This window comes from Eurosta solidaginis, chromosome 1 (assembly GCF_040869045.1).
Source record: "Eurosta solidaginis isolate ZX-2024a chromosome 1, ASM4086904v1, whole genome shotgun sequence".
NCBI lineage: Eukaryota > Metazoa > Arthropoda > Insecta > Diptera > Tephritidae > Eurosta > Eurosta solidaginis.
In genome coordinates, this window is record NC_090319.1 from 363,003,078 (window position 1) to 363,054,823 (window position 51,746).

At 37.6% G+C, this 51,746-nt stretch overlaps 2 protein-coding genes and 1 pseudogene across 3 annotated transcripts; 1 reads left to right on the forward strand and 2 right to left on the reverse strand.

The window, feature by feature from the left end:
* The first annotated feature begins 8,672 nt into the window (after window positions 1–8,672).
* LOC137238160 (zinc finger protein 501) lies at window positions 8,673–25,841 on the forward strand. 2 transcript variants are annotated; one of them, XM_067762830.1, is made up of 4 exons: window positions 8,673–8,914; window positions 8,992–9,654; window positions 22,653–23,066; window positions 23,161–25,841. In XM_067762830.1, the coding sequence occupies exons 2-4, from the start codon at window positions 9,069–9,071 to the stop codon at window positions 23,688–23,690; spliced, it is 1,530 nt and encodes a 509-aa protein (XP_067618931.1). In that variant the 5' UTR covers window positions 8,673–8,914; window positions 8,992–9,068; the 3' UTR covers window positions 23,691–25,841. The 2 variants fall into 2 exon arrangements, with proteins under 2 accessions (XP_067618931.1, XP_067618932.1); XM_067762831.1 differs by having other exon boundaries at window positions 23,133–23,274.
* An 826-nt stretch (window positions 25,842–26,667) lies between these two features.
* LOC137241141 (uncharacterized) lies at window positions 26,668–28,831 on the reverse strand (annotated as a pseudogene).
* A 14,036-nt stretch (window positions 28,832–42,867) lies between these two features.
* LOC137238162 (serine/threonine-protein kinase STK11-like) lies at window positions 42,868–46,918 on the reverse strand. Its single transcript, XM_067762832.1, has 5 exons — window positions 45,441–46,918; window positions 45,055–45,377; window positions 44,534–44,728; window positions 44,296–44,459; window positions 42,868–44,229 (listed from the first exon to the last, which is right to left on the reverse strand). Exons 1-5 carry the CDS (start codon window positions 46,392–46,394, stop codon window positions 44,009–44,011), a joined length of 1,857 nt encoding a protein of 618 aa, XP_067618933.1. The 5' UTR covers window positions 46,395–46,918; the 3' UTR covers window positions 42,868–44,008.
* Between the last annotated feature and the right edge of the window lie 4,828 nt (window positions 46,919–51,746).

Genomic DNA, 51,746 nt, shown 5'->3' on the forward strand with positions numbered 1-51,746 from the left:
AGAATAACTTTAGATAAAACGAACTAAAAGAACAAATGAACTAAAAGAACAAAAAGAACCGAAATCGAAGATCAGTTCACTTGTTCGGTTGAGAGACCCGGTCAATTGACCAAGTTCAGAACGAAACGACCCAACTCTAGAGCTGATTCCTTCGTGAATCGTGAACGTGTGAGGTTGGGATGGGCGAAGCGTCCTTGGCCTGTCTTAAGGATATCTTCTGTCCTCCCAACATGAAGTGACACATTTTTTTTTTTAAATATATATTGCTGATTAATAAGAACCGAATTATTGTGGACTTTGTGACTGGCGTGGTGCCAAGAAAAAAACCTAATTGCTTTTGATTTGTGCCTGGCGTTGTGCCAATAATAAAAAAACAGAATGTAACTTTTCTATGAGAAATAACGGAGTTCGAGTGTGTTGACTAGAGCTACTATGAATAACGGAGCTTTTGTGTATAACAGAAGAGAACTAGGATGATGCCAAGGAAACAAACAAAAAATCAACTTTTTTATGAAAATTGATACAACACATACTTCATTAGATAATAGAAAATTCTTGAAATTTGATTTAAAAACTGGCGTGGTGCCAATATAATAACCAATATCAATTCATATACATTTTGATCTGGGTTATTGGTTTAGTCGAAGCCAACTACCCTCAACGTATAGGCTTCCTGCGATTTGCAACGAGATTGACTGAATTTTTGTATGTGTGTGTGTCGGGTATTTGACGCTTGCCCCGCGACTATGATATAAAAGCCAGCAATCAACATTTGCATTGAGAAACCGTAGCATCCGGACGTGAACATGTCGTCATCGGATGATGATTTTTTTACTTGCAACTACAGCAGTTTTATTAAATAATAAAAATTGTAAAAATTGATAATTTTCAATAAATTTTAATATGAATTGCTGTTCTTCCGCGCACTTCTTCAATTTGAATGTCAACACAAACTAAATACAACACTGCTGTTTTGTCAATCACACCCCGCGACTACCAAATAAGCAAGCGTCAAATGAAAAAATCTAAAATTTTTAATTTTCATCAACGTGTAGCCGACAACAAATACGTGTGTCACGAAGCCACCCGACTGCACTAACACACACAAAATTCAGTCAATCTCGTTGCAAATCACAGGAGGCCTTATGTCGAGTAAATCCCTAAAAAAAAAGCAGAGCTGTAAAAAGATTAATTCAATTGAGTTGCATTCTCTCATCATTCTTTGATTTTTTGGTTGCATATTATAAATCTTGCATATCATAAATATTATGGTGGTGTGATGGTAGCGTGCTTCGCCTACCACACCGTATGCCGTGGGTTCACACCCCGGACAAAGCAAACATCAAAATTTTAGAAATAAGGTTTTTCAATTAGAAAAAAATTTTTCTAAGTGGGGTCGCCCCTCGGCAGTGTTTTTCATGCGCTCCGGGTGCAGATGCCGTTCGGAGCCGGCCAATTTGTAGGGAAAATCAAGAGGAGCACGATGCAAATTAGAAGAGAAGCTCGGCCTTAGATCTCTTCGGAGGTTATCGCGCCTTACATTTATTTTTTATTTATTTTGAATAGCTTAAAATAGTTTCAACTCAAAGCTAAAGTGTGTGTGTTATTGAATGGTAAAATATAATTCAATATAGAGTGTGAATGTAGGAACCATTCCCAATCTTTATTGAATGAAAAGTTGAAATGAATGCACGCTTTTCTTCCATTCAGTACTAAATACTTTTTCCCCAAGGTTATTTTTTGTATACTTTTATTGCCCTCAGATATATTAAATAAATTTAGGAATTGGGTGCAAAAAAGGCGTAAAACTGGTCAATAGAGTAATAGCCCCTTCTAAAGGCCGCGGTTCAATGAAATTTTTCATATAGATGCGTTTAACACAAGCTTATGCATTCCAATAACAACGCCACAATCAACCAAGATGTTGCGTTTGTAAATATGAAGGAACTTCAGACTTGGCAATGGAAGTTTATTACGCGTTTCCCATTCACATACAAAATTTCGCGAAGTACTGTTATAAACATTCTCCCTATACAACGAAAATACTTGCTAACATATTTTGTGTCATACTCGATTGTTATATTGCAGTTTTTAATTGTGAAAAACATTAGAAAATTTACCAAACAGTAGGAAAAATAATTTCACTTGCAAAGTGTGCCAACACCCCAATGCTGTAAAACTGTGCAATCATTTGAAATTTTAAATCATTGATTTAAGAATGATTGCTTTTCATTCATTCATTCCTTGTTAATGAATGTGGCTTAAAAGTCAACCCATTCTTCATTTAAGGCGGTGACAGAATGATATTTTTCATATAGATGTGTTTAGCACAAGCTTATGCATTCCAATAACAGCTCCACAATCAGCCAAGATGTTGCGATTGTAAATATGAATGAACTTCAGACTTGGCAATTGAAGTTTATTACGTCTTGCCCATTCACATACAAAATTTCGCGAAGCACTGTTGTAAAAATTCTCCCTATACAACAAAAATACTTGCTAACATATTTTGTGTCGTATTCGATTGTTATACTGTTTTCACACAAAAACTTAATGATCTCATTTCACCTTCTAATGAAATCGTAATTTTTTTGCTTTCACACAGAAGTAACTGCTCGATTAGTATGAAGCAGGCATGCTTAACCAACGAAACGATATCATTTCGTTACGATAATCAACGTTAATAAACGAAACGAAGTCATTTCGTTTCGTTTATTAACGTTAAGATCGTCAAATTAACGAAATGATTTCGTTTCGTTTTCTGCCATATCAAAACGAAATCAAATCGTTTATGTTGATTATTAATTTCAAACTATGCTGGCAAAGCTGATTGATGGCGGAGTCATTAAAGGTGAAAGCATTATCCAAGCTGATTGCAACTTTTCTCATGAATTTTGACAGTACGAACATTTCTCAGAGTATTTTTGACATTACCACCAACGAATTACACAAACAAATTACATAGAGTTTGTGTGTGTATGTGCGCTTGTTGTTGCCACCTTACGGCTTCACCATGGCTATAGCATTGCCAGCACAATTCAAACATAAAGTATCACGTTTTCGTTAACGTTTTTAACGTTAACGAAAGCTTTTCGTTTCGGTTAAAAACGAGATACAATTTATCTTGATAATTTCTTTATCGATAATATTTCGAAGTGTTTCAACGGAAACGGTGGAAATTTTTTGATAAACGATTAGCTTAACGTTAAGGTGCATCTCTGGTATGAAGGATGAAATGTCAAGCGAATAAAATGACAATGCTATATGAGAGACAATCATGGCGGAACGATACAAGGTGGCAGCATGGTGACGTACCTACAAACAAAAAAAATTCCATGTACTTGTAAATTCGATGGACAAATGTCAAAATCGTACTGCGCCGGTAGTTGATGTATCAAATCAAATAAAAAAGGTTATAATCAGCTGTTCGATGCGGCCACCTTGTATCGTTCCACCATGCAGACAATGACATTTACTTTGACAAATGATATTTTTAAGCACTGAACACACCAAAAACTAAGAAGCGGAACGCGACCAACAGAGTTGCATTGTGCTTTTGACTTCATTAGGCATTCGATTAGCTACTAATGAAATAATTATTCGAATTATTCGAATTTTGTAGGGAAGATTGAGCTCAATAAGCGTCTTAATGTAGAAAACTGCCTTTATTATTCAATAAGCCGTCTGTGTGAAAATAGTATTATATTGCAGTTTTTAATTGTGGAAAATGTTAGAAAATTTACCAAACAGTGGGAAAAATAATTTCACTTGCAAAGTGTGCCAACCTTAGCCTAAGCAAATGTCAAATTCTTCTTCTTATGATTTGCTTGGAACAAAATTGGGGAGTTGGCTACTTTTCAATATCAGATGGCGCTAGTGTCGCTCATTCTACCATTCTCCATAAAAATACGTGCAATCTACTCATAATGCATAAGCTTGTGTTAAATTCATCTATATGAAAAAGTACTTATGTGTCGGAGCTATAATTACACAGTAGTTTATTATAAAACTAGAAAGTCTTAAATCATCTTCATGGTGTCCAAACATAAGCCATACAAGAAATAGTACTTCATAGCAGATTTTTTATACATCGTAATTGGGTTGATTTTTTCTTTACTAATCATGTAATATCAACAAATTTGAGGCTCTTGTGGGTTGACTGGTTTCCTTTATAGGTATATCCGGCGGATAACTTGCTTACATAAAAGTATAGGGCTCTTGATTGTGTAAAGTATTCCAAAAACATTAAGATATAGTCGAATTTTGCTGAAACTTCGCAAAGACAATCTATTGCTTTTTTGCTATTGGCTCAAAATATTACTATATGTCCTACTTATTTTGCTATTGTTGTAAAATGGATTATGTAAATGAACACATTGTGCATTGACCAAAAGAGTAAATTGTGGCTATTTTTTTCGATCATATAACAAAAATAGATACTTGAGTTTAAGTCATTTACATGTAAATACATCAGAGTAGATTGGTCTATCGGCGATTTCGTTGGAGCTTTCTAAATCGTCCTACAGGCTTTTTCTATTCACCTCAGTCACCTTTCCCATTTTCTTTCATCTGTACCACAAAAATTGGTAGAAGCTCTTCAGAGGTTATTAATTTCCCTCCCCACAAAGAGATTGACTTGCTCCATTGCACTACAGTCTTTTTAAAGTTGATGTTTTGACAGTGTTTGACGGGATATAAATATAAGTCCCGAGTAATTGAGAAGGGCCATTAGTCTATCTAACTATTTGCACCGCATTAGTAAAAGACTGAAATTGCTGAATTCATGTGTATTCAAAGTCAGTTTTCTTTGCTATCAAAAAAGCTACAATTACTTGGTTAATTAATTAATTGCTTAATTGACTGTAATTACAAACTATTGTGTATAGAAGAATATTTTTCTTAGGAAATAGAGAAAAATAGTATATTGCTTTTACAATTTGCAAACCCACAAACCAGTATAGATACAGTAAGTATTTGCACTTAATTAAAGCCACTTAAAAATATCAACACAAAAATTTAATTATTGTCCGTGATGACCAGTTTATTGGTTATTAAAATCGTAATAAAGCACAAAGAAGTTAACTGGAAACGTGTTTTTATTGAAATTTTCCTAAAAATTTAATAATAAAAAAAGCAAATGACAAATATTCCAACATCCCTGCTTTGAAAATTAGGGCCGTTCCATTGGTTTATCGAGCTCTGGCTCTGGCTCAAATCTCATTGGAACGATCTGGATCAACTTTATGAGAACTGGCAGCACTAATATAAAACATCTGTTTTGTTGAAAATAAGAAGAAACGTACACAAAATTTTAAGATACTGATAGAATTATTAACATTTAAATAGTTTCGCACGTAAGCAAACTATTTATTTTCCTTACATCATCTTCAAGTTGTTTACTCTTTCAGTGTTTTTGCTTTTAAATATGGCGAATTCTTTTATGTATACACAAATGTACACATATTTAGTTCAGTGCTACAATGGCTCTACTATATGGTTGTCTCATCTCACCAGCTGATTTTATTTTTTTCATTTCACTGTAGTAGGGATTGTCAGAAGGAGATGGCAAACTTAAAATGAAACCAACGAATTTACAACATTTTCTTACTACATGCAAATGCTGCTAAGTTTTATGTTTTCATTCCATTCCATTCGTCTAACAGCAACACTCTGATTTTGGCAATGTGAACAAATGTATGTTGTTGCTGTAGAGATGAACCAACCATATAGTTGAGCCATGAGTGCTACCAACTCAAAAGTGGTTAGCTGTCAAAAAATCTACTACAGGAAACGAAACGAACAGAACTGCTATACGGATCAGAAATTGAACCAGATAAATATCAGGATCACAATGTTGTTGCATTTGCATGTTAAATTTCTATCCGTATCTCGCTCAAGTCTCATTGGAACGTAACTATTATAATAAGTGTTGCCAATGTGCCGTATAAAAGGCTTACATGAAAAAGTACTAACCTATAGATACAATTGAATCAATTGGTGATTAAACAACTGAAAGGCAATACATTATAAAGGCTCTTAAGTTCCTTCATATATTCTTCCTAGCGGTATATGGTGATATTTGAGAGGGTTTTGTGCATGTCCGACATTTTTCATAATTGATTGGTACTAGAAAAGTGTGTGCACACTCAGCAGAGGCTGCATTCATTTGAATGCTTATTCTGTGTTGAAAACTGTTTGTGTTTCATTCAATTACTTCATTCTTTCTTCGAATGGGTTCAGGAGTGCAGTCTCTTTTCCTACTACTGAACTACTGAATGAAGAATGGGTTGACTTTTAAGCCACATTCCTTAACAATGAATGAATGAAGAGTATGCATTCTTAAATCAATGATTTAAAATATCAAATGATTGCACAGTTTAACAGCTCTAGCGTAAAGTGAGCTTACATAACCACTGACGTAAAAACTTTAATAATAGTTGGTCATCTAAAAGCATTACTTAATTTTGAAACCCGTTTCTCACATGCGCGTTAAGCGGGAGTCATTGCTGCCGTATGTCGTATCGCTGTAGTCGTATCCCTAACGTAATCAGCTGTTTATCGTTACGACGGTAAACCAAAAACCAATTGGTTGACTACGATACGGTTACGACCTTAGCGGCACCAATTATCGATTGCATTGATTCTCATAAGGTTGATCGAATCAGCAGTTAAAAGGTTACCGATACGGTTCGCGATAAAGCACCAATGTCTCCAGCTTTAGTGAGGTATTGACTACTGAATGAAGAATAGGTTGACTTTTAAGCTACATTCCTTAACAAGGAATGAATGAATGAAGAGCAAGCATCCTTAAATCAATGATTTAAAATTTCAAATGATTGGACAATTTAACAGCTCTAGCGTAAAGTGAGGTTACATAATCACTGACGTAAAAACTTTAATAATAGTTGGTCAACATAAAGGAGTACTTAATTTTGAGACCCGTTTCTCACGTGCGCGTTAGTGAGGTATTGTATCTGTTTAAACCATTTCTTTTGAATACCACGTGATTCCCAGTAAGATAAAATTTTCATAGACATATTTGAAAATACTAATATCTTATTTTGAATCCGTTTTCACTTAGGTGGGCAAGTAAAACGCATATATGTAAAAAAATACAACCTCTTTAAAAATTGGCACAGTTTTGTATGAGTTTTTATAAAAATGTTGTCCAATATTTTCGAATACGTTTATTCTCTCACAGGGTCCTCTTAGAAGCAATGTAGGAAATATTTTGGGATCAGTCTCCAAACCCCACATTTGTATGTTCTTGCCATTTTCTTACTAATCAAGGATATAATAGGGCATATTCATAGTCAAAAATGAGAATTTTCTAATATTTTGTTACAGCATTTTGGCATAATTTCCTCTGGGCTATCTTACCTTGTTTATACCAATTTAATAACCCTGTGGTGCACACCCGATTTGGTTTACCATAGATTTTCTTGAAGCGTATGTATATTATACTTTATTGGTAGTACAGCAACGCTACTTAAATTAAAAAATAAGATTTTTTTATTAATTATCTTAAATTACAAAATAACTGAAAATAAATTTTACATCGCCGCAAAACGTAAAATTTACATTATCTAATAGATTATAATGGCTAAAGGGACACACCAATTTAAAGTACAAGTAACCTATTCGCTTTATGCTTATTGAGGCTAACTTACTCCATATAAAAAAAAGCTTTCTTATGGTATCAGTTTTTAAGAAAAGTGTTCTCAAAACTATTCATTATGTATATAAAAGTATATATGTGCATATAGTAAGAAGATCGGATGTCACGATTTTTAACAATATTTCACTGAAATTAGATAATTTTATGATATTTTATTGCTCATAAAATTTTATAAATACTTTACTTATTATTTTTAAGAATCCATGAGCTTAACAACGGCTTTAAATAATTGAATACTCAATTATTACGTTTGTTCTAAGAGAAACTGAAAAGAAACATTTACCATTTACTACCATTTCGATAACCGCCACGTAATCATCATCAGGCAATTTCGTAATGTTATCAAAGGTTTCACTGAGATTCGAACCGCGAATGTCTCCACTGCAGTTTTATTTTTTCGTATTGGAAAAACTTTAAATTGGGGCCACGTGCGTGCACAGTTTCAGTTCTTGAAAAGTTTTTCAGCCACCAAAAAAATTATATATTCGAGTTAAACACATACATTTTCACATGTTTTGCAAATCAAAAACATAACTGAATATTCCATTTTGATATATTTTTTGTTTTACTCGCTTTTGGCAACAAAAATTGAAACATGAAAATCTTGAAAAAAAATCTGTCATACATGAATTTCAAAACTGCTCCTACCTTAAATTAATTTCCTATCAAAAAATTACACGACATACCTATGAATTTTAATTTGCCATACTTGAAATACTGCAATGATTGAATATTTAATGAAGATTTAACTTAAATCCTCTTCGTTTCGAGATTAAATTGTGTATGATAAATCTTGCAAGATTTAACGTTATTTCCTTTCAAAAAGCTCTAAGCGGAGATTTTAAAATACTAGATTTATTTTTTAGGAAAAAGCCAAACATTTATGTAAATATTATACTCAATGGAGCAGGCAGCACCAATTTCTAATTTCACCTCAGAAGCCACGCTATCTGACTTTTATGTACCACAACACTTTCAACTGTCAATTTTGTTTTGATAGCTTGACACTGACCAGCCCAGCTGGTTTGTTTTCTTTTCCTGAAAATTTTTCTCTTCTGGCGCGTTGGTTTTATACAATTAAAAATTATGCTAATATAAATATCAATTAAATAAAAATAAACAATTCATACAATGTGAAATGTGTTTCGAGTGTACGTGTATGTAATAAGAGTGAATGGTTTGTTAACGGGTGGCGCATTTTCCCCATTGCAGACAGCTTAGAATAACAATTGGACGGTGAGAAAAAATATATACCACAGCGTCCTCTAGTGCTCGGTAAAAGTTTTGTAATAATTTTTTTTTGCATTTTACAGGCAATTTCTAAAATTTGTGCGTTCAACGTCGACAATAAACAATTTAACGATCGATTTTCACCGATACCTCAAGCAAAATGCACTTAAATCACGCCACTGCAATGGCTAATTACCAACATTACCCGCCACCGCAAATATCAACGCACGGTGGCACGCCCACCACAGTGCAGCAGCAAACTACTATAGCAACAGCCAGCACACCATTTACGTTACATCAATTGACTGCTGTACAAGCCATACAACATCCTACTCATCAGGCTATGTTGCATCCGCAACATCCATTGGTGCATCTACTCGATATATCTTCATCAAATGCACAGAATCCCACGCCGATGGCTCCGACTAAAGTCGAGATACCCGATCAGCCGGAACTACCAATGCCACCACCGGTTGAAGTAAAAATGGAAGATCCGCGCAAAAAGAAAGAATGTAGCGTTTGCAAAAATAAATTTCGGCAATTGACTACGTTGCGAAATCACATGAAAATTCATACTGATGAACGACCGTATAAATGTAAACACTGTGATCGTGCGTTCCGACAAATTTCAACACTCACCAATCATGTTAAGATTCATACCGGGGAGAAACCGTTCACTTGCAACATTTGCGCAAAAGATTTTCGCCAACAGAGTACATTAATTAATCATATTAAAACACATAAAGGTTAGTTGAGTGTATGATGCTATTGCTATATCGTCGGATTCCATGAAAGACGAGCACTTTATTTTTCGCGCTGCAGAACATATTTTTTATTCGAAGACTACCACTTCACTTTCTGCGTGAAAAACTTGAACTTTTTTTTTTTTTTTTTTTGTGAAAGATAGCATGCTTAATGGGGTAAAATTGCGACGAAAAACAAACGAAATGTGCTAGCCTTCAAGGCGAACACCGAACTGTCGTTAGTCTTCCACTCAAATAACAAATGGGGCTGGTTTTTCAAGGTAATAACGTAACGTGTATATCTTCTACGCGAAAATACAAATATTACTCTTCCATGGAATCGACGTTATATATTTACTATTTAATAATTTGGGGAAGACTTGAAACAACGTGACAACAGAACGGACAAGACGACATCTGTTTCGATTACATCTTGTAAATCTCTTAAAACCTTTTCTCCCATGTTGTTGTAGTTGTAGCAGTACTTCGCCCCATCCAATGGGTCCAGAGGGGTGGACCAGAGAGAGGGGTGTTAGAGGCCTTGATCCCACATTGCAATTGCAAATCAACATCGATAACACTTCCCAGCGGGTTACGGGGCTTAGAATATACCCGTGGTAGGTATGCCTGTCGTAAGAGGCGAATAAAATAGCAAATTGTGTCAAGGGGTTGCCAAACCAAATGCCAAGCTCACCTACCCCTGGCAAATCCTGTTTCATTCAGCCCTATCACGCAATCCAACGTAGACTGTTTTTTCGGGAAAGTTATGAAATTGCTACCATGCAATTCCCGCTTCCCAAGGCAGTCGGTTCTATGTACCGGAGCGACTCGGGATTTTTCCCGACCAAGGACTGTCATTTCAGTGTGACCCCATTTAATTTGTTTCGTCCCTCCCACAAATTGTCATCCTCCCAGCAGCTCCTTGCAGCAGGACTGCTACATATTCTCTTACTCCGGGAAGGTATCGAACCCAATCCGGGTCCGTCTCCTCACCCCGGTCCTGAGAAATGGTTTTGCTGCATTTGCCAGAAAAGAATCTTTTTAGGACGGTCATACTCTGTTCAGTGTGTCTCGTGCAAGGGATGGTTGCATCGGACAGGTTGTTCTGGGCTTGATCCCAAAACCCGACGTCCACGTAACTTTTATAAATCTTTTGTGGCTCCTTGCTGCTCACGCCCAAGGGCGTCCCGTAGTCTACGCCTAAGCGTATCCCCACTACCTTCCAGCAGCTTCGCTGCTCAGCGAGCCACAACAAGTACCCGCTGCTGCTCGCGCCCCACGGCGCCAACAACTCAAACAGCTGATACCACTCATAACTACTACCTTCGTAGTAGAGCTGGTAGCAATGCTGAGCATCAGCCCCTGCCCCCGTCTTCTTCTCCTCCCCTCTTTTCTGGCAGCAATCGTGCAGGTCAGGGAAACAGACTCTTAGTCCCTGCCTCCGTTTGCACCGTCTGCCAGCACAGAATATATAGGTTTGCGACATCCGCTCAATGCAGCTCCTGCCTTGGGTGGTGCCACTTTCCTAGATGTTCTGGTCTCCGCGACGGCAACCCCTCGACGGGTTTCATCGCGCCATGTTGCCAGGTCGCAAACCCAAATCATCCGGGTACCCCAATGCTTGCCCAAGGGCGCCCAGTCCCAAGGCCACAACAGCAATTGCGTCCTGGCCTTCCACAACCTAGGCGTAGTCACCCCTCACTTACCCCTAGAGTGGCGGCGTCACCCCTCATGCACTTCAGAATTCTGCAGTTCAACTGTAATGGACTAACTGGGAAGATTACGGAGATAGTCAATTTCATGAAGCGGCACAACATCCGCATTGCTGCGATTCAAGAGACTAAACTCACAGCAAGATCTGCATTGCAGACCTGCTCTGGTTATAATGTCCACAGGAAAGACCGCGAGAGCGGAAATGGAGGCGGCCTCGCGTTTATTATACACCACTCTGTGCAATATCATATATTTGATCCTGGCATCGACCGCAGTGACAATGTCTTAGAACGTCAAGGCCTATATGTCCGGTCAGGCGATGCAAATCTAGAAATCATCAACATCTACATCCCTCCTGTCACCTGTTGCCCCAGTGGATACCGCCCTAATATCGAGGCCTTACTCACTGGCAACAATCGCATTATCTTAGGCGATTTCAATGCCCATCACGACCTATGGCATTCAAACTTGCGGGCGGACAGTAGGGGTGAGATGTTGGCGGATCAAATAGACGAAACGACGTTCTGCACAATTAACGGAGACGCCCCCACACGTATGGTAGGAAGCTGTCATAGCTCGCCAGATATCTCAATCGTGAGCGCAGAACTCGTAAACTGCGTCAACTGGCAGCCGATGGTAACATTGGCATCCGACCACCTGCCCATACTTATTTCGTTCGAGCGTACCGCCGACTTCATCGTCACCGAAAAACGCACTTTCATAAACTTCAAAAAAGGAAAGTGGGAAGAATATAAATCTGCAACAGACAGCAGCTTTGCTGCCCTCCCTATCCCGACTGATGCCCACCAAGGGGAGCGTGCCTTCCGTAAGGTCATTGAATCCGCCTCGGCACATTTCATTCCCGCCGGGAGAATTCCCGAAATCCGGCCCCACTTCCCGGCGGAGGCCGCGAGCTTAGCGAGGGAACGCGACCTTATAAGACAGCTTGATCCAGGCGACCCCCAAATAAGGGATATAAACCAACGCATCAGATCGCTTGTGGACGAACACAAGCGGGCGAAATGGGAAGAGCACCTAAGAGGTTGTAACCTCTCTACCGGTGTAGGTAAACTTTGGTCCACCGTAAAGTCCCTATCGAATCCGACTAAGCACAAAGACAAAGTTTCCATCGCCTTTGGCGATAAGGTGCTGTCGGATGCGAAAAAATGCGCGAACGCTTTCTGCCGACAATATATAATGCATCCTACGGTCGACAAAGATAGACGGAGAGCCAATAGACGTGCACATAAACACAAACTCAGCGCGTCACCAATTACCATCACCGCTAGAGAGGTTGAGGACGCCATTGGTCGCGCTAAACCATCCAAAGCAGTGGGCCCAGACGGCATAGCCATGCCGATGCTTAAAAACCTAGGGAAAGAGGGTTTCAAATATTTAGCGCATGTCTTCAACCTGTCTCTTTCCACCTTTGTCATACCCGAGAAATGGAAAATGGCCAAGGTGGTCCCGCTACTAAAGCCTGGGAAACCAGCTAACGTAGGTGAGTCATATCGTCCGATATCTCTTCTATCGCCAGTGGCAAAGACGCTTGAAGCCATTTTGCTCCCTCATTTCCAAGCACATTTGCAGCTAGCCCCTCATCAGCATGGCTTCAGAAAACTCCATAGCACTACCTCCGCGCTAAATGTCATTAGCACCCAGATAAATTGCGGTTTGAATCAATATCCCCACCATAGAACAGTACTCGTAGCGTTAGACCTATCAAAAGCTTTTGATACGGTCAACCATGGCTCGTTACTGGAAGACCTGGAAGGGTCTACCCTTCCCCCATGTCTTAAAAGGTGGACCGCAAATTACCTGGGTGGTCGGCAGGCATCGGTGCAATTCAGAAACGAAACATCAAAACAAAGGAGAATTAAACAAGGGGTGCCACAGGGTGGTGTCCTATCCCCGCTTTTGTTTAATTTCTACATATCTAAGCTAGCTTCACCACCGGAAGGAGTCACAATCGTTTCCTACGCCGATGACTGCACAATAATGGCCACAGGCCCAGGCCCAAAGATCGATGAGCTATGCAATAAAATAAACGGCTATCTCCCTGATCTCTCCAGTTTTTTCGCCTCGCGAAACCTGTCATTGTCACCGACTAAATCTTCCGCGACCTTATTTACAACATGGACGCCCCAAATGTCGACCATATTGAACATCCACGTCGATGGCACTACGCTACCGACTGTCCTACACCCCAAAATCTTGGGTGTGACGTTTGATCAGGATCTACATTTTGGTGCGCACGCAACCGCAATTGTTCCAAGAATTCAGAGCCGTAATAAAATCCTCAAATCCCTTGCTGGCAGTACCTGGGGAAAAGATAAAGAAACGCTCTTGACCACATACAAAGCAATTAGCCAGCCGATTACGTGCTACGCGTCACCCATATGGTCGCCAAGCCTAAAAACCACCCACTGGAAGAAACTACAGGCCTGCCAAAATACTGCTCTCAGAATCGCCACGGGCTGTCTTCTTATGTCCCCAGAACACCATCTGCATAATGAGGCGAGAATACTCCCCATCAGGGAGAGAAATGAGATGCTGACCAAACAGTTTCTGTTGAATACCCAGAAACCTGGGCATCCCAACAGACATCTGATTGACGAACCAGCACCGCCTAGGGCCCTAAGGAGTCATCTCCGTAAGCATTTTGAGGAAATACGGCACCTGAGAACCCAGCCGTATGAAGCGGAAAAACACAAGCAGGTCCTTGGTGAACTCCATAGACAGGCGTCGGACCTTTATGTCGGGAATTGCCCGGTGAATCCAGTACTTGAAGAAAAATATCCAGAACTCGCAGAAGAGGAACGCATACTCCCCAGGGAAACGCGTGTCACTCTTGCTCAACTTCGTTCTGGATACTGTAACAGGTTAAACTCTTACCTATCCAGAATCAACCCCGACATACAAAATGTATGCCCTGCTTGCAATGTGTCCCCACATGACACCAACCATCTCTTTAATTGTAATGTGGAACCAACGCCTCTAACACCCCTTTCCTTATGGTCCACCCCTGTTGAAACGGCAAGTTTCCTTGGACTCCCGTTAGAGGATATTGATGACAATTTGTGATCGGTCGCGGCTATTAGGTGGGGCGAGCATTGCTACAACAACAACAACAACCGTGTTTCCGAACGTCTCCGAAAGTAATAAGTAAATTCAATATTCGTACAGTGGCATCACTGAATTCACTCGGAACGTAAACTTTTGACGATTATTTGAAGTTTTCTACGAAAAGTTCTTACAAACGGAGAAATCCCTTACGGACAACCGCTTTGCTGCCCTCCCTATCCCGACTGATGCCCGCCATTGGGAGCGTGCTTTCCGCAAGGTCATTGAATACGCCTCGGCTCATTTCATTCCCGCCGGTCCAATTCCCGAAATCCGGCCCCGCATCCCGGCGGAGGTCGCAAGTTTAGCGAGAGAACGTGACCTAATAAGGCAGCTCGATCCCGGCAGACCCCCAAATAAGGGATATAAACAAACGCATCAGATTGCTTGTGGATGGACACAAGCGGGCGAAATGGGAGGAGCACCTAAGCGGTTGTAACCTATCTTCTGGTGTAGGTAAACTTTGGTCCTCCGTAAAGGCCCTATCGAATCCGTCTGGGCACAATGACACAGTTTCCATCGCCTTTGGCGATAAAGTGCTGTCGGATGCGAAAAAATGCGCGAGCGCTTTCAGCCGGCAATATATAATGCATTCTACGGTCGACAAAGATAGACGGAGGGCCAACAGACACGCACATAAACATAAATTCAGCGCGTCACCAATTACCATCACCGCCAAAGAGGTTGAGGATGCCATCGGTCATGCTAAACCATCCAAAGCAGTGAGCCCAGACGGCATAGCCATGCCGATGCTTAAAAGCCTAGGGAAAGAGGGTTTCAAATATTTAGCACATGTCTTCAACCCAGGGGCGTAGCCAGAAAATTGCCTTGGGAGGGGGTTCAAAAAAAAATTTTTTTTTTTTTTCAGTGAAATAAATAAAAAAAAATGTTGTCTTTAGCTTTAACATTAAAGTACGTGTACTTAGAATATGATATGAAAAAGGTTACATTAAAAACTCAAGCGCATGCGTTGGCTTTTCTTTGCCATTTCATCTAAAACTTCATCAACGGTAACAATTTTATCACGGTGGATGCTTAAATGATGCAGGCAGGTATCGGTGCAATTTAAAAACGAAACATCAAAACCAAGAAGAATTAAACAAGGGGTATCACAGGGTGGTCTCCTATCCCCACTTTTGTTTAATTTCTACATATCTAAGCTACCTTCACCACCAGAGGGAGTCACTATCGTTTCATACGCCGATGACTGCACAATAATGGCCACAGGCCCAGGCCCACAGATCGATGAGCTCTGCAACAGAATAACGGCTACCTCCCTGATCTCTCCAGTTTTTTCGCCTCGCGAATAAGTAGAATTCATGCTTTTTGAGCCTATGTATGAGATCTAACGTATGCGTATATAAAATTCAAAAGAAACTGAACGAATAGAAAAAAATTTAATTTAAAAATGTCATATCTACACGGAAAAAACACTAATGTGTTTTTTACATTTTAAAATGTGAAAAACACATTATTTTTTCATTTATCAAATAATTTGAATTTTACATTTTTGAATTGTGTTTTTGATATGAAAAAAATGTAGATATTACATTATAACAATGTGTTTTCTACATGGAAAATAATGTCAGATTTGCATTATATTTAAAAATAGGAAATGTGTACTTCGAAAAAATGCTGTAAATTTAACATTATTTAAATGTGGAGAATAAAATCAAAACACGAGAATTAGTATCGTTTAGTGTCGCCGTGACGTAAGGGCAGAAGAATCATGCAAATATTCAGACGCATGGAGTTTTCATATTTGCCTTTTCAATCCGATGAATGTAATCGCCGATGATTATTTTTCTGTTATATTTTTTAATGAATGGTTGAAGTCCCTACTTAAAAAAACCATAAAAAGAAGTCAGGACCAAGCTTGAAAGCCGGTGCAAGGTGACGGTGGGTGTGACGTTCAAAAATTATCTACATTTTGGCGAACATGCAACCGCAATTGTAGCTAAGATGCAGAGCCATAATAAAATCCTCAAATCCCTCATTTAGCCGGCCCCTTGCATGCTACGCATCCCCACCAGGCCTAAAGGTTACTCACTGGAAGAAAATACAGGCCCGCCAAAATACTGCTCTCAGAACCGTTTCTGACTGTCTTCTTATGTCCCCAGAACACCACCTTCACAATGAGACGAGAATACTTCCCATTCGGGAGAGAAATTAATGCTGAACAAACAGTTTCTGTTAAATACCCAGACATCTAAATTGATTGTAGGGAAAATCAAGAGGAGCACGACGCAAATTGGAAGAGAAGCTCGGCCTTAGATCTCTTCGGAGGTTATCGCGCCTTACATTTTTTTTTTTAAACATTGGGAGAAGTCTTGAAATTTTAAAATTTGTTATCCATATAATTTTTGGTTATCCTATTCATCCTGAATTTTTCTATGTTAAAATAATAATTAATTTCTTATGTCAGGGCTGTCCCAATTTTTCCGGAAACTTAAATATAAATGTTTCCCATTTTTGTTCGTTTTTTTGTATTTTTCTTCATTATATGAGTCGATAAATATCAAACTGCGACTAAGTCCACCTAAATTGCACCGATGCCTGCCGACCACCGAGATAATTTTCGGTCCACCTTTTAAGGCATGGGGGAAGGTTAGACCCTTCCAGGTATTGCAGTAACGTGCCATGTTTGACCGTATCAAAAGCCGGAACGTACCGGATCTATATCCGGCAAATGACCATCAACATTGATAACACTCCCCAAACCCTTCGGGGAGTTTCCATATCGATGCACCAAAAACATTAGGCGTTTCTCGTTGATACATCAACTCAATTCATCAATGCCTGAAATTCCACTAAATTGTGCATAAATGTTGGTTCCGGCTAAGTTATGGAGTTACAGCTACAACAACAACAACAACAACGGCTGAGTTATGAGCTAATCCCCTAGTTGCTGTCAGGAGCGGCAGGGATGAGGTTATGCCGAATGCTTAAGTGAAACCACAATGTGGTTCGTAAAAAATCAAACAATACGTCAAAGGGAATAGTTCACATAAGCCATCATAGCAGTTATAGGCTGGCTTTTGTTATTGGAAGGAAGTTTTAAAACAACTTTTTAAGAGGGTAAAAAGTGGCTCCTACAGACAGATATCCAACCAATTAAGAGTAACTTAGGAGACTAGAAAAGAACGCATCCCTACCAAATTCTCCCAAAAACTAGTGGACTTGAGGTCCAGTTATAGCTCAGAAGCCAGCGACAATATTGGATATTCGAATATATATTGAGCTAAAATTAATTATATTTACTCCATTTTAATTGGCTTTTTCTTGAAAACTCAAGATTCGTATCACAGGGCAGGACTTAAGAAATCGCACCTGGCTCGACTTTCTGTCACATCGAAGTAGGATACTTCGATGAATTTTTAATGCTCGAGATGTAAGTTGCCAATTAACGTATCAATATTCAATCCATAAATGTACCTTGTCTACCTATTAAAATAAAAAAAATTAATCGGATGCTGATATTTTTGTACTCAGCATGCTTTTTACACAGGGTATATTAACTTTGGTTGGTTAACGGTTGGTTGTACAGGTATAAAGGAATTGAGATAGACGAGACGGACCCGTGCGCAACCAATATAAAAGTCTCTTATGAAATATCAACAAAAATCAGCTGTTCTATCAATCAATTAAACTTCCAGCTTGCGCTGCCATCTAGCGTATGATAGCAACTGCCAGTAATGCAGTGCAAATATTCACAATAGTGCCATAGTACAAATATATTCCTTTGTGTGCTTGCAATCCTTTATTTTTAACAAATTATTTTAATAAAATATCGCTAAACAAAAGATCTATGACCAAAATTGACCAAAGCTCGCTAATAGCACGAATACAACCAAAATTTTATATATGGATTTTAAATAAGAGCGAAAAAGGGACCAGTATATAAAAACAGCAATTAGAAGTAATATATATGATACTAGAAGACCCGGCAGACGTTGTCCTGCCCTAAATGTGAACTATCTGCATACATTTTAATAAGCTTTTTCCGTCTGACTCTGCCCTCCCCGCTCTTCACTTTATCCTAATCCTTTTATTCACTCCTCCCTCCGTCTTTTTCGCTTCATCTATCTCCATCTTCGTCTCATTCTATCTCTTTCTCAATCTTCTTCTCCTTCTCTCTTTTCTCTTCTCATTCTTCTGCATCCCTTATTGCCTGTCCCAGAGGGTGGTATGTATTTTATTCCAGTCCCAGTCCCACTCCGACTCTCAGTCCCAGTCCTAGTCCTAACCCCAGTCCCAGTCCGTCTCTGGATAATATATTACTCTGTACTAAAGCACTCATCAACAGCTTTCATTTGATATCCTTATTGTATAAACACTGTCTAGGCATTCATTGGCCCACGTTTTGGCCTATATCTCGAGACCCTAGTTGTTGTTGTTGTAGCGATAAGGTTGCTCCCCGAAGGCTTTGGGGAGTGTTATCGATGTGATGGTCCTTTGCCGGATACAAATCCGGTACGCTCCGGTACCATAGCACCATTAAGGTGCTAGCCCGACCATCTCGGGAACGATTTATGTGGCCACATTAAACCTTCAGGCCATTCCCTCCCTCCCTACCCCCAAGTTCCATGAGGAACTTGGGGTCGCCAGAGCCTCGTCTGTTAGTGAAACAGGATTCGCCGCGGATAGGTGAGGTTGACAATTGGGTTTGGAGAAGCTATATATTGCGCTGGCAACCAGAAAGGTTGCGCTACACAGCCCCTTGAATCTGGTATTTTAGTCGCTTCTTACGACATGCATACCTACCGCGTGTATATTCTGATCCCCTAACCCGCTGGGGTCGAGACCCTAGTCACCCAGGGGTATGAAAATTACCCTCTACACAACTAAAGACTCTCCTGAATTAAAAAAAAATTGCATAGTACCTCTAAATCGCGGGCCCCCTCAGCCTCTCGGCGGGCTTGGTGATGTGCTATACTTGAAATCATTCGCTATAATATTTTTTATTGATACGCAGGTTGTTTAATTCAGGGATGCACCTTAACGTTAAGCTAATCGTTTATCAAAAAATTTCCACCGTTTCCGTTGAAACACTTCGAAATACTATCGATAAAGAAATTATCAAGATAAATTGTATCTCGTTTTTAACCGAAACGAAAAGCTTTCGTTAACGTTAAAAACGTTAACAAAAACGTGATAATTTATGTTTGAATTGTGCTGGCAATGCTATAGCCATGGTGAAGCCGTAAGATGGTAACAACGAGCGCACATACACACACAAACTCCATATAATTTGTTTGTGTAATTCGTTGGTGGTAATGTCAAAAACACTCTGAGAAATGTTCGTACTGTCAAAATTCATGAGAAAAGTTGCAATCAGCTTGGCTATTGCTTTCACCTTTAATGACTCCGCCATCAATCAGCTTTGCCAGCATAGTTTGAAATTAATAATGAACATAAACGATTTGATTCCGTTTTGATATGGCAGAAAACGAAACGAAATCATTTCGTTAATTTGACGTTTTTAACGTTAATAAACGAAACGAAATGACTTTGTTTCGTTTATTAACGTTAATTATCGTAACGAAATGATATCGGTTCGTTGGTTAAGCATGCCTGGTTTAATTAAACACCAAGCAATTACACGGAAGTATATCCGCACCACCTGAAAATATGAGTGACACTGCGTATACGCAACATTTTATTATTACGTATAAACAAATAAAAAAATTGCAATAAAATAATATTGCGACTATAAACTGAGATATAACCTATCCTATCTCTCAAGTTAGATCAAACTACACACGGCGTGCAAAACAAATTTAAAATCGGTTCAGTAGTTTAGGAGTCCATCGCGCTCAATGTTGTGACACATGTTTTTTATATATTAAGATAAACTTCCATACATATATCAAAATCCTCAGTGTCGAAAAAAATTTGATTAAGCCATATTCGTCTGAGCAAATATTGAAATATCTTCACCAAATTCTGTATACGGGCTTATCTCAACCCTGAATAGATTACTATTGAAAGTATGCGAAATCGGACGACAATCACGCCCTTTTTTCGATATATAAAAATGGGATAATGAGATAATTTAAAAACGAAAACCGGTAAATGTGGTAGGTGGATTGGTAGAGACACATCCTTGCCATATTATATAGACTGTGAAGATAATCAAAATCGGTTAAACAGCGCGCCTACTTTTCCTAAAGGTCTAACCTTAACAACGTTGCAATAACTCAATGGTATTTAAATACATTCGAGTGATGTTGTTGTTGTTGTTGTAGCGATTAGGTTACTCCCCGAAGGCTTTGGGGAGTGTTATCGATGTGATGGTCCTTTGTCGGATACAGATCCGATACGCTCCGGTAACACAGCACCATTAAGGTGCTGGCCCGACCATCTCGGGAACGATTTATATGGCCACATTGAACCTTCAGGCCATCCCTCCCTCCCCACCCCCAAATTCCATGAGAAGCTTGGGGTCGCCAGAGCCTCGTCTGTTAGTGAAACGGGATTCGCCGCTCGAAGGTGAGGTTGACAATTGGGTTGGAGAAGCTATATATTGCGCTACACAACCCCTTTACCTCAGTAGTGGCATGGTTGAGCTAAGAACAAAACTTAAACAAATTTTGAAAATGGGCGTAACCCGCCCTTTTTTAATACTCTCTTCAAAATACTTTTGATGCCATAAGTCGAACAAAAAACTCCCAATCCGAACGAAATTTGGCATAAGCATTTTCCTCGTAGCAACACGTGAAAGCTATTTCTACTTTTTATACTCAAAATTTTTTGATTTAGCCATGTCCGTCCGTCTGTCTGTGCACATGATAACTCGAGTAAATATTGGGATGTCGAGCACAAAACGTTTCCCCAGCGGGTTAAAGGCCTTAGAATATATCCGCCGCAGGTATGCCTGTCGTAAGAGGCGACTAACATTCCATAATGATTTAAGGCCACTGCAATTTATAGCTTCTCCAACCCAATTATCAACCTCATCTACCCGTGGCGAATCCTGTATCTTTAGTAGCCGAGGATCTGCCGACCCCAAGTTCGTACCTATTGAATAAGGCGAAGTACTGCTGCAACAACAACTGTTTGTAACCAATTTTCACACATAGCTCTTCGTTATTTGTATTTGTATTGTATCTTGTATCCAGTAGCCGACCGCTTGGTGTCTGTGTTGACTTTAATAAAGTAAAATTAAATAAAAATAAATAAAATATTAGACACATGATGTAGTAAAATGTTGTAATGTTGTAAAAACGTTGGCGATATCAGTTTTTTGAAAAAATTATCTTTTGGGTTTTGGTCGAAAAATTGACCCTTTCGCCATTTTTTTCGCAGGCACGAAAATTATTTTTTTGGGTATACGTAGTGGAACTTTTTTTCCTGAGCCCAAATCCTATCGACAAATCTATGGGGCGATATCGGCTAACTTCCGTCCATACAACTCGACCCAGGTTACTATACCTACATACTATAATATCAAGCACATATGTGCTAGGAGATTTTATTGAATACTGTTGGAATATAACCTGGTATATGTGGATCACCATTAAAATCAAATTTCAAAAAAAAAAAAATATCAAAACAAAATACAAATAGACAACATTGGTTAATTCGTTGTAGTTCTATAAATAGAACAAAAAAAAAAAAAAAAGCAACAACACCAAGTTTCTTTGAAACCGCCTTACCAACGCATAACTTTACCACATCACATATGGACTGTGAATAAAGAAAAATATGCAAAGAAGGCAATTGGGATAAGGTTTACAACAACTAAGGTATGACGTGGCTGAATGCGTTTGTAACACTTCAACCATCGTAGGAGTGCAGGTTTAAATCCCACTCCCGGAAGAAAAGACTTTGAAGAGATTTACAAGGTATAATCGAAACAGCTGTCGCCTTGTCCGTCACGTTGTTTAAATTTCTCCCAAATCATTAAATAAATCAGAAAATAATTGATCTTTTGGCCGCTTGAGAAAATTAGTTGACTTAGTAACCCAATTTTGTTCTAACAATTTGAAATTTGACATTGTGAGCATTTCATCTGGTCATAACTTTTATCGAAGTTCCGGCCTTTTGAAGTGGTCATAAGGTCAAATGACCTCGTCTCCCTTTTTTAGCAACTATAAAATCCATATGATCATTGATCGTTAACGAATTCGGCTTTCATCTTTAACTTTAAATTATTTTTACAGAATCAAGCACCCCAACGTCACTGCTGAACTATCAACCAGGTACTAAACTGAATAATCGCAACCAGAAATTGCCTCCAAATCAAATTATTGAGTATCAAAATCGTTCTATAACGAAAACTCTTTACACTGGCAGCTATAGCTCACCGCAGGCAGATGAGCTAGTTAAACCCTATCAATGCAATGTTTGTAAAAGACGTTTTCCGCAGTTAAGTACACTACAAAATCACGAACGAACTCATATTGATCCCAAACCGTATAAATGTGAAATATGCGAAAAATCATTTAGTCAACTTGCCACATTAACCAATCACAAAAAGATACATTCTGGTGAAAAATTATTCGCATGCTCCTTTTGTTCTATGCAATTTCGACAGCAGGCAACTTTAACCAATCACATGAAGACACACACCCCAGGTGAGCCCTATTGTGTGTTCGCCGTTTGACTGAAAAATTACAACTTCAATTTCCTCCCTAACAAAGCTTTTATTTAAATCTTACACGCAAACAGTCGCCTGCAATGCAAACGCAATTTCAACCACAACAACAACAATGGCACCACCGCAAGGCATAAATCACATGACTACAACCACACTCGTATCACAAGGAGGAGAACATCCACAACTCAATAATATGGTACATCAGCAATTACAAGCAGATCATCCATTATTGCATTTTCTCGATAGTAATACAACTGTAAGCACCATTGTTACGAAGGAGCCATTTAATCCTACAATTAGTCGACGTTTCAAAAACGAAGCAGATAGTTTAATGTTGGAGAGTCCAGACCGCCCATTTCCATGCCTAATTTGCCGTAAGGCTTTCTCGCAACAAAGTACTTTAGCTAATCATATTAAGACGCACACTGGTGAAAAACCTTATAAGTGCAAAGTATGCGAATCGAATTTCCGACAGTTGTCCACCTTGAATAATCACATGAAAATACATACTGGTGAAAAGCCATATAGTTGTTCCTATTGCCCTAAGCAATTCCGACAGAAGAGTACACTCATTAATCATGTTAGAATTCACAGTGTTTAAGCAAAAATGCATGAAATAGGAATTATGCAATACAATAATTATTAAAAACTAATAGTAGTTACATACACACATATATGAAAAGATGCAAAATAAAATCAATTGCCTACCGATAACAATAACACATAGTAAAGAAAGATAAAATATAAACAGATCGCTCGCTTATCAGTACGCATCATGATAAGAAAACTTACAATGAGAACAAAAGTAAAACAGCATTGTGAATTCAAAATTAAAACTTAAGTATATCCCAGCTATCTACTAAATGTAATGAGTTACTTAGCTGCTGTGCAATATGTATTGTCCATGTAAATGTATTATATAACAGTATAGAGTTTCGAGAGTGAACTGAGAAATATTTTTGGGTTGATATGAATAATATATATCATCTATATATATATATATATATATATGTAAGAGGATTATGACTCGGCTAGGTGTTTGGTGATTGTTATGGAAACCGGCAATTGTGGAAGACAGAGCTTAAATATCCTACATTCAAGCAATCAATATACATACAATAGTTTCTATACAAATTAGCAATCGTTTGTATACAACCTAGCCATGCTAGATATCCTACACTTGTAATAGGCTTCAAACTCAAATCTCTCATCTCGAATTAATGTTAGCAATATATAAAGCTTGCGGGCTATGCTAATGTTAAAATTTAACTCTATTCAAATTTATGCATGCATTACAATAAGCGAGGAATCACGGTCATTTAAAACCCTGACTGGCAGTGTTTAAAAATTGCACATATACTGCGACATAAGAAAATGTGGTTGATTAAGAAACGTATCCCACTCAGCATTTAGGTGATTCAATTTTTAATTTCCCTTCATATCAGTATAATTTGATTACTCTTTCTCACTAAATGATGAGTTATCATACAAGTGAACAAAAGAAATAATCAAATATGAATACTTTTGTTGATGAAAAACTGAAAATCATTTTTCGATCACTTTTTGGAATCATTTTTGAAGTCCTTTGATGATTTGATTTTAATATTTCATAAAAATCAACAAAAAGAATAATCAAATATGAATACTTTTGATGATCAAAAACTGAATATTGTTTTTCGATCATTTTTCAATCAGCTTTCTGAATCTTTTCCGACTATCTTTGTTAACTGAATAATACATTTTATACTTGTTAAAATTTTACATTGAAAACATATATGTAATACTCCTATATTGCTAATAGAAAATGCTCGCAGTGTGTTTGAATTCGAAATCAAAACAAGACAGCCTATACAATTTTTGTGATTGTAGCAGCCTAAGTGCATTGTACAGGTCTACAAGTAGGATATGTAGCAGCACGCACATACACAGCCACGCTCACCTGATAAAATGCTTGTTCTTGTTCGTTTTTTTTGTGGATGCTATTTGGCACTGTTGTACTTCTTAGGACCAAACAAAGTTTAGTAGCTGCTATCGAAAACTGCTTAAAATTTTTTTTCTTATATTACAAAGAAATATACTTATTTACTTTCAAACGAGCACTTAATTACATCTCTCTTTCATAACCATATATTTTGGACAATTTTAATTAACAAATTGTGATAGTTTTTTACGGGGACGATTGCTAAAACCGTCGGGGGAGGTATTAATAGACGCGTTTTTGCCTCGCTTCCAATAATTCGAATACTTTTTCTCTTCGGACTATTGACAACAGGACAAAACGCGTCTATTCATTTTTCTTTCCGCTTTTTTGGACGAGTTATTGCAGTCGACCTCGGTTTCAAACTGTTTTTCGCGGAGAACTTTTGAACGGGTAGAAAAACTTAACTCCCGTGTTTGTATTCTTAATACTGAAATAACTACGCGTCCTCAGATACCCCAATTGAAGACTTTTTTATAATTTTCTGAAGGACCCACATGGGTGCACTTAAAATTTCCTACTAAATTCGTTAAAAGAAATTTACCATCACAGCAACCCATATCTGATATTCCGATCCCTTTTTTGCTTCCCTGTGTCGCTTTCGACGAAGCAACCCCGGTAATTTTGACACTTCGTTCAGTGTCAAAACTCATGATCCACGCAGGTTCCACTGGGTTCCACGCTAGTTTGACACTGACCGAAGTGTCAAACTGCCGTGTGTTAGAAAGGGAAAGAAATTGTTTCCCTCTCATACATATCATACTTGTAAACCTGTACAATGGCCTAAGTGTGACAAGAAAAAATTTAAATTTAGGTACATTCGATTATTGAATACAAAAACATTTAAACAGCTATATATCGGCACTCTGATGTTGGGGAATGTACCTAGCCTTTTGTATCAATATAGAAGTATTACATATATGATTGAAACTCTTATTTTTTCACGTGCAAAATCATGAAGTTAGAAAAAATGTATACAATTTTTTTTATTTACACAAAAGATATTGTATGCAAATGCTGCTCGTAACCGAAGATGTTCCCAATCATTTATCCACCTTCGGCTTCCAAAAAAATACATAATGGTTGGACAATACAAAGTTTGTGAGCTATTTGAACCCCAGGTAAGTGAAACTCTCTTCACATACCTGAATACGGCTTCAACATCCCGCACCTTATCGTTTTTTAAGATATTGACGATCATAACTGATGGTGGATGTTGTAGTCGCAGGTGTATATCAGTCAAGCTTATTTGCGAATTACCTTTGGTTCAAATTGTTCACTTCCACATGCTTTCTTCCCCTGATGAAATATGATTATCATGTAGTATCTTATTTTGTATGAGATATGAAGAATAAATCATGATGATCGCATTCAAAAATGATTCAAAAATCTCATCCAAAACGATTCACGAATATGATCAGAAAATGACCGTGAAAAGCAGTCAAATATTACTCTAAAGCAATTAAAGTTCAATTTTACAATGATATTAAATGTGAATAAAAAGTGTTTCGAAACATGAATCAAAAATGGTTAATCAAGAATAACACGACGATACATTAATTTTTGAACAGAAAATACCTTTAAATTTGAACATTTTTAATCATCTTGGGGTATGATATTTGAATATTTTATGATCAAAAATTTCAAAAAATGCTGGCTGGGATGTCGCTGTTCAGCCTATCAACACAAAAGCGATGTAAGCGCAGTTTATATTAAATGCGGTTCTGTTGTGCAATACTCCCTTACACTATTAATATACTTTCAATATATCTGAGCTTAAAGTTGCATATTTTTAAAGTTGTAGATTTAATATTTGAATCTTTTTTCTGGATTTATGTTATTATTTGTACTATTTTTAATAGTTTTTAACTGTGTGTGCTATATTATTGGGGGCATATTCTGATACATTTTTAACTTTAAATATTTTTTTATTGGCATTTTATTATGTACTAACACAGCAAACAATCTGAAGCGATAGGATACGAACTTTATTAATAATATAAACCTTATTAGAAGTCAAATAGGTCTTTTTAGCGTTGGAACTTTTATACATAATAAAAATATCGAATTTTATGTAAATAAGTTTTGGCCAATTTACGTTTATTTTATCTAGGTACAAACGTGCTTTCTCGATGTTGTTGTTGTTGTTGTTGTTGTAGCGATAAGGACACTCCCCGAAGGTCTTGAGGAGTGTTATCGATGTTGATGGTCCTTCGCCGGATGCAGGTCCGGTACCAAGCTCAACCATCTCGGGAACGATTTGTTATGACCACATGCAACCTTCTAGGCTACCCCCAGCGGGTCAGGGGGCTAGAATATACCCGCGGAAGGTATGCCTGTCGTAAGAGCGACTAAAATACCAGATTCAAAAGGGGTTGTGTAGCGCAAACTTTTCAGGTTGCCAGCGCAATATATAGCTTCTCCAAACCCAGTTGTCAATCTCACCTATCCGTGGCGAATCCTGTTTCATTAACAGCCGAGGCTCTGGCGACCTCAAGCTCCTCATGGAACTTGGGGGTGGGGAGGGAGGTATGGCATGAAGGTTTAATGTGGCCATATAAATCGTTCCCGAGTTGGTCGGACTAGTGGTGCTGTGTTACCGGAGCGTACCGGATCTGTATCCGGCAAAGGACCATCACATCGATAACACTCCTCTAAGCCTTCGGGGAGCAACCTTATCGCTACACCAACAACAACAACAACCTCCTCTATGTTTTCCAACTGTTTCAACCGACTAGCTTGAGTTGTCTTGAGATTATGCACTGCACGATCAGTCTCGTTAATTTCAATATTGTTATCACATTTTGAAAGTATTTTAATCAAATGTACAATGGGCTCCTTATCTTTTACTTTGTATTCGACGCATATTTTCCTTTGGCAATGCAACACTTGCAAGCATAATAATAAGCAATGTTCCTTGAGCGGTAATACTCCACTGAGATTTTCTTAAACTCACCATAGTGTAACAGTTCACCTTGATGATGTAGTTTTGTTGTACAAGCTTACAGAAGTTCTTCATTACTTCAACGTTTACATATTGCAACAAACCTGCATCAGTTTCCACTTGTAGTCCTATTTTACAATTCAATGGTCGCTTTACAAAGCTATTCATCGCCCAACCACTCCATGTATTCTAGGGATCATATTCGTAATCTTCACGTGTACTTTTTTTTTGGCTATTAACATTTCATCAAAACAGTATGGTATGCGTTCGCCACGCGTAAAACTATACAAATAAATGTAGAGGAACGCCGAAGGTTATCGTTTGAATAATGTTCTTGTTTATTAGAGAAATGCATTTCTATTTATACAAAAGTTCTTAACCTACACATACAATGGTTACATTAATACTTGCATACTAAAAGTACATGATTTCACCATATATAATGGCTTGTCAGCATATTATTGCAGTGACCTACATATTGTCAATATGATCCACACATATGTTGGTTGGTGTGGTTAATCGATATATGGGATGGTTTGGCAAATGCAAATGAACTCAAGTGGTTATCTGGGTCAGTAAAATATGAACGTTTGTGTGTATGTATATTTGTATCATTAAATGCATTCGAAGTGAGGTGCATTCCAAGTAACACTACAGCACTGCTACAACAACAAAAGCCAGTTGTAGTTGGCGTTTACAAAAGCAACACGTCCCAATATGTTCACAATATTGTGCTATCACATCTTTCAGAATTTAATTTGAAATCATAGCTCTCTACGGTTACCTCTCGTTCACGAAATGGCGCTAATAGCACATACATTCGAGCATCGTCCTTCCAGCAAGCAGTATAAGGAAATGGAGGATTTCTGTTCTAAGTTCCAGCTTCATGCAATCCGCTTGTAGTACTAGTATTCGCATATCGATCAGAATGTTTTGTCTTTTTTTTTTTTGTTGAGGTTTGCTTGAGTATTCCCAACATGCATTTTTTCAAGATAGTTGAAAATAGTTTTTAAGCCAAACTTAGGAAATTGCTCATATAAAATTTTAGCATTGTAGCTTTAAAAATGAAGGAAATATCCCGTTAAGTATTGAATTCACAGAATTATGATATGGGAGGGGGGTTGAGGTTTACGCCGGTCACTTAATCGGCGGCGTAGGCTCTATTACATACCGGCGGCGGCGGCGTGGCCGGCGCACCGACAAAGTGATCGGCGTAAACTTCTGTATTGAATGGCTGGATTTCAGAGTATCATATTGTCCACAACTAATGAATATGGAAACATACTGTTGACGTCAAGGGTATTTTTGACGATCTGGAACAATATCATTAACTTGCGGATGAGTATCTGGGGGGCTTGTAAAGCGAAATTAAAAAAAAAAACAGTATTTGGAAAGGTTTTGTTTATATGTATTTAAGGAATCGTTTCAGCCATTTCGGAAAGATCCGCGGTTTTTGCCTCAAAATCTTGCGGATCGATCAAAAAATTTCGGAAGTAGCTCCTTGCGGAGAGAGGGAGACATACTTAAAATGGTCGCACTTTTGTAGCGTAGTTTCACTGAAGGAGATGTTCTGAGCTAGCTGTAATACTCGTCGTCGGCACGATTTCTTTACATCATTTGTGGCTACATGCTGCTGTTGCTATCAATTATCTACTAATAGTCATGAGTCATGGCACAGTTAACGATTAGCGTCAGTGCTGTCTTATTGTTGATCGCGCCGAAAAATGTTGGGGTGTCATGTGGGGACACATCGCATGCAGGCCGGGGTTGATTCTGAACAACTTAGCATTTCGTTGTGGTATTTAATAAGGATACATCTCTCTTAAACACCACACCAGTTTCCATGTGATCGCCAAACACATAACCAGAATTGTATTATTTATTATCTACCCTTATACAATACTAAAATTCTAGTTACTCTTGTAAGGCTCTAAGATAAGATACCAGCATACACACACATATATATACAGGATGTTTTTTTCTTAGTTTCAAGAAATGTTCGCTTCCTGTTGGTGAGAATATTTTTGAAGTAAAATATTGAACATGCATAACTGTACTATTACGTATAAAAACCAGGCATGCTTAACCAACGAAACGATATCATTTCGTTACGATAATCAACGTTAATAAACGAAACGAAGTCATTTCGTTTCGTTTATTAACGTTAAGATCGTCAAATTAACGAAATGATTTCGTTTCGTTTTCTGCCATATCAAAACGAAATCAAATCGTTTATGTTGATTATTAATTTCAAACTATGCTGGCAAATCTGATTGATGGCGGAGTCATTAAAGGTGAAAGCATTATCCAAGCTGATTGCAACTTTTCTCATGAATTTTGACAGTACGAACATTTCTCAGAGTATTTTTGACATTACCACCAACGAATTACACAAACAAATTACATAGAGTTTGTGTGTGTATGTGCGCTCGTTGTTGCCACCTTACGGCTTCACCATGGCTATAGCATTGCCAGCATAATTCAAACATAAAGTATCACGTTTTCGTTAACGTTTTTAACGTTAACGAAAGCTTTTCGTTTCGGTTAAAAACGAGATACAATTTATCTTGATAATTTCTTTATCGATAATATTTCGAAGTGTTTCAACGGAAACGGTGGAAATTTTTTGATAAACGATTAGCTTAACGTTAAGGTGCATCCCTGATAAAAACAATTATAATGCGCGTAGAACAAAACTTTTAATAAGAATTCGTGTAGAATAAAGCGATATTTGTAAGCAAAAATTCGTAAGACTTTTGATATTTATGAGTGTAGCTTCAATTTGAAACATTTGAATGTACCGAAATGTATAGTAACGAATTTAGTTCAATTCCTCTTATTTGCAACCTTCTGCCAACGTTCGTATCGCTAAACTTTTGAATAAATAACTCCAATATTCAATAATGCAAAATGGTCTTTATTAGACTACTTTGAAAATACTTCACAATAACACTTATACTTCGCAACTGATAGCGTGCTTAAATCAAACTGATTGCTGCTTACTCAGCTTTCGCTCCTTTTATACCCTCTGCTGTCTCGTTCGCATACTTCTAGGCGTTTCTTCTTCTAGAATTTACTATTTAGTTACCAGCCAAGGCGAATTCATTATAGGTGGTGTTATCCCATCAGCTGATTGCTTCTTCTTGATAATTTTCCATACAAAGCCTTGTACAACAAAATGTCAGTTAATAGAAATCTATGAAAATTTTCTTTTGACTTGACATTCATCTGCACGGCGAGTTGATTGAATTCGCTTGCCACCACCTGGTGTAGATACGCCTTGGTTACCAGCTATAAACTTAATAGATATAAACTACAGATGCACGTTTATAGCCTCTCGCATAGCCATATGCGCGTGCATATGTGAGTAACACTTCCACCGATGATTGCATACTTTTGTGAGTATCTCTCCGCTGCTTGTATGTACATATGTGTATACATAATGATTGATTTGTTTATGTACATACAAGTAACTGCTTAGTATCGCCTTAGAGATGATAGTATCCCTTAGTGTTCTAATATTCGTTACAGTATGTATACTTATTAACCTGGGTCGATTTGTATGGACGAAAGTTAACCGATATCGCGCCATCGATTTTTCTATAGGATTTGGGCTCAGGAAAAAAAAAGTTCCACTACGCATACCCAAAAAAATATTTTTTGGGTTTTGGTTGAACAATTTACCCTTTCGCCATTTTTTTTCGCAGGCTCGAAAATTACTTTTTGGGCATGCGTAGTGGAACTTTTTTTCCTGAGCCTAAATCCTATCGAAAAAGCGATGGCGCGATATCGGTTAATAAATCGACCCAGTCTAATACTTATAGTTTGCGACGTATTTGAAATCATCTCTACAGATGTCTGGTAAGAGGTATGCAAAACATTAACATACATATGTATAGTTTATTTCCGATCAGTTTGTTAAGAATTAACATACATAATTTCCATAAAGAGTTTTTAATTTGTGATTTCCGTCAAAGTTCCAGATCCCAAAGCTCAAATTTGAGAAAATGAAAGCAGTGAAGAGTTGAAATGCTGAAAATAAAGTCAGTGCGTTCTTCGTGGCTTTCGAGGAGCCTGCTTTCGAGATATTACAGACAATTCCCAAGGAAGAAAGCAAAAACTTTGAATCGTGGATTAACGGCCATCCGAAGCGAGAGTAACCAAATAAAGTTGTAGAATCGCTTCCAATAGAATTTTCGTCTTACATGGAAAAGCGTTGAAATGATCCGTCGAAGGAAAGAGTCTTACTCTTTGAGGTAATGAGCATACAAATCTCATCATGTGGAAGTATAAAAGCCATACAGGGTAGAAACAATTTAAGAACCATTGTGGGCAACGCAGCTGACAAATGAGGTGCGTCCAATACTCCAAGTGCACATTGCATGCAAGCTACGTTCAGGAATCGGAAGGATATCAAGAGCACCAATACAACGGCAAATGCCATAACACATTGTCACACGCTAGGGTTCGATGTATACAAACCAAAGGAGACAGCGGATTTTATTCAGCTGGTTAACGATTGGTTTGATGTTATGAACTCGAACATGAAAACATATGGTTACCCTGGCAAGGTAATCAGATACAACATGTACAATCCTTACATGACCTTTTAATAAAATATCTTTTTGATGCTAATATATTTTTAAGGGACCCGTTTGGAAGATCTCTTTCAAAGCAGCTTGATGTGCTAAGAGAGAATGAATGAGCCCAAGATGCAGCCGATTGTTTCAAGATTTAAAAATAAAAACAAACACTATGTCGTAGAGCTGTTCCAAAATGGCAGTTATGTCTTATTGGGCTTTAGTTATGCTATACGAGTATTTGAATACTAATTCGGATGTGGAATACATTTTAACACATAGGCTAAACCAGGACGTTCTGGAAAATTTATTTACTGCTATCCGCAGCAAAGCAGGTCTTAACCCTACTCCGAAGGATTTCAGATACAGACTCCGGAAGTACATTTTAGGTATTTGTCTTACCAACTATCAACTATGTATCTACAAATTTTATGTTTCATTTACATATAGCCCGGAACACTGAACACTTGTAAGGTACCGGTAATGTGGACCAGAACACCACTAATTGGCTGGATCCTTTGGATTCCACTCAACCTCACTCCCAAAACTTTTATTCAAGTGACTCGACGAAAGCCTTGTGAAGAGGTGCAGCCGAAAGTTCTCGCAACCCTCAATCCACCACAAGAAGACCCTTCAGACCCATGCATCGCTCTTAGAAATTATGCATTGGAGTATATTGGTGGCTACATTATAAGAAAGCTTGGCCTTGAAGATGGAAAAAAGCACGTTAATTTCAAGTGGATGGACCAGCTCGCTGTCTAAGGACAGTTTAATCATACCATCTGCCCAATTTTTGGATGACATCAAAAGACTTGTGGACATCTTTTTTTAAATAAACGGCATGGATATACTCCATTGCAGGAACATAAAGGAGCGTTTATCCAAAAGAAGTGCCGACGTTGATCTTCCGGAAAACGTCAAACAATTTTTTTAACAGTGTCGGAATCATTTCTGTGTTTGGAACCTCAACAAACGACTGAAAATTTGTAAGGCCAAACAGAGACTAATGGGTTTAAGAAAGTACATCAAAATAAAACTGTAAGTGTTGTAAGTATGTATAAACTACTATATATATATATATATATAAATGCATATCTATCTTGGTCCCAACCAGCTCCGTAAGCGGCATCCCAAGGGAACTTTAGCTAAATTGGGATCTGTATTAAATTATGCTAGACGACAAAGATTATTCGTTGCCAAAAATATGGTGCTGGTACTAATAAGCAGCATATAGCCACGAATATTACTACAAATTTGGTTCGTGAGAGGGGACTCAGGGAAAGGATTTTGTCACTAAAATTTGCGAGAAACAAAAAGCCGTTACGGATTACGAAGCAGGCCAAGGCATTTTAGGCAAGATTAAGCGTGTAATTAGTATTAAATTACATGGAAAAATCGAGGTTAAAATTGAAATGAACTTGTGTATGGATGAAAGACACAGTTCAATTCATATATGAGACATATACATGAAAATCAATCACTTTCATCATCTTGTAAGCTTAATATCTTTTTCAGCAAGCTTACTTATTAAAACCTTCATTTACATTTACTGTTGTTTGTTGGAATGCATTAATTTTCTCTGTTATAAGAGTATGACGCAAACGGTGGCAAAGATCTTGAACCACATAAATAATTTTGCATGTATATGCAACAACGATAAATCCAGATCAATCTGTGAGCCAGATAATAGCCATCATCCGGTGGCAAAGAGCCTGAGCCAGATAAATAATTTTGCATGTAAATGCAACAACAACGATTTGAGCCAGATAAATCCAGATAGAAGTCTGGTTCAATTTGTAAGCCAGATAATTTGTTAATTACTTCTTTTTAGGTTGGCAACGCGGCCTTTAATATACCTACTTTTTCAAAAATAGATGTCGCTGCTTAGCCTTTCGCCGTATGAGTTAAATGAAAAACAGCGGCGACATCTGCCTATAACATTTCACTTGTGCGAAAATTTCACGACATCAGCTTCTCAAGTTTCTCAATGATCCTGAGCATTCCCGTGAGAATTGAGCGTGAGCCGGAGCTGTAAAACTCACTGAAAGACGGCAAACAACGATTTGAGCCAGATAAATCCAGATCAATTTGTGAGCCAGATAATAGCCATCATCCGGTGGCAAAGAGCCTGAGCCAGATAAATAATTTTGCATGTAAATGCAACAACAACGATTTGAGCCAGATAAATCCAGATAGAAGTCTGGTTCAATTTGTGAGCCAGATAATTTGTTAATCACTTGTCTTTAGTTTGGCAACGCTGCCTTTAATAAACCTACTTTATCAAAAATAGATGTCGCTACTTAGCCTTTCGCCGTATGAGTTAAATGAAAAACAGCGGCGACATCTGCCTATCACATTTCACGTGTGCGAAAATATCACGACCTCTGCTTCTCAAGTCTCTCAATGATCCAGAGCATTCCCGTGAGAATTGAGTGTGAACCGGAGCTGTAAAACTCACTGGAAGACTGCTAATGTATCACCTTCTAAGACTTTCTACCTAGGTGTTGCCACTCAGAATGTTTCACAAGGTTGCCGCCTATTTGAAATTAAAAAAAAAATTGCATGAGATTTGCCGATATGGGTATCAAACGAAAGGTATTTCACTCCGCATTGCAATAGGGACATTTTTGAGTAGGATTGCCACCTATTCGAAATTAAAAAAAATTGCAAGAGATATACCGATATGGGTATCAAATGAAAGGTATTTCACTCCGTATTACAATAGGGACATTTTTAAGTAGGGTTGCCATTTATGGTTGGCACCTATTCGAAACAAAAAAAATTACATGAGATATGCCGATATGGGTATTAAACGAAAGGTATTTCACTCCGCATTAGAACAGCGACATTTTTGGGTAGGATTGCCATTTAGGGTTGCCACCTATTCGAAATTAAAAAAAAATTCATGAGATATGCCGATATGGGTAACAAACGAAAGGTATTTCACTCCGCATTACAATAGGGGCATTTTTGAGTAGGGTTTCAATTTAGGGTTGCCACCTATTCCAAATTAAAAAAAAATTGCATGAGATATGCCGATATGGGCATCAAACGAAAGGTATTTCACTCCGTATTACAATAGGGACATTTTTGAGTAGGGTGCCATTTAGGGATGCCACCTATTCGAAATTAAAAAAATTGCATGAGATATGCCGATATGGGTATCAAACGAAAGGTATTTCACTCCGCATTACAATAGGGACATTTTTGAGTAGAGTTGCTATTTAGGGTGGGGTAGTTAGACGAAATAGTACTCTACTTACTCATATTCTATTAAAGCTTTAAAGGAGAACATTAAAGTTATAAATCTTCGTAAAAAATCTTACACATGAATCGACTTAATTTTATTAATTTCACACACGCTAATAAAATTGAAATGGAATATCAAGGCACCGTTGCAAATTCTAGCAGAATATATTTAAATGCATATAAATATAAATGGCAAATATGAAATGAATAATTGCAATTTCTCATAGATTACTATTAGAAAAATTTCACACCATAGAAAAAAGATATCTCACCATGGTAATTTGCTACCATTAAACACTAGAGGCATATGTTCAATTTCCCAATAAAGGGTAATTCTATACGACAGCATTATAGATACTCTTAATCCACATCCAAAAATATACTCTTAATCCACATCCAAAAATATCCGCCTTTATAGGCGCCTTTTGAACTGAGATTCACGAATCCAAAAATGTAAATAAAAAACTGTTCGTCTGTGACGTGTATTAAGAGTGTCATGCTATCGTGAAACAATCGTCATACTCAGCGACAGGCAGGCCACACTCAAGGTAATCTCAGCGTTCGAAATAAAGTCCTGGAATGTGACGCAATCTCAAGAAGCAGGGCTAAGTTTATGGGCACACTATGGTCAGAGTATTCCCTCAAGCCCAGAGAACTGCTAAGGTTCATCGAGGAAGTCGGCTTGGATAAGGTGCCGTGAAGGAGATGAGGGCATAATAGACCAACGGTCGCACTCAAATTCTCAATAAATTATCTATCTTTCACGCTGTCGTGTAGAATTACCCAATAAAGAAGTCCTTCAGGTGAATAAACATTTATAGAATGAATTGCAGTAATTTATTTCATATTCACTTGTAAATCGTACAAAAAATATTTAATATATGTGTATGTATTTTGTTGCATATTTTTCACCACGATCCCCCATGAATTTTCTACACGCAGTTTTTATACTGCTGTGTAGAGCTCACACCCCTACAAGAATACTGACTATCATATGACTATCATCTGATTGTCAGCAATGTCAACCTAACGATCAGCGCCTCATACAAACTTCTATCACAAACTTAAGGGGACTTGCGCAAATGTGATGTAAACAACTGTGTACGTGTGAGTTGTTGTCTCCTTCTTATACACCAACATTGCCTACTGATTAAGTATATAGCCGTACTGCTCACCCTCATTCCTTTTCCTGGATCAGTGCTGACACTCTAACTATCAAAATGTGTCATAAATGATAGTTTACTGTAGATATAAGGTTTGACCGTTATACTATCATAAATGACCATTGTTATATTCCGCCAAAAATGAAACAATGCTGTTTGCTTTTTATTTACTTTATTTCATTACGTTTTTAATTTTGTACGTGATAAAAGCATACGTGTTACTTATTTGTTTAAAATAAATAGTTTTATAAGAATTCGAATTCAGAATGTTAAATTTAAATTCAGAAAATAACAAAACAAAAGAAGAACGCTTTCCTCATGCGGAAACACATTTAAAATTGAATCACCACTAACCACTATTATTTTTCGCGTATAAATTTTTTGACTGCGCCCCACACATTCCGACAGCTTTTGGTATTTTTTAATATTATTTTTGATTTTTTTTTTTTCTTTTAGCATGGAGCTTTGAAATGCTCTCTTTTTCATTTTTTAAACTTATTTTTTATATGGTTTTCGTCGGTTGAAAATGGCGGAATTTAAAAAATAACAAAACAACCGTGATAATAATTTGATTGTTATATGACAGTCAGTAGTGACAACATGATTAAATCGGATAAACTGTTCTCGCATACATAAAATTCCGTTGAGAATTATGTATCTGTCTCACATGCATAATGGTATCTGCTGTATGTTCGTTTGTTCTGTACCAGGTGTCCGAAGCTTTCCCAGTTTGAGTCCTTTTTCATGATTATAGGCTGTCGTTGGGTACATGCGGACATGCGTGAGCGAACAAAGAAACATACAGAAATTTGAGTATCAATGCTTACGTCATCGCAGGATCAGCATTGTCAATTACAAATGTGAGTGTATTAGTAAACCTATCAGCGTTTCTTGTAGGGACAGTATATTAACTTTGTTCGCATAACGGCAATCCGTAACAGCATAAACTAATCGAGATAGATATAGACTTCTATATATCAAAATGATCTGGGCGAAAAAAGAAATTTATTTAGCCATGTCCGTCCGTCCGTAAACAAGATAACTTGAGTAAATTTTGAGGAATCTTGATGAAATTTGTTATGTAGGTTCCTGGGCACTCATCTCAGATCGAAATCGGACTGAAACCACGCCCACTTTTTCGATATCTTAAATTTCGAAAAACCCAAAAAGTGCGATAATTCATTACCAAAGGCGGATAAAGCGATGAAACTTGGTAGGTGTGTTGACCTTATGACGTAGAATAGAAAATTAGTAAAGTTTTGGACAATGGGCGTGACACCACCCACTTTTGAAAGAAAGTAATTTGAAAGTTTTGCAAGCCGTAATTTGGCAGTCGTTGAAGATATCATGATGAAATTTGGCAAGAGCGTTACTCCTATATGTGTGCGAAATAAAAATTAGCAAAATCGGATAGCGAACACGCCCACTTTAAAAAAAAATGTTTAGTCAAATTATAACAAAAAATTTAATATCTTTACAGTATATAAGTAAATTGTGTCAACATTCAACTTCAGTAATGATATGGTGCAACAAAATACAAAAACAAAAGAAAATTTCAAAATGGGTGTGGCTCCGCACTTCTTCATTTAATTTGTCTAGAATACTTTTAATGCGATAAGTCGAACAAAAATTAACCAATCCTTGTGAAATTTGATAGGGGCGTAGATTCTATGACGATAACTGTTTTCTGTGAAAATGGGCGAAAGCGGTTTAAAGGGCGAATTAATGGTGACTTATAACCATAAAGCCATAACCAAATAAATCAGCTGATCGAACCTACCTTATGAAAAGGAATGTAATCGATTAATGGTGCCATACCATAACGCTAACGCCATAGCCAATCAATTGGTTTTTGGTCCCTAGCCATATCCATAACCTAAAAATATTTGATTTGTTGAATTTTATAACTTTTTGAAGATTTTCTTCATTGTTTTGGATACGTTATGACTAAGACACTTATTTTTTGTCGCATATGTTTGTAGTTTTTTGCGTTTTCTTCATTTTTATGAAATTTTCACGATTTTTAGGTTAAGGCACCATTAATCGATCACATTGAGATGGTTATGGATATGGGTATGGTTACGACTATGGCGTTAGGGTTAAGGAAGTTTAATTTGGCTTTAAGCCACGCCCAGTTTTTATACACAGTCGACCGTCTGCCCTTCCGCTCGGCCCTTAACACGATAACTTGACCAAAAATCGATATATTTTTACTAAACTTAAGCGCCAAATACACGACACGAACATTTCCGCGAACATTCCCGTTATGTCATGTTTCTGCGACCTTTTCTGTCGTGTATGGTGGTGTTTGCCAGTTCGCGCAAATGTTCGCCAAAAATCAAAATATTTTAATTTTTGGCGAACATTTGCGCGAACTGTTCGTGCGTGTATGGCGAAATAGCTCATAATCGTAGTCATTTCTGAACGGAACAGACGTGCGCGGAAAAGTAAAATGGACAATACAAAATTTCTGAGTGAATTTATTGAAATGTATAAATCTTTGCCATCATTGTGGCAAGTAAAAAGCAAAGATTATTGTAATAGAATTAAAAAGAATAATGATTATGCAACTTTAATCGAAAAATTAAAAGAAGTAGATCCTGATGCCACAAAAGATACAGTTATAAAAAAAATAAGTAGTTTGCGGGCGCAATACCGGCGTGAATCAAAAAAAAGAGAGATAGTTTGAAGTCTGGTGCTGGTGCTGAGCATGAATATGTTCCTACTCTTTGGTGCTATGATTTGCTATACTTTTTGAAAGATTAAGAAGAACCTTTGGCAGGCGTTACCACGATGCAGGATGAAAATGCAAACACATTTGAGGTGAGAAAAAAGTCAAAATTGTATTGTTTCTTTTCTTTTGTGAACACAAACATTCATTTTGCTTTTATTCCGTAAATGATTCACTTTCTTATATTTAATATATTGTTCTGCCACGGAACTGCTCCCACTGTATTAAAATAATTACAATATTTTTCTCGAGTAGTTTTTGCTAAATTGGATGCATTCATTGCACTTGAAGCTTGAAGAGCTGTAAGTCCATGGTCATTATGCCAATGAGCGTATTCTATCGCTCCGGGATCTGTTAAAAGTTGGTCAAATGTTGCCTTGCTCATACGAACGTAATTTTTAAAATCATTTTGTGACGTGAATTCCAGTTATTTAATAAGCTCACTTTGTCCAAGAACTGCTCGTTTTTTAAACCATTCTTTGCACCAAATTCTTTTTTTGCGATCTTCTCTCTTTTTTTACGCTTAATTGCCACAGCGAGCAATATTGCTGCAGCACAATTGTTGTCCGTATTCATCGCTGTCTGAAAGAGAACTAATGTTCGGCCAAAAGTTCGTATGGTGTATGTCGTGTATTTGGCGCTTTAGTTCACGTACTTATCTGAACTCACTTTATCTTGGTATGAAATATGACCGAAATCCGACTATGACCACTCCCACTTTTTCGATATCGAAAATTACGAAAAATGAAAAAAAAAAGTTGCCGTAATTCTATACCAAATATGAAAAAAGGGATGAAATATTGTAATTGGATAGGTTTATTGACGCAAAATATAACTTTAGAAAAAACTTTGTAAAATGACACTGACACCTTCCATATTAAGTAGAATAAAATGAAAAAGTTCTGCAGGGCGAAATCAAAAGTCCTTGGAATCTTGGCAGGAATACTGTTCGTGATATTACATATATAAATAAATTAGCGGTACCCGACAGATGATGTTCTGGGTCACCCTGGTCCACATTTTGGTCGATATCTCGAAAACGCCTTCACATATACAACTAAGGGCCACTCCCTTTTAAAACCCTCATTAATACCTTTAATTTGATACCCATAATAAAAATGCACTTAATTATACCATATATGTTGTATTTATTTATTTTGTCGATATTTCGATTTCAATTAGAAATCATCTTCAGGGCTGTAAAAAATACATTTTTATTACTAATATATATGTGTGGCCTAGAGCTCGGAAATTCTTCTTGATGTAATTTCTTGACGGCGACCCACAACGTTGCCAAGAAAATATACACGTTTTATCATCAATTAAGACTAAATGGGCGTGGGTCATTAACTAGACAAACTCTATCTGCCAAATTGAATACTGGTTTTACTTCGTTTTCGTGGATCCACTCAGGGGTCCTTTTTTTTTAAAGACGGTCGAAGGCCGCCAGCATAGAAAGATGTTTAACTGTAACTAGTCGTATTATTGTAAAATAAGTTGGTAACATTTTACAAGACAGTGCCCCACCTAATTTTTGTAAACAATTATCAAAGGTGGTATAAAAAGACGCACCTCGACCTCCGTTTTAAGAATCCGAAAGCGAAAATTAAAATTTTTATTTCTGTCAAAAGTTATAAGCAAAAAATCGGTTCAAATTTTCATGTTGTTTTTTTGCCAGATTTGTTGTAAACACACACACACTAATGCAGAAAGGTGTTCTGCGCGCATTTAGTTTTGATCCCCAAACCGTGGTCGGACCCCCCCAGGGTAATTTTTTATAAGCGCGCCCGAAGGCCGCCAACGCAGGTGTTCTATGCAAAAAAAAACTATGAATCGGGCCCTCTCGGGTCAAGATTACAACTCAACCTGTAGTTTTGCGAATGTTAGTCCCATCGATACTAACCACTACCCCTGGTAATCCTGCTTTAGACTAAAATGCGATTTTTGAAGCGCTTTGCTGCCCTGCAGTCTTTTAGGTTTCCATCCACTCCGCACAAATATGCTCCTTAATAATATCTAAAACCCCTTTAATAACTGTAATGTTATCCAGTACAACACTAAATTAATTTCCACAGCATTTTGGATAGCTGCCGTCGGCAAGGAACTGGAGTGTAGCACATAACTTTAAAATAGGGGTACAACTATCCCTGTTGTTGTTGTTGTATTAACGGTAGACACTCCCCGAAGGCTTTGGGGAGTATTACGTATGTTGATATTCCTTTGCCGGATATAGGTCTGGTACGTTCCGGTGACAATTAAGGTACTAGCCCGACCATCTGGGGAACTATTTATATGACCACAATAAATCTTCTAGGCCATACCGCCCTCCCCACCTCCTAGTTCCATGAGGAACTTGGGGTAGCCAGAGTCTAAGCTGTTAATGAAACAGGATTCGCCACGGGTAGGTGAGATTGACAATTGGCTTGGAGATGGTATATATTGCGCAGGCAACCCCTTGAGAGGGTTGCACTATACAACCCCTTGAATCAATTTCGTATTTTAGTCGCCTCTTACGACAGGCATACCTACAATGGGTATGTTCTAAGTCCCCTAACCCGCTAGGGGGACAACCGTCCTTCGAAAGCGTTTGCGAAAATGGTCCTCCATGTTGTTTAGTAAGGAGAAAAATGCTTTCTTACTTACACCGAAAATAACTTACAAATCTGCAAAATAACTTCATTAGAAGCTCATCATTTGTTGTTGTTGTTGTTGTAGCCATAAGGTTATTCACCGAAAGCTTTGGGGAGTGTTATCGATGTGATGGTCCTTTGCCGGATACAGATCAGGTACGCCCCGGTAACACAGCACTATTAAGGTACTAGCCCGGCCATCTCGGGAACGGTTATATGGTTGAATCCCCCTCATCATTTGTCATTTAAACGTTTTCTTACTGTATTTGGTAGTTCCAAGGGATGGTTTTTTCCGTATTCGCGACATGGCAATTTTGCCATCAACATTTTCGTCATTATAAAATAAATCTAAGCTAATATCCATTTTGCTAAAAATTCGTGATACCAAACAGGAGTTAAGTTGTGTTCAAGTTGAGTTGTAAACCGGTATATATTTCTCAAGTGATAAAAATATGGAAACTTTTTTCTATAGAAACCACACACGTAATCCATAATAAATCAAATTTTACTTTTTTATTATTTTACTTTTTTTTTATTTTACTTTTTTATACATAAAAAAGGAAAACAGAATTCGTGTATTTTTTAATTTTGTTTTTTCGTATTGTCGGTAGGAAACGTATGAATTTTTTAAAATTTCTTTATAACTGTGTGTATATTTTGTATTATGGCTTATGCAAAAAACAAAAATTGCATTTTTGCTTGAACAATTTGTTAAGAAGTTTTCAAACTATATAGTTTACAGAGTATATATGGGTGTATGTAGAGTAGTATCTATTTATGCATTTGATTGAGTTTGCGATTGCACACTTATTGGCGTAGATAAAAAAAACGAATACATTATTCTAAGTAAAATAAGCAATCGCACTGACATTATTTCAAACCTTTTTCCACGTAAACATCGTAATAACATATTCATATGACAATTGCGTTACACAAAGTTTATGTTATTTAACTTATACGCAAACATTTTATAATAAAATAAGAATAATTTTTGATTAAGTTTGCACTTTTTTGTTCTCTCATTGCTGCTACACACATAGACGAGAGCTAGGAGAACATAACAATTTTTTAAGAGCAAAAAAGTATATTAAAAAAAATAAAGCAAATACAATATATATATATTCAAAGTTATAATAAAAAGTATATAATAACTAAAAATTATGCAACAACTTCGAACGCGAATAATACAATTAACTCGAAAATTTATAATTATAATTATTTTAATTCTTTTTCTTCAATAAATACTAACAAACGCAAAATTAAAAAAAAAAAATAATAATAAAAAAAAAACAGATTAAAAAGAAATACTCCATTATAATATTGTATATATGTAGTTACTTAAGTAGTACTTTTTTGTGAATTTTCTTATTGTGTAGCAAACATTTGGCAGCGAGAGATTAAGAGCTCTGCAAATATCTGCGCCTAAACTACATTTTCTTGTTGTAAGGCTAACTGACTTGACTTGACATTCAAAGAGTAATAAAATGTTAAAGATTTTTTTTAACTTTTTAATTTTTATATAATAATTAAACTACACTTTTCATCACTCCACTCCAATGACTGACTATGCATGTGTACTGTGCTTGTTATATGAGCTTAGGAGCTCGTAATTTTCTTATTTTTGTGACGCCAAATAATTGCCTATTATGATGGCCGGCAATTTGTTAGCTTCTTTACAGATATACATGATGTTAATTTTTTGGCACGCCTTTTTAGCGATGACGATTTTTTCTCTTTGCTAATGCTGTTCGTTGAGGCGGCGCCGCTTGTTGAAGGACCTGTGGAATTTGCAGCAGCGAGCTGTTTTTGTTGTTGTTGTGCTTTGATTTCAGCGGCTGCAGCGGCAGCTTGGCGTGCTAATTCACCTGCATAAGGGTAAATAAAATATTGTCAAAAGCATATGAATATTTAAGACAACTAAAGCTACTAACGATTCAAATCATGTTCTGTAAAGTAGACCTCTTCTAAATCGCGTTCAGTTTCATAATGATAAGCATCTAAATAAGGCAGTACTGTTGAACGACGATAAATATCATGCTTTAATGGCGGAATGGGTATCGACTGATCCTTCACTTCGGGTGCTGACATAAACCAACTGTATGCATGATTATTTAGAAAGAATTTGGATAGGTTCATATGTGTTTAATGTATATTTTGGTAGCCACTTACGGATCACAGCGTATTTGTTGTATGGTATATCGTTTAGTAGGATCATATTGCAACATTCCCAAAACGAGGCCAGCCAATTGCGCGTCTAATTGATATAACCGATCTGGTACTTGCCACTGAGCACGTCCTATATTTTCAAATAGTCTATAAATGTTATCTCCTTCAAATGGATACTGGCCCGTGCATATGTTATAGCTATGTAGGATTAAATTAAAAAGTTAGCAAATGCATTCATCATTATAACTGATTGTTTGGCAAGCCTATTAATTTATGAATATTAATTCTTTCATTTTCAAAATGAGATACATATTTGCAACACTGAATAGGAAGTCACTAGCTGTTAAGCAATAAAACTGAAAAGCAAAATAACTTGGGAGTTTCAACCAGATACACGAACTAGACTGATATATGTAAGACTCGAACGCATCAGATTTCGTTGGAGCCACACGTTTCACCAAGAGCAGTCCTCAAAACCTTCAAGTAGTGCATTTATCGCTATTATATACATTTTTTATACTCACAGCGTGACACCACAGCTCCATATGTCAACTTTAGTACCCGAAAATGTGTCATTTCCATTAGCAATTTCTGGCGGTTGAAATGCGGGCGATCCTTGACCGGTGGTGCATGTATCATCCACGGCAAACAAATCCAATTGTTCGGCAACACCAAAATCGGAAATTTTCAATATTTGCTCAAGCGTAAGCAACAAATTTCCTGGTTTGATATCTTTATGTATAATACGACAACCATGAAGATACTCTAGACCGCTGATTAATTGGCAAAAGTAGCGATGAGCTTGGAATAGAGGTAGTTTCTTTTCGGGTGCGCTATCTACCAATTCCTAAAATATAAAAGGTTTAATATTTTAAATCCTCTTAATATTTCATACGCTTCACATATCTACCTGCAATCCTCCCACACAATACTCCATAATCATATACATTTTTTGTTTTTCTTCATTATATAGAACATCTAAAAGCGCTACCACATTTTTGTGTTGCAAATTACGCAGCAATTGTATTTCACGCTGCACATTCTGTTCCCCATTAGGAATGCGTCTCAGTTTACGTTTTGTTAAAATTTTTACAGCACGCCGGCATAAATTTTCTGAATCTAGAACTTCCTTTACTTTGCCGTAGGAGCCTTCACCCAGCACATCACCCATAACATATTTTCCTACCATTTTAATTTCTTTCTTTTTCTTTTGATATATTATCTCTGCACTATCAACACGATTAAAGAACATATTACCAATATCTAAAGTGGTCAAGTCAAGCGCATCAATTTGTTCACTATCTAACCATGTTACTTGTGCATGTGGTTGCTCCTTCAATAGCTGCTCTACTCCTTCGCCAGCTACGAAATTGGCACCTCCTTCACATCTACAATCTGCATCGGCGTCAGCATCGATAGCTTCGTATAACTCCTCCGTATTTGAAAGTACGTCATCATAATGAAAATTTTTGTTAGCCAGTAATACTGACATTTCACCATCTTTTGTGGCATCTACTATATCCATTTCAATTGTGTTAGCCTCTTTATTAGTATGTTGTTGCAATTGCTGTGTGTTGGCCAACAGTTTAGTGCCTAAAGGTGGCATTAATACGCTAATATTGGCAGTTACTGTGGTGTGTGTATTGGCTGCTGTCACAAGGGACTGTTCTAGATTTGTTTTGTTAATATTATTATTATTTGTAATGCTGTTTTCGGTGATTGACTGCGGTGTAACTTGTATTTCCATTGCTTGTGTGCTGGACACAGTCATTGGGGGGTGGCGCCGATGCACTAAAGTAAGGACGTTTCGTTGTATATGCTCGTTACTAGTTGTATGTTTTTGTGTGAACAACAGGACTAGCATTTGTTGTACCAGTCGTTTGATGGTTGGTTGCTTATTTAGCACTATTGTTATTTTTTAGAATTATACGCCCCACGTACGCATGTAGGACGCCACCGAATGTTTACATTTTTAATTTATATATTTTTTTTTTAATGATAGTTCGCTCTAGTTTGTGTAAGACGATTATGAATCCACATAAGTTCGGTTAATGTATTCGAGTGTTTTGCTGCCCTTACACTCTGGGATGACGATATCTGACAAGTTTAGCTAATTTTCTCGAGCGTTTAGCCGTCTTATCACAAGCACCCGGAGGTGCCGTCGACCCCTTCACTTTGAACTTACGTCTCGTAATCACTTGCCTTCTTTGATGGGTATGCTATATGTTTGAATAATTGGTTCTCAATGCAGCCTACTCTTTTGTATTTATTAAATCCTACGATCTTATCCAATTTTTAACAGAATTAACTTTATTATTCACTCAAAACTTCCTACTTCGCCTGCTGATCGTAACACAACTTTTTTCAACATATTGGCAGCAGCGTTGCCAACTAAGTTACGGAATGTCTGCTAAAGCAAAAACAGCAAAATAATGTTATTTCAACAGAGCTGTTGTATTGACATAGGCAATAATGTTATTTCAACAGAGCTCTTGTATTGACATAGGCAATAATAGACGTGTTTTTTAACACGCGCGTATACGTTTCGTTTACGCGTGTTAAAAAACGCCTATCTTCGCTTAGATAATGCTTAGGAGACCCATCTAGCGGCTGTGGTTAAACAACTAGCTACAGCAACAGGGTGTATCGTAAAGCGGAGACGCAACGCTCTGATGGCCATAGGGTATAACATATGGCTGAATCAGTTGCGATGAATTGTGGACACACATAGAATACATAGAATTAGTGCAGAGGGTGAAACAAAGACACATATTTCAGTTACATCTGAGTATAATGCGTATTGAAATTTAGTAGGACAAAATTTATGCGCAGCAATTTCAGAGGTGTATTTATAGTTTGTCGACTAGCAGTCAATAGCCGTGTTTTTTAACACGCGCGTATACGTTTCGTTTACGCGTGTTAAAAAACGCCTATCTTCGCTTAGATAATGCTTAGGAGACCCATCTAGCGGCTGTGGTTAAACAACTAGCTACAGCAACAGGGTGTAGCGAAAAGCGGAGACGCAACGCTCTGATGGCCATAGGGTATAACATATAGCTGAATCAGTTGCGATGAATTGTGGACACACATATAATACATAGAATTAGTGTACAGGGTGAAACAAAGACACATATTTCAGTTACATCTGAGTATAATGCGTATTGAAATTTAGTAGGACAAAATTTATGCCCAGCAATTTCAGAGGTGTATTTATAGTTTGTCTCTTAGCAGTCAATATAAAGTTTAAGCGTAAACGGATATACGCGTGTTAAAAAACACGGCTAATATAAAGTTTAAGCGTAAACGGATATACGCGTGTTAAAAAACACGGCTAATGTAACAAAATACGCGGACGCGCCGTTTCTGGCCGAATTAAAGATTTACGCCAGCAATAGCTAGGTGTTGGCATTGCTGCTGCTGGTGGAGCTAATGCCCATTTGGAAAATGCCAATGGCATGCCTAACAATCCAACGACAGCTGTGTCAACGTTCAACGTGTGCACATAACATCGTCGGGGATGTAGTAGCCAGCCAGCCGTAACGCCACGCCAATGGACATACACACACAATAAGAGAGTGGCGGTGTGACCACCACAGTGACCACAGTACAGTACCACAGTAACATTATTCGCAACTCAGACAGCAGGCACAGCAACAGCAACTGCAACAAACAGCATTACAAGTAGCTTACAACAACATCACATTAGATTTAATTGCCGGCTGGGCTTTAGCGTTGAATCATCTGCATTCTTTAGGTAAAATCTATAGGGATTTGAAGCCAGAAAATATTTTGCTGGACGAACACGGACACATAGCGCTTACATATTTTGAGCTATCGAAAGAACCATTGGATGGTTCAAAAACGCTTCCCAAGGCCGTCGGTTCTATGTACCGGAGCGACTCGGGATTTTTCCCGACCAAGGACTGTCATTTCAGTGTAACCCCATTTAGTTTGTTGCGTCCCTCCCACAAATTGTCATCCTCACAGCAGCTCCTTGCAGCGGGACTGCTCCATATTCTCTTGCTCCGGGAAGGTATCGAACCCAATCCGGGACCGTCTCCTGGCCCCGGTCCTGAGAAATGGTTTTGTTGCATCTGCCGGAAAAGAATCTTTTTAGGACGGTCATACTCTTGTCAGTGTGTCTCGTGTATGGGATGGTTGCATCGGACAGGTTGTTCTGGGCTAGACCCAAAACCAGACGTCCACGTAGCTTTTATAAATCTTTTGTGTCTCCTTGCTGCTCACGCCCTAGGACGTCCGGTAGTATGCGCCTTAGCCACAACGGCGGGTTTCATTGCGCCATGTTGCCAGGCCGCATACCAGAAAAAATTTTAACGATTCTCGAATTCACCATTCGCCATTCGGTACGTCTTGCGATTTCTGCACGCCTGGCGGCTCTCCAGAACAGGGGTCGACTGCTAATACGGGTCCAAAAATATCGAGCGAGGTGCAAAAATACGCGTATTGACCTCGAAAACAATAATCGGAGGGGGAAAATAAAAAGTTCAACTTTTGCGCGAACTGTTCGTGCGTGTATGGCGAAAAAGCTCATAATCGTAGTAATTTCTGAACGGAACAGACGTGCGCGGAAAAGTAAAATGGACAATAAAAAATTTCTTTGTGAATTTATTGAAATGTATAAATCTTTGCCATCATTGTGGCAAGTAAAAAGCAAAGATTATTGTAATAGAATTAAAAAGAATAATGATTATGCGACTTTAATGGAAAAATTAAAAAATTGTTTGTAAAAGTTGGTCAAATGTTGCCTTGCTCATACGAACGTAATTTTTAAAATCATTTTGTGACGTGAATTCCAGTTCTTTAATAAGCTCACTTTGTCCAAGAACTGCTCGTTTTTTAAACCATTCTTTGCACCAAATTCTTTTTTTGCGATCTTCTCTCTTTTTTTTACGCTTAATTGCCACAGCGAGCAATATTGCTGCAGCACAATTGTTGTCCGTATTCATCGCTGTCTGAAAGAGAACTAATGTTCGGCCAAAAGTTCGTATGGTGTATGGCCAAAGCTGCGAACAAGATTGCGGAATGTTCGCGGAAATGTTCGTGTCGTGTATTTGGCGCTTAAGGTAGGTTCGATCAGCTGTTTTATCTGGTTATGGCTTTATGGTTATAGCCGGAGTCATTGGTGCCGTATGTCGTATCGCTGTATCCGTATCCCTAACGTAATCAGCTGTTTATCGTTACGACGGTAAACCAAAACCCAATTGGTTGGCTACGATACGGTTACGACCTTAGCGGCACCAATAATTGATTGCATTGATTCTCATAAGGTTGGTCGAATCAGCTGTTAAAAGGTTACCGATACGGTTACCGATAAAGCACCAATGTCTCCAGCTTATAAGTCACCATTAATTCGCCCTTAAAATGTGCGATGGTTACTTGGCTCCACATATGCGAAATCTTTAATTAAGACTAACCCGCATTCAAAGATATTTGTGAGTTTTAATATTTTAGTATGTTTTGAGGAAAAAGTAGCATCCTATACTGATTTTGGCATTCAATTTAGAAATAAATATTCAATGGACGGAATTACTTACCACAGGCGTCGATTTTTAATACATGTCAAAAATTTCGGGAGAGGTCTCAGATGACGCGTTTTAATTTCGGAAGCAATAATCCGAATGCGGCAAGGTAATACTTGTACTCTGTCAAGATATTTTTGAAAAAAAAAGTATAAGACTTTCATGTGGTTGATGTAATTTTGGTGATATTGTTGTACAAAGAAAAGAATTAGCTAAAAAGGCGTTTTGTGCTGATACAATTTTCACCAGTTTCGCAGCCGTAATTATTCGGTTTTTTGTGAATATCTATTAATAAAAGAACAATTTCTTATTTCCGACTTCTAATTATTGAATTACTTACTTACTTACTTACTTACTTAATTGGCGCTTAATCGTCTAAACGGTTATGGCAGTCCAACAAGGCGCGCCAGTCGCTCCTTCGCTCCGCCAACCGGCGCCAATTGGTCACAACAAGGGAGTTTAAATCGTTTTCCACCTGGTCCTTCCAACGAAGTGGGGGCCGCCCTCTACCTCTGCTTCCATAGGCATTATTGAATTACATTACGTAATTCTTGAATTTAATTCTGCTGGCATTTGCTTTTGTGTATTCTATTCCCCTTTACATTTACCAATTCCTCTTAAAGGAAAGCGTGAAATAAAACACGGAAAACAACAAGAATTAGCAACAAAAATTTTAAGAACTGCTTGGTACGGGCGTTGCTGAACTACTTCCCCCCTTTATAACCCTCTTAATCTATGTCATGATCGACTTGAGTTCAATGATTTTGTAATGAAAAAGGGACTTACACTTTGCAGGTCCACGTATAATGTCTCAACATTCTAGGTCACTTCTTTGCTCAGGAAAACTATACTAAACTCCCTTTATTTATGCTGACTTTGCGAAGACAAACCTAAATTTGATTTAACCTGTTTATCATTGAATGTCCTGCATACTTATTAGTATCGAGGTTAGAGATATCCCTATTCGGTTTCGGGTATATTAAATTAAACGGCTTTAACGGTTAGGGCCACCTATCATTTAAAGTTTGCATCATTTTGGTCGTCACATCTGTCTTAAAGAAAACAACTTTTCTTTACAACATTCTTACAAACAATATAAAATATTCAACATGAATATTTGATTTGATTTAAGGAGCCCAAATTCGCTTTAACTACTTATTCGTTTATGTTGCGAGATTTAAATAATTTTTTAAGAACGAAATTAATGCTGTGTGCGAGTTGACCTAAATTTCTACCTAAATACACAAAAAACCTAAATCACTGGAAACTGTCGGCAAGGCAGTGCATAATAAAAATTTAGAATTTTTATGAGCATACTTTTCAACCTAAATTCAAATGTCAAATTTCAAAAACAAAAACAACATTGTATATGCAAATATGTACATAAATGGCTCTTGTCCATTCAATTTAAGTAAATCATAGATCATAGAGCGATGATCCCTGCTGCGATTAAGGCCCGATCGATTGTACGTGATGTTGAGCTCAAATTTATTGAAGCTGATGTCGGCGACACAAGAATTGGATCCTTCTTAAATATGAACCACAATCTGAACATATTTGGCAAGCAAGTAGACTAATTGGCCTAAAGAAGTTATTGGAGGAGGGCCAACACCACAGTCGTGAATGAAACTAAGTGTGATACTTTTTAGCGTTTTGACAGGTATAGTGTTAACTAT

Excerpts from the sequence above, each read along its gene's own strand:
- LOC137238160 (XM_067762830.1), top strand. The coding sequence starts at position 9,069 with ATGCACTTAAATCACGCCACTGCAATGGCTAATTACCAACATTACCCG. Across the intron at positions 9,655-22,652 it reads TCATATTAAAACACATAAAG|AATCAAGCACCCCAACGTCA; the intron begins GTTAGTTGAGTG and ends TTATTTTTACAG. Across the intron at positions 23,067-23,160 it reads CATGAAGACACACACCCCAG|TCGCCTGCAATGCAAACGCA; the intron begins GTGAGCCCTATT and ends ACACGCAAACAG.
- LOC137238162 (XM_067762832.1), bottom strand. The coding sequence starts at position 46,394 with ATGCTAGTCCTGTTGTTCACACAAAAACATACAACTAGTAACGAGCAT. Across the intron at positions 44,729-45,054 it reads TGGAGCTGTGGTGTCACGCT|CTATAACATATGCACGGGCC; the intron begins GTGAGTATAAAA and ends AATCCTACATAG. Across the intron at positions 44,230-44,295 it reads TACAGAACATGATTTGAATC|GTGAATTAGCACGCCAAGCT; the intron begins GTTAGTAGCTTT and ends ACCCTTATGCAG.